General features: G+C 39.2%; 2 protein-coding genes and 1 pseudogene across 2 annotated transcripts in view; all 3 read right to left on the bottom strand.

Moving 5' to 3' along the window:
• LOC137040004 (SLAM family member 5-like) overlaps positions 1-3,747 on the bottom strand; it is a 5,769-nt gene extending 2,022 nt beyond the window's left edge. Inside the window, exons 1-4 of the mRNA XM_067415407.1 lie at positions 3,369-3,747; positions 1,421-1,708; positions 1,208-1,348; positions 384-460 (exon numbers count right to left, since the gene is read on the bottom strand). Coding sequence (XP_067271508.1) covers positions 384-460; positions 1,208-1,348; positions 1,421-1,708; positions 3,369-3,663 — 801 coding nt within the window. The 5' untranslated portion in view covers positions 3,664-3,747. The remainder of the gene's footprint in view (positions 1-383; positions 461-1,207; positions 1,349-1,420; positions 1,709-3,368) is intronic.
• Positions 3,748-51,689: 47,942 nt separating this feature from the next.
• On the bottom strand, positions 51,690-54,772 carry LOC137040709 (cell surface glycoprotein 1-like; annotated as a pseudogene).
• Positions 54,773-57,691: 2,919 nt separating this feature from the next.
• On the bottom strand, positions 57,692-61,120 carry LOC137040708 (SLAM family member 9-like). Its single transcript, XM_067416481.1, has 3 exons — positions 60,829-61,120; positions 60,376-60,666; positions 57,692-58,233 (listed from the first exon to the last, which is right to left on the bottom strand). The coding sequence occupies exons 1-3, from the start codon at positions 61,118-61,120 to the stop codon at positions 58,001-58,003; spliced, it is 816 nt and encodes a 271-aa protein (XP_067272582.1). The 3' UTR covers positions 57,692-58,000.
• Positions 61,121-72,089: the final 10,969 nt, after the last annotated feature.

Below are 72,089 nucleotides of genomic sequence, written 5' to 3'. Positions count from 1 at the left end.
AATATAGGCATATTCTATATGTCTATAGAAAGCTGTAATTTCTATAAAAACGTACATTTCTCTCTATAGGCCCGTCCACTGCTGAGATAAGAGCCCAAATTAATTTGAACAATCATCTCATCAACTGACAAGAAATACAGCTGGAAATATTAACTGATGTCCTTAAAATGTATTTTGTTGATCTGTTACTATCTTTAGTTACTATGGCCCAGTGAGCAGCAAGAGTCAGTGTTTCCTGCACTGAATGCTGATCTTATATCTGAAATGCTGATTTTGTCTGTATAACGTTCAGAATACGTTAAATAAATGCACACATCTGAATCTGACTCCCTGCTAAAATAACACAGAGAAGCTCAACATAAATGATAAATGATTGATCTTACCGATTTCTGTGCTTTTCTTTTGTAGAACGTGGGATCAGCGTAAGTGATTTCTTCATCACGAGACTGACCCGTTTCATCTATAATAAGAGATGCATTCAAATCAACAAAAATCCCTATCAGAGCATGCATTTATCAGGTAGAGTTAAATACATTAGACTGGCATTTTGCAAAGACATTTGCTGATGATTTATAAATCAAAACCAAAGTTGTTGTTTTAAGTAATTTGCATATTTCGCTGTGTAATGAATATTGGTCATAATTAAAGCTCAAAAAGTAAAACAACATTCATATAGAAGAGTTCATTTGAAAAACAAGTTAAAAACTGTTTATATACAGTATAAAGTGTGGAGAAAGTTAATTTATGATTAAATGGATGCCGATTTACATTTGTATTTGAATTTAAATTGAGAAATGCAGAACTTTATTTCGTGAGTGAGATGAATTATGAGGGTAACACTTTACAATAAGGTTTCATCAGTTAACCTGAACTAACCATGAACAACACCTCTGTTCAGCATTTGTTCATCTTTGTTAATACTAATTAGTCCAGCTTTTCATGGTTCATTAACTAATGTTAATAAGATTTTAATAATGCATTAGTAAATGTTGAAATTAACAAAGATAAATAAATGCTTTATAAGTGAAGTTCATTATTAGTTCATGTTAACTAATGTAGCTAACTAATGAACCGTATTGTAAAGTTACCATTATGATTAATTTATATGATGAATGTAATTAATTCATATTTAGGGCTACCAGTCAAATACAATATATCTAGTGTGTTTTTGTTGTAATACTTTTAAAAAGAAATAGATAACTCTTGCCTTCTCCGTTATGTTTTCTGAGTTGTCTACAGATGCAGAAGAGCCCAATGACTGCAGCAACAAACAACATCAGAGATCCAGCAGCAGCAGAGATCAGGACTATCAGAGAGACTGCAGGAGAAGGAGACTGTGTGTCTGGTGCTGTAATGATAAAGACAGAAGACAGAGATCAGGTCAGTGAATAAACACATTATATCAGCCGTGCTGCCGTACCTGCACACGTGTGGCAGAGTTGAGTGATGTTGGGATGTCTGGTCTGGTTGCTGATGGGATTGTTCAGCACACAGCTGTAGGTGTTTTTATCCTGATATTCCACCTCCAGAGGTAGAGAGAGACTGATGCTGAGATCAGACACACTGATGCTGGACAATAAACTGTTTCCTTTGAACCAGGAGAGAGTCACATGACTCACATTCAACACCGAACACACCAGTGAACATGAGGATGAAGATGAAGAACAGTTTGAAGAGTTACTGCTGATGACAGGAACAGGCAGACGAGCTGAGAACATGAGAGAATAAACAAACCTGAATAAATCTAATCAACAATCTTATTTTCCATTCAATGGCCCTCATTTTATCAATCTTGCGTAGAAACTGGTGTATATGTTGGCGTAAGATTATGCTTACACTCCTCTCACCGCCTGATTTATGAAGCTGTGCGCACCTCTGCAATCCATGCAATACCTGCCCTTGATAAATGCGGCGGCTGAAAACAATCGTCATTAGAATAACACGCCCCTATATATTCAAGTCTCCGCCTCCCCCACGCCCTCATTTTACGCCATGGACACACGGAAGACGGCAAAGAAGCGAAACTTCTCCGACGTGGAGATCGGGCGCGCTCAATCATCTCACTAGTCTACTAGTCAGGGCACTGATTAGGACATAAGTCAATGGGCTGACTCCCTGATCAGTGCTCTGACTACTGAACTAGTGAGATGATTGAGACGCGCCCATCGAGACCATCACCAGGGAAGTGGAAAAAAATGAAATTGTTTTATTTGGGAGTTTAAAGAGTGGGATTAAAGGCACCTACAAAAACAAAATATATATTTGGACCCACATTTCGAGTACTGTTAATAGTGTGGAGGTTGTGAAGCGCTCTCCAGAAGTTTAAAGCTCTTTGGATGATAAATTACCATCACAATGCATTATTTTACAGCACATATTTTGAAACAATTAGCATTTAATTTCGTATCACGGCACATGTATTGGGGTGTACAATAGTGATGATGTGATGTGGGTTAGCCTACCATTCATTCACATTAATAATAGCATGACAATTTGTAAGATTCTTTTTATTATTATTATTATTATTATTATTATTATTATTATGATTTTTATTATTAATGATGCTGTTATTTAGAAGAAGAATGTCATTATTGTTTATTTTATTATTATTATTATTATTATTATTATTATTTAAAGAAGAAGAATGTAATTTTTATTATTTTGTCAGTCTGAATTATTCAGTCCTAGTCCGTGCGCAGCTACCGCACAGGCTCGCAACTGGAGGAATACATCAAATGCTTTGGTAAAGTCACACAAATTAAACATTGAAGTCTACGCTGCACAAAATAAACACTGAAGTTTATAATTACTATGTTGTTGTTGTTTACAGTGGGTCATATAGCATATCTTTGTCAGTGCGTTTTGTGGTGATAGGAATTATTTTTCTGCGCATTTTCACACTAACTCAAAACGTGCGTACACCACCTCCTGAGCTGGCGTAGGATTTGAGCGTGTGTGTGTGTGTGTACACCACCTCCTGAGCTGGCGTAGGATTTGTGTGTGTGTGTGTGTGTGTGTGTGTGTGTGTGTGTGTGTGTGTGTGTGTGTGTGTGCGTACACCACCTCCTGAGCTGGTGTAGGATTTGAGCGTGTGTGTGTGTGTGTGTGTGTGTGCGTACACCACCTCCCGTGCTGGCGTAGGATTTGAGCGTGCCGTACGCCAACGTCCATATTGATAAATCTCAAGGTCACCGTGGGTTTGGGTGTACGCTGGAAATTTGGTGTACGCACTTTTGATAAATGAGGGCCATCGTGTTCAGTGTGATCACAGTGAGTGTTTCTATGACCTGAAACTATACAACTATATAACAGTATGCAAAACATAAAATAAGAATATTTGTAGGATGAGACGAATGATCTCTGCTCACCATAGACAGAAACACTGAATGTTTTTGATGTCAGTTTCAGTCCTCTTATCTCTAGTTTATAATCTCCAGCATGTTCAGTTGAGATGTTTGTGATGGTCAGAGATCCAGTTTGATGATCCAGCTTCAGTCTGTCTCTGAATCTCCCGTCAGGAACATCATCATATGTGGAGAAGATTTTATCAGCTCTGCTGATTTTAGCTATCAGAGAGTTTTCATCTCTAAATCTCCACAGTATGTCGTCGTCTTCCTGTATTTCAGTGAGATCAGTGTTTAGAGTGACAGAATCTCCCTCCATCACTGACACCGACTCACCAAACACACCTGGAGAACATGAACAGGTTTTGTCACAGATTAATGCTTCTGGTGGTTTTCTGAATCCTGAAATTAGCTGCAGTATTTATCATATACATGTCAGCAGAATAACATGTACAACAGCAGCAGAGGCACTAAACAAATTGTGTTGAAATATGAATTATTTTTCTTCTTAGTTGTGTTTAATCTGCTTGTAGAGTAAAATAAATGTGTAAAGTTGTACTTTCAAACTTTCTTCTGCTCGCTTTCAATAAATGTTTTATATGAGAAATCAAGTTCACAGAATCTGTCATGGTGTTGATGCAGTAGAGAACACAGAGACCTGAATCCTAAGTAGACTGGACAGTAATCCATTCTCATAAAAAGTGTTGTTTAAACAGTAGCAGTAGCTTGTTGCTCTGAAACAGAATAAAATGCTTTTATATCTTACCATTCAGATGACAACAGCACAAGCAGAACGAAACAAACACATGAAACATTTTCTTTAAGTGTCTAGTACAGCAAAAAAACTGTTAATCTGGTGTGTGAATCTGAATCTTCCCCCACCCCGACAGAGTTCGCCCCTCCTATAGTTTACACACACACACACACACACACACACACACACACACACACACACACACACATATTGCTAGGCTCTGTTAAATGCATAAAAGTAGAAGTATATAATTTGATGATAAAATAAAGCTTAAAGATTTTTTTGTAATAATTTGTACTCTTCTGAGTCAAACTGAAACCTGCTGTGGTTTGATTTCTTCAGAAATGTGGTTTGATTTTTTTGAGTGAAAAAACAGCTTGTACATTTAGTGGATGTGCTTTGTATGTGAAGGGCTTTTTCCCATGTCCACTTACATTTAAATGTTTTCAGTGATTCAACAGAACCACTATTTTGGGTTCCCAAAGAACCTTTTATTGAACCGTTCTAAAAAGAACCATGTTTTTCTGTGAAGAAAACATGAATATTTTAAAACAAACCATTTTCCATAAACAAGCTTTTCTCCGGTATTCCATAGATGTTTAAGTTTCTGCGGTGGGATATGGGTAAAGTTAGGGACACGTGTGGTGGTGTGGGTCAGTTTTAAGGGTAAAGTTAGAGCCAGGTGTGGTGGTGTGGGTCAGTTTAAGGGTAAAGTTAGGGACAGGTGTGGTGGTGTGGGTCAGTTTAAGGGTAAAGTTAGAGCCAGGTGTGGTGGTGTGGGTCAGTTTAAGGGTAGAGTTAGGGACAGGTGTGGTGGTGTGGGTAAGTTTAAGGGTAAAGTTAGGGTCAGGTGTGGTGGTGTGGGTCAGTTTAAGGGTAAAGTTAGGGTCAGGTGTGGTGGTGTGGGTCAGTTTAAGGGTAAAGTTAGGGACAGGTGTGGTGGTGTGGGTCAGTTTAAGGGTAAAGTTAGAGCCAGGTGTGGTGGTGTGGGTCAGTTTAAGGGTAAAGTTAGAGCCAGGTGTGGTGGTGTGGGTCAGTTTAAGGGTAGAGTTAGGGACAGGTGTGGTGGTGTGGGTAAGTTTAAGGGTAAAGTTAGGGTCAGGTGTGGTGGTGTGGGTCAGTTTAAGGGTAAAGTTAGGGTCGGGTGTGGTGGTGTGGGTCAGTTTAAGGGTAGAATTAGGGACAGGTGTGGTGGTGTGGGTCAGTTTAAGGGTAAAGTTAGAGCCAGGTGTGGTGGTGTGGGTCAGTTTAAGGGTAGAGTTAGGGGCAGGTGTGGTGGTGTGGGTCAGTTTAAGGGTAGAGTTAGAGACAGGTGTGGTGGTGTGGGTCAGTTTAAGGGTAAAGTTAGGGACAGTTGTGGTGGTGTGGGTCAGTTTAAGGGTAAAGTTAGGGACAGGTGTGGTGGTGTGGGTCAGTTTAAGGGTAAAGTTAGGGACAGGTGTGGTGGTGTGGGTCAGTTTAAGGGTAGAGTTAGGGGCAGGTGTGGTGGTGTGGGTCAGTTTAAGGGTAGAGTTAGAGACAGGTGTGGTGGTGTGGGTCAGTTTAAGGGTAAAGTTAGGGCCATGTGTGGTGGTGTGGGTCAGTTTAAGGGTAGAGTTAGGGACAGGTGTGGTGGTGTGGGTCAGTTTAAGGGTAGAGTTAGGGACAGGTGTGGTGGTGTGGGTCAGTTTAAGGGTAGAGTTAGGGTCAGGTGTGGTGGTGTGGGTCAGTTTAAGGGTAGAGTTAGGGTCAGGTGTGGTGGTGTGGGTCAGTTTAAGGGTAAAGTTAGAGCCAGGTGTGGTGGTGTGGGTCAGTTTAAGGGTAAAGTTAGGGACAGGTGTGGTGGTGTGGGTCAGTTTAAGGGTAGAGTTAGGGGCAGGTGTGGTGGTGTGGGTCAGTTTAAGGGTAGAGTTAGGGTCAGGTGTGGTGGTGTGGGTCAGTTTAAGGGTAAAGTTAGGGCCATGTGTGGTGGTGTGGGTCAGTTTAAGGGTAGAGTTAGGGACAGGTGTGGTGGTGTGGGTCAGTTTAAGGGTAAAGTTAGGGTCGGGTGTGGTGGTGTGGGTCAGTTTAAGGGTAGAATTAGGGACAGGTGTGGTGGTGTGGGTCAGTTTAAGGGTAGAATTAGGGACAGGTGTGGTGGTGTGGGTCAGTTTAAGGGTAAAGTTAGAGCCAGGTGTGGTGGTGTGGGTCAGTTTAAGGGTAAAGTTAGGGTCGGGTGTGGTGGTGTGGGTCAGTTTAAGGGTAGAATTAGGGACAGGTGTGGTGGTGTGGGTCAGTTTAAGGGTAAAGTTAGGGACAGGTGTGGTGGTGTGGGTCAGTTTAAGGGTAAAGTTAGGGTCAGGTGTGGTGGTGTGGGTCAGTTTAAGGGTAAAGTTAGGGTCGGGTGTGGTGGTGTGGGTCAGTTTAAGGGTAGAATTAGGGACAGGTGTGGTGGTGTGGGTCAGTTTAAGGGTAGAATTAGGGACAGGTGTGGTGGTGTGGGTCAGTTTAAGCCAGGGTAAAGTTAGGGTCAGGTGTGGTGGTATGGGTCAGTTTAAGGGTAAAGTTAGGGACAGGTGTGGTGGTGTGGGTCAGTTTAAGGGTAAAGTTAGGGACAGGTGTGGTGGTGTGGGTCAGTTTAAGGGTAAAGTTAGGGACAGGAGTGGTGGTGTGGGTCAGTTTAAGGGTAGGGTTAGGGGTAAGGGAAGTGCCAACTGTGTAATTACAACAGAAATTAATTACAGACGTAATTACATGCAGGTATTTTTTAAAATGTAAGTACAATGTAAAAACGTATGTAAACAATAAGTGCAGTATCAAATGATTAATTACAATGTTAATACATATAGTTAAGGCCAGCTAATATAAAGTGGGTCCGTGATCGGTCTCTTCTCACTGCTCTTGGATTCTCATCCTTCCTTATCTTAACTGCACTTTAGAAATTTGATTAAAGGGCTGATTAAAGGTCAGGTGTTTTATTTCTTCCACTGCCTATACGTGTTATAAATTATTCCTGCATTCGATTCTACGTAATGCACCATAAAGCGCCGTTTGATTAGGGAGATGTCCAAAATAATAACCGAATAGGCTAGGCTACTAGTTCAGTTCTGTTGTTGCTCTCGAAACGATTTTCTTAGTTGAATAGCAATAATATATGTAGGCCCTATAATATTATTTACACAGTGTTTTACAAAGTGAACTGGGTAACGACGTTTTGTATTCAGAACCACGTTATTGTGTTCGCATATGGTATGTTTTTGTTTGTTTGTTACGGAAGCAAACTTAGTAACTGCGTCACAGGTTTAGTTTCACTTTCAGCCATTTTGTGCGGATAGGCTACACACAGCAAGACGCGTTTGTTTTACAGAATCTGCTCACATATTTGAAATGAAAATGAAGGTTGCCATTATTTTTCTCTCCATTGGTTCATGTTTTCTCTTCAAAGGTAAGCCTTAATCTACAAGATAAGTTTATTATACAAGGTAAGTTAGGCTATTTGCTACTCTCTCTTCCGGTCGATAAAAACGAACAAGAACTTCATTTTGTGCCTGCTGTAATATACTCGAGAGAAAATAATTGAATCGCTTTTATTTCGCTCGTGCTGTGCTCGAGCGTGGTAAAACATCATGTATTAGTTACAATCTTTATTTTAGGTCGACATAAAAACGAACGACGCACTCGCGCACGACGCAGTTTTGCACCAGCTCTAAAATCTTTACACTCGAACGGGATTAATTGTTTCTTAAGTAGCGTATTGAAGTTTTAACTCGGAAATTAATCAAAATGAATGTGGCTGTGATTGTATGATGTGAATACGTTATATTTTGCAAAAAAAGTGATAGGGGCCATTTTAAGGGTGTGTATGGCAGCTTGTCTATATTTAGAAATGACAAAAAAGGGGGTTTCCTGGAAATGCTTAGGTGGAGTGACTAAATAAATGAATCTAACACTTACATGACATCATATGTATAGCCTATATATTTTTCCATATACATTAATTAAGTGCATGAGCGAATCTACAAAAGTATTTGGCGCAGGGTTGCCATGCATGTTTCGTTTTTTTCACAACCCAAATTCTCAGAACTAGCGCAATTTGTTTCAGTGGGAGACACCCTTCGCTGTATCGCAAGCAATTTTAGCATTTAAACCTTTGTCTGACTATAAATAAATATATTTAAAGATAGTAACAATTGTATTTTGACTAGTGATAATTATAATTCGACTCTTCAAAATTATGGCAAGCCGTCTTAGCATTAATTACACCTTCGCATACTAGTCATAAATCAGTTTTGACTAGTCATAATTCCAGTTCAAGATATCTCCTCTGCAATTTTGACTAGTCGTTATTGCAATTAAGATATTTTTAAGTTACGTAGTATTACTGTTGCAGGTCAGCGTTGGATTCCGAAGAAAAAGATAGACGAGAGATGGGATCATCTTTAGCCGTTCACGGCATATTTATTATTTTAGCTGACGACACATCAGTCTCACGGTCAGACAGCTTTTTTTAGTCAGAGACTACCATAAATCAACTGGGACAAACATCCTCAATACGCAAATGCGTCTTTTCTCTTTTCTTTCAGTATACACTTTCAGTGCCCCCTTGTGGCATACACATATGCATAACAGTGAACAGTATAACATTATACAACTGAGGACATAATGAACATTTTAACACCCCCACTTGTACTCAGGTTGTTATACAGACAAAAACAAAAAGTAGAATGAATGTGGACCTCTGTTATACACATATCAATCTCCAAAAAGAGCACCTGCAAACCAAATCAGTTTGAATTTATTTACAGGTTTGGTCATTACATCAGCAATCATGTTATCAGTAGAACAATACATCAAGGTTACTCTTCCCTCATTCACAGTAGACCTGATAAAGTGATACTTTATGTCTATGTGCTTACATCTTCGTCTGTTTACGGGGTTTTTGGCAAGAGCGATTGTTCCCTGATTGTCCTCATGTACTACAGTTTGTGTGTACTTGTAGTTATCTATACCTCCCAGTAACTGCTCTAGGTATAAACACTCTTGTATGGTTGAAGCCAGCACCATATATTCCGCTTCACATGTTGACAGCGCAACAGTTGGCTGCTTTCTAGTCTTCCACGAGACTAGAGAGCTGTTCTGACTAAAGCCCCGTTTCCACCAAAATTACCCGGAACAATTTGTACCAGGAACTTTTTTACAGGAACTTTTCTCCCCCCCAGACCTGCAGCTGTCTGCGTTTCGACCGCGATAAAGTTCCGAGAAGATTAGGCAAATTAGTTTGGTGATGTAGGACTGCGCGACTGCTCCTCCTAGTCAGTGACAGACAAGGGCTGTCACTTTTTATTCGATATTCGAATATGCATTCGAAGATGACGTGAAATATCCGTAATCGAACTATAAATAAACTATCCGGTTTTTAAAGTGCCATGTAGCGCAATTTTTTTTACTGCCGGTGCGTTTACATGGAGCACTGTAATCAGTTTAAAAGTCCAATCTGAAGGAAAATGCTCCATATAATAAATACCTCAATCGTAATAAAAATGCCCAAACTGAATGAAATTGTAATCGTTTTGAGATGGGTGGATAAACCTTTTCATGAATCGATCAAACTAAACATTTCACCATGTAACTCTAATGGTGATCTGTTATCGTATGAGAGTTTTATGAATATCTACCAATATCCTGTCCCGTTTAAAGAATTTAAGTCTATTATAAAAGCTATTCCAAGTGGTTTAAAATGTCTGATGAAAGCTTCCCTATCCCATGAGTCATTTTCCAGACAACATTGTTTGTCATGTTTGGAAGGCATTTCCCCTTTAAGTAAAGAGTGTAATAATAAACTTATTCGTCAACTCTCTCAGTCAAAAAACGTAATTACTCCAAAAGGGAAATTTTTCTGGAATTCTATAATAGATAATATTCATTGGAGAAAAACATGGTTACTGCCATATAAATATTGCATACCAAATAAAATGAGAGAAGTGCACTTTAAAATTTTGCATAATATATACCCTTGTAATGCCCTTTTGTCCAAATACTGTGATGTAACCGATACATGCACCTTCTGTAAAATTGAAAGTGAAAACATCTGTTATTTATTTTTCTTTTGTAACATATCTTCAATTTTCTGGAATGATTTGAGCTCTTATTGTTTTTCTAAAATTAATATGAACTATAATCTATGCTTGAAGGATGTCATTTGTCTTTTTGAAAACCCAAACAAATCTTTAGAATCTACTGTAAACTTCCTTATCCTTGCAGCTAAATTTTATTTTCACAAACAAAGATTTCTTAAGAAAATTCCGTCTATTATTGATTTCTTATGTGAAGTACGATATTTAATCAAAACTCTAAGATTGATCGATAATAGAAAATGTACGTCTTTTTTGAAGAAATATGATGAGATCTTTCATGTAACATGATTAATGTTTTGTTTTTGTTGTTGTTTTTTTTTTGTTGTTGTTTTTTTCCCCTCTCTTTACGTTCCTCCATTTCATTTCTGTCCTATGTCTGTGCGAAATGAGTTTACTTGACTAATATGTACATTGTTGGAAATGTTACATTTCTAAGAGATGTATTTGCAATAAAAAAATTAAAAAAAAGAGCACACAAGCATGACGAGAGGAAAATACATTTTTCTGAGGGATAAACTTTTTATTTCATAAGAATTTATGAAGATAATGTTGGCATAATGACACTGTCCCTACGCCTATGTAAGCAAACAATCATTAACTACTTCAACTGCGCCTGACATTAGAATTAATTTTTTCTGAGATGATTATTACACTTTACAACAAATGAATAGCTTTTATAAAACCGCATAAGTCCTGGTGGCCGTTGAGAGTTGCTATGGCATCCGTAAACACATTCCAGCTGCTGGAGATGACGGCGTTGTAGATAATTGAATATATTCGAATGCATTGCTTGATATTTTAATTCCGTTCAATTAACGTTAGATTTTTTTTTTTAAAATGACAGCCCTAACGGACAGTAATAATTTTTGTGTGTACCGATTGAAAGATTTAGTGGACTGTTTACATGAGACGTTATCTAAACCGATCTGGTGTTTACATGTGATGACTTTCAATCGCAATCATTTTGTCACATGCAGTTTGTCTGCCGCATCAAAAATGTCGCCGCTGTTTTCTCCAGCAGCTGGAATGTGTTAACTGAAGCCATAGCAACTCTTAACGGCCACCAGGACTTATACAGTATTATATTATAAGCTATTTATTTGTTTAAATAATCATCTGAGAAAAAAAAAATTATTCTGTTCGGCGCAGTTAAAGTAAAAACTGCCTGTGGCAATATACGCTGTGTCATTACTCCAACATTATCTTCATAACTTACGAAATAAAAAGTTAACCCCTCAGAAAAATTAACTTTCCTCTCTTAACATGAGCGCGGCGTGTAAGACTGATTATTACTGAACGTAGACCGAACCTCGCAAAAGACTTTTAAAAATGCCGAGTTGAACTAAAATGCTGCCTGAGCTCAACCAATCAGCATGTTCAGCGCCCAAGTCCTGCCCTCGAAAGTTCCTGAACTTTGAAAAAGTACTATCTCGCGAGCAGGGCCGTTTGGAGGGGGAAATATTTACCCGGAACTTCATTTAGACCCTGGTTCCTGCGGTCTAAACACACCGAGTACCACCCAAAGTTCCTGGTTCCTGGGTAAAGTTCCTGTGGTGGAAACGGGGCTTTTGTCTCTCACAGCAGTTTTCCGTAGTACTGCGCCTATCACTGGTATCAGCTGCCCAGTCAGCATCACTGTAGGCTTGCATACCTAGTTTCTCAGTCATTTCTCCTAAAACTCAACCCCTTTTCTACTGTACCTTTGAGATACCTAAGTACATGCTTCACAGTGACCCATTGTTCCTCTGTAGGTTCAGCAAAATACTGTGATAACCTGCTCACTACGAAACTTAAATCTGGTCTGGTGCAAGTAGTCAGATATATAAGACTTCCTACAGCTTCTCTGTACATTCTTACATCTTCCATCTTTACTGCATTCTCAGTATACTCTAACTTTTGCTCGCAGGGCGTTTCTCTGGTCCTACAGTCTTGCATATTAAATGTGTTACCAAACGGGGTAATATCTTGTTAGTGTACTTTTCCTGTGTCATTTTTACACACCCATCTGATTGACTGAAATCGATACCCAGAAAATCTTTGAGTTCACCCAGATCTTTCATTTTAAACTTTTCTGCAAGCATCTCTTTCACTTCATTCAGTTTCTCTTGACTGCTTGCAGCAATGATTAAGTCATCGACCCATGTAATTATGATCACTTTTCCTTCTTTAGACTCTTTGGCGTAAACACAGTGGTCGGCTGGGTTTTTTGTGAACCCATTCTCAGTAAGACAATCGTGCAAAACCTTATTCCAATTTCGCCCCGATTGTTTTAAGCCGTAAAGTGATTTCTCTAGCTTGTAAACAATACCCTCTTTCTCTTGGTAACCCTCTGGTGGATTGATGTAGATTTCATAGTCTATGGGAGCGTGTAAGTACGCTGTTTTCACGTCCATTTGGTGCAGGAGTAAATTTTCCTGTGCTGCTTTCTGTAGCACTACCCTTACACTCGTCAAGTCCACCGTGGGTGAAAATGTCTCCTCATAGTCTATTCCCATTCTCTGGTTGTAACCCTTGGCCACAAACCATGCTTTGTATTTTTCTTTTCCATCTACATCAACCTTGATAGAGTAAACCCATCTACCCCCCACTGTTTTCTTGGCTATTGGCAGCGTCGTCGGAGTAAACGTTTTGTTCTCGTTTAGAGACTGGATTTCCTCATCCAATTGCTTTTACCCATTCTTTTGAGTTTGTTGACCTCATTGCTCCCTCAAAAGTCTGTGGAATACCACACACCGCTCTGCAGCAATAGTCTACCGTGATATTAGCCCCGTCACTATCACTGTCTTCAGTTACGAAGTCATCTAAGTAACTCAGTGTTTTTCTTTCTCTAGTCGGAAATCTCCTACTCTGGGGTTCACCATTTGTCACACTCTGTTGTGTTTGATTGTGGTCACTAGACCTCATTACTTCACCTGGACTATCGCAATGTGTACTCCTACTCTGTACACTTGGCTCTGGAGCATTTTCGTTACCCTTACTCTGTGTAGCCTCATGAGTCCTAGGATTCACACTGCTGTAGCCATCACTTAGATATGGCTCGCATGTTTGTGTCTGTTTCTCCACAGCTATCTTGCTCACAAACTTCACTAGCCTGTGTTTTTGTACTTTGTTTGTATCTGGATGATACACCAAATACGCCAGGCTGTTCTTGTCGTAACCTATAAAACGACCCTGGTCACATCTGGAGTCAAATTTTCCCTTGTCCTGTTTGTACGTGTAGCATACAGATCCAAACTTTTGCATTTTAGACACATTAGGCTTCTTTTCTGTCAACAGCTCATAAGGGGTCTGCCCTGTACGCCTGTTAAAACACCTGTTGCGTACCACTGCTGCTGTCTGCACCGCATAGTGCCATAGCTGTTTTGGTAGTGCACTTTCGGCTATCATGCATCTACCCATCTCAAAAAGAGTACGCCAACCTCTCTCTGCCGTTCCGTTCTGGTGTGGGGAATATGGAGCCGACGTTTCATGTCTAATTTTGCTTTTCCTCAACAATGCTTGAAAATCACTGTAAGTAAACTCTGTTCCGTTGTCGGATCTCATGCACGTCACTTTCCCGTAAGGGGATACATCTGCTTGGAACTTTTCAGTAGCCTGTACGGTGTCACTTTTCCTCTTTAGGAAATATACAAATACTGCGCTTGAGTAATCGTCAATGAATGATTGCACATATTTGTTACCATCTATCGACTCTGTGGCTACCGGACCTGCAAGATCTGTGTGTACTATCTTTAAGGGAGCCTTTGCTCTGGTATCAGGGTTCCTATTTCTGGTTTGGGCAAATTTTTCCTGAATACACACCTCACACTCTTGTTCGGGTTTGCATGCCTTACCCTTGATCTGCATACCTTCAACTACATCCTGCAACTTAAGAACATCGTCATAGTTACAGTGGCCTAAAATCTCGTGCCATGTTTGTATGTTGTGACATGCATTACACTTATCATTAGATTCAGCCCCGGTGTGCAAATAATACAACTTGCCATATACATGAATGTTGAATCTGGCACCGTCTCTGGTTATCAGGGCATCTTTATCTTCTTTGAAGACAACCGTAGCCCCACTTGTGGTCGCTGTCTTCACTGAAAAGATGCTTTGGGGGTATGACGGTACAAACAAAGTGTCTTTCAGCACCGCCTTGCGTTGCTGTCCTCCACTGTCGATGAGGGAAACCTCAGCATTTCCCTTCCGCTGAGCGACCCCGTTGCACCGAGTGCCGTATGCCAGCTCGACACTGTGTGTTTCTGGCCTGAAAGCGCTGTCAAAACTCTTGAACATGGTAATGTCTGTGATGATATGAGAGGTAAGCCCCCGTGTCCACCATCAGACCCTTCTCCTGAATGTTGCATGTAGGCCGCCACTGGACACCGGTCACTTCATCTCTCATTTTGAACACATAGTCCTCAACATCTTCTGAGGCTTTACTCACACCATCCTTTTTGTCTTTAACGCCCTTGTCCTTACGCCTACATGTTGCGTCTTTGTGTGTGTCGCTTCTGCAGATACTACACCACGCTTTCTGTCGACATGCTTTCGCTCGATGGCCTTTTGTACCACACTTGAAGCATACTATCTCTGTTTTGTCCCTGACCCAGCCACGTGCACTCGTCTTTGCGGGCTGCCGTCTGGTCTCCCCTTGAGTTTTCATCACGCTGTCGCTCGACTCAGCTGCTTTTATCTTTTCTGTTTCTTCAAAACTACGTAGTTTAGTCTTGAACTCCGCGAACGTGATTGTGTCATCTTTATGCGCCACATGTATTGCGAACGGCTTAAAACTCTCAGGCAATCTCTTTAAGACCATAGCCACGAGCAGTCCATCTCCTAACGTTTCACCTGCGTTTCGCAGTGCCGTGATGGCTGTCTCTGCTCTGATGATATAGTACATTACACTTTCATCATTTGCCTTTTGAAGCGATGTCAACGTGGTGTACAAGCTGATTATGCGGGGCTTTCCCCTCCCTGCATAATACCCTCTCAATATTTCCAGGGCTTTTCTTCCGTCGTTGGGCGCATCCCTCATAACTAGTGAGAGGCTTTCATCATCTAACAGTAAAATCAACTCGGCATATGCGTCAGCATTTTTCTTTGCATTCGCTGCTATCTTGGCTTCTGACGGCGGTTCTTTTAGCACAGTGTCCTTTAGCCCTGATAAATGAAAATGTCCCAACATTTTAGTCTCCCAAAGTTCATACTTAGTCTCATCTCCGTTGAATGCCAGTCGAGGTAAACTGTACGTCCTCTGTTGTTCCGCCATGTTAGCACGCGGTCTGTCGCGACTTTCTAAACGGTGGAAAACAACAAACTTTTCTCCCGAACAACTTCTGGGCCCATAACCTGTTAAGTTACGTAGTATTACTGTTGCAGGTCAGCGTTGGATTCCGAAGAAAAAGATAGACGAGAGATGGGATCATCTTTAGCCGTTCACGGCATATTTATTATTTTAGCTGACGACACATCAGTCTCACGGTCAGACAGCTTTTTTTAGTCAGAGACTACCATAAATCAACGGGGACAAACATCCTCAATACGCAAATGCGTCTTTTCTCTTTTCTTTAAGTATACACTTTCAGTGCCCCCTTGTGGCATACACATATGCATAACAGTGAACAGTATAACATTATATACAACTGAGGACATAATGAACATATTTTAACAGATATCTACAATGTGATTGTGACTAGTCATAATATGGATTGAAGATATCTACAATGTTAATTTGACTAGTCATAAAATACATTCAAGATATCTATAATGCTATTTTGACTAGTCATATTCTTCCATTGACTTCCATTGGAAAATATTTCCAGATATCTTCAAATAAGTTTTGACTAGTAGAAATTGTATTAAAGATATCTGTAATTGTTTTTATACTAGGCATAATTCTAATTAGATATATCTCAAATTACAATTGTATTAGTCATAATTAAATTAGAGATCTCTAACTGAATTATTACTAGTAAAAATTATAATTAGAGATATCTCTGGTTTATCTCTGGTATCTACCATATCAACTGGTTTTTGACTAGTCATAATCACATTTAAGATATCTTTAATTCATCAATTTTAAAGATATCTAAAATACATACGTGTAGATATCTGCAAATAATTTCTTACTAGTCAAATTATAATTGAAGAGATCTTGAATTTGATTTTTGTCTAGGCAAAACTTCATACGAGATATCTTGAATTGGAATTCTTCCTAGTCAAAACTCATTTAAAGATATCTGTAATTTAATTATAGATATCTCTGTCTGATTTTCGACTAGACAGATCTTTCTTTGGAGATATCTGCAATTAGCTTTATGACTAGGAAGAATATAAATGTAGATATCTGGAATTAACATTCTGACTAGTCAAAACTCATGTCAGGAGTTTGGTTTGATTTCTCTGGCTTTACTCTTCTCTGTACGCTTTCTCTCAGCTGTTCGCTATATTAATTACCGGCCGCGCTCTTTGCATCTCACACCTGTCCCTCCTGATCACCTTGCTATTTAATTCTCATGCTCTTCTTCCCTCTTTGTCGGGTTATTGTTTGTTCTTTCATGCCGGCAACTAACATCTTGTCCTCTTATGCTCGCCTAGTCCTGTTTTGCCGCGTGTGTGTGGTTCAAGAGGATTTTCCCCTGGGTTCTGCGGCTTTCCAGTCTGCTCTTCAGCACCGCCGTATCAGCCAAGTGAGGTGTGCGTTCCGACGCGTCCTGCGTGCGCTCCCTGGCCAGCAGTACCCGTTACCAGGCTACCCGCCAGCTCTTTATATGGACTCTTTAGTTTGTCTCTCCTGATCTGAGTCTGCCTTTATGGCTGGTAACTGGCAGTCAGCCTTATTTACCCTTTTTCCCGTTTCAGTAAATTACTATATTACCAGCATTCACTTTTGGGTCCTTTCTACATTGTGACAAAACATGCATGCAAATATGGATGCTGCACATTGGTGGTGGTTGAGGAGATTCCCCTCTTCTATGTAAAGCGCTTTGAGTGCCTTGAAAAGCGCTATATAAATCGAACAAATTATTATTATTATATGCCTTAGCTACGCCACACCTTTAACATTTTCTTAACCAATCCTACCGCGGAAAAAAATTGTCATCTGCTATATTGTTTAATAATTGTATAATAAAAGTCCTGCGTCTTTGGTCATTTTAAACTCCTTCATAGAGAAGGAAATCAAACGTATGAAAATAAAAATGTACCTGGGACATGTGTAAAAGTGACATATAATATGCTGAGATCAAGAAGGTGGTTGTCTTATTCTAGGCTATATATTAAAGTAATAAATAATTAATAATTAGTAATTTATTAATAATAAATGTCATTGATGACTAACCCTAATGTAGTTCTACACCCGTAAGACCTCCATTCATCATCGGAACACAGTTTAAGATATTTTAGATTTTAGTCCCAGAGCATATGCAGTCAATGCCCACTATACTGTCCATGTCCAGAAAGGGAATAAATTGATTAGAATCTCTTGAAGCATCAAAAATACATTTTGGTCCAAAAATATCAAAAACTATGACTTTATTCAGCAATGTGTTCCTCCAAAAAGATTCAAACTCAGTTCAAATTCAGTTAATGAATCAGTGAATCAATCAATGATTTGGGTCACCAATGTCACGTGATTTCATCAGTTTGGCAGTTTGATGCGATCCGAACTGCTGAAATCACGTGACATTGGCGACAATCATCGTTCTTCCTCATTGCAAAAAAAATAAAAAATAAAAATAAAATAATTAAAGCTGCGAGTATCGATGACGGGTCCAAGCCGGTGGCACCGACACCCCGGTGGCTTCAGACAAATTTTGCACAACAGGCAATATGCATTTAAACAGGAGAGTATTTTAAAATCGCTCAAATATGCCACATTTACCACAGCAGCTGGTGCCGCTATGACCACAAGCCACACCCATGATGTAATTTAAATATAGATTAATTCTAATATAATATGATATAATAGGTAATTTTCAAATATGTGCAGTTATCTTTTGCAGCTCAAAATGTTGTAAGTCCAGAAGGCCTGTATTTAATTCAAGGTAATTTACAATTACTAAACTAATTATATAAAACTATATTGTTAATGTTAATTGTGGTGTTATGTTATCGCTTAACTTGACATTTTTAATTTATCACATCCCCCTTATCATCTGATACTGAGTTTGTTACTCTTTGTCTGTTGCTGTATTATGTTACTGCCTAATTTGCTCTGCATTTATCTCTTCTTAGTTTTCTATTGTTCTGCCTATGATGCTTTTCTTATTAGGGGCCAAGCACCGAAGGTGTAGCCTGACAAGCCAGACCCACATTAAGATGTTTGGTCTGGAAACTCACCATAGACAGGGCTCAATCCGAGGGGCGGGATAAACGGTTGTCTTTCAAACTCCCTCTGCACACGATAGGATAGCGCTACACCAACCGGAGCAACGACGGTGAAGGGGAGCTCGCTGACTGATTAAACATTCACCGTATCCGGTCGGCTAAACTCTGAACACATCTTCCCTTTTTAAGAATGACTTCAGTGCCGCTCTTTGTTCTTTTCTCAGAGGAAAGCTTAACGCCAAGTCTTCCGGAGGCGCGGGCAGAGCTGATTCGAGAGACCGCCGCCGTTCGCCAGTTTCTGTGTTACTAGAAGCACGCAAACGCAACTCGGCCGTCGTAATTATGGCCCCGCCCGCCGACTCTATACACGATGTGATTGGGCCGTCTAGATTCTGAGGAATACAGCTCAGATAGGAATTGAGAGTTGCTAGACCACATTTGCGGGCAAATTAAATTTGCTGCCGCTAGGGTGTCTAGATTTCTAGGCTACCGAAGGTGCGGAGGCACCTATTGTAATCGTAGCCGTTCCTATTAGTATGGTAAAAAGTTGTGAAATTTGGCACACAGATAGAGGACAGTCCCATCTATCCCTCTAGCGCCACCGCCTGTCCAAAGTTGCACTTATGTTTATGCTAATAACTTTTGAACCATAAGGGCTAGAAACAAAATTATTTTTCCCTTGATTCCTTGGCTCAAGCCGATTCGATTGCACCCTATGACGTCATTTTCCATCATGAAAATTTTCCCGCCATTTTGAATTTTCCAAAAAAGCTACTTTTTCGAACTCCTCCTAGGCCGTTGTTCTGATTTTCACGAAAATTGAACCAGATCATCTTCAGACCATGCCGACAAAAAGTTATTAAAGTCAAGTTGATTAGTTGAATCGTTTTTGAGAAATGCGCAAAGAAATTTTACGTAGCAGTTGCAAAAATATTCTTAAGGCTGTATCTCTGCAATGCTTTATCGTATTCAACCCAAACTTGGTACATGTCATCACGAGCATGACTTGAAGTGATCTGCTGCATTTCGGTGCAGTGCCACCTACTGGTTCGGAGATACAAAAAATGGCTATTTTGGCTTATAACTTCTGATGGGTTTTTCCAAAAATCATAAAAGTGGTCTTGTTAGATTCGGGACATCATGCCGAGTCGATAAATATCCAATTATCCCGTATCACCCATTTTGGGCGTCGGCCATTTTGAATTTTATCCTAAAAATGCTGTATTTTACGAATGCATTAGCATATAATTACGCAACTTATGTGTCTTCTGCACCATGCCCTGAAGGTGCTCAAAAAGTTTTGGGGCAGTGCCACCTTGTGGTCAAAATGTATAACAAAATGTACACAAAGGCTAATAACTTTTGAATAAATTAACCTATTATGATGAAACTGGTCATAATACATTCCTTGGCTACTGTTGAGAACATAGATATCAGTTTTTGCCATATTTGGTAAAACGTCCTCTCCTCCATCTTGTTATTAGTTAAAAACCTACTTTTTCAAACTCCTCCTAGGCCGTTTCTCTGATTTTCACCAAAATTGACTCGTATCATCTTCAGCCCATCCCGACACAAAGTTATTGATTTCACATCAATAGATTAAATAGTTTTTGCTTAACACAGCGACGAAGCTGAGGCATGATGCCAAAATGACTCTTAAGGTTGTATCTCTGCAATGTTTTGACATATTGACAGCAAACTGTGCATGTGTCATTGTTACCTCACCCTGACCACACCACATTCATTTGGTCACAGCGGCACCTATAGGTAAAAAGTGATACATTATTAATTTTTAACTTTATGTATAATTGTATATCTTTTTTGCCTCAGCTTATGTTAATAGGTCTTTAATGGTTCATTTTTGCAGCTGGTCACTCCCAGCCATGCTGGCATATCTAATTTTCTTCTTTGCGCTGAGGCATGATGCCAAAATGACTCTTAAGGTTGTATCTCTGCAATGTTTTGACATATTGACACCAAACTGTGCATTTTTGCAGCTGGTCACTCCCAGCCATGCTGGCATGTCTCATTTTCTTCTTTGCGCTTGGCCCTGGAATTGCTGCTTGCAGCTATATTTATTATTATTATTATTATTATTTTTATTATTATTTAACTGTTAATGCTATTTGATTCTATTACTGCTTCTGTCTTTATATTTTATTTGAAATGCTTTTCCTTCTATGTTCCTTTGTTTTTGTTTAGTTTTCTTTGGATTTTTATCTGGCTTTTTGTAAAGCACTTTGGTCAGTCGAGTGGCTGTTGTAAACGTGCTATATAAATAAATTGACTTTGACCTTGATTGTTAGTGCCCTACAAATTAAGTTGAATTCACTATTCATTATCCTAACACTTCTCTTCATGTGTTTTTGACCTACCTTAGCTACTTATGCAATTAAGCATGCTTTCATTTCAATATTTGTGGCATCTAATAAAAAAAATTGTATTACAAAATTAACAAATGGAGCCAAATCACAGAAACTGCAGCAATGATTTTAATATTAGTGTCAGGTAAGAGTAAGATGCGTGTCTAAATTTTATGGAAGTTTATTATAAACTTTATCATAAAATTTACTTAGACGGATTGGGTAAACCCAGCCTGATCTGCCAGCGATTTGACTTCGCCCTGCAACACAGTCTGAAAACCCATACATTCATTTCTACTGCTTCTGTTACACTTTTGCGGGAACCAATCACAGACTAACTTATCCATTTGGCATGCTTTTGGCGGGTTTAACACGATGACGGATAGATAAACGATGGATTGTTGCTCATTGATCATGGCTCTTGTAGTCTGTTTAGTTGACTATCCAATTGCATACAGTCATTCGAATAATGCTCGTTGATCACACCTCTTGTGCAGTAGATAATACAGAGCAGACTCCCCAGACCAATGTTCAATTTTAAATTGAGCTTATAAACTAGAAAATCATGTGAAATTGACTTTTTAAATCAATTTGATTTATATCAGTAAATAATTAATTTAAAGACATATGTGTCTTTTCAAACACAGCAAATGACCTTCTGTAAAGCCAATGTATAGAAAACAAACACACACACATACACACATGCAATTTCAAGCATGCTTGAGTTACAACAACTTCCTGTGTCATGGCGAATCATCAACATTTGTGAGGCCGCCACGGACACACCCTTCAGGGAAAACTCAAGATCTTCCCAATTTAACGCCACAAAGGCCTTTAGATTAGACTGTGCAAATACGATGTTGATATGATTCAATCTCTAGGAGGGGTTTGTTAAAGTACAACGTCTGGCAATGGCAAAAACTGCACCAATTTACTAAAGAAAATTAAAAATATCTCACTTCCTGTTGGTTTTTCAGATTTGGCGCCTTGGGTCTTTTTTGTAGGTATTGGGCTGTTGGATGCGTCTACCGAATTTTAATACTCACACATGAAGCGTAGCGCGAATTATGCTTAATTTATTTTGTAGGTGGCGCTATCGAACCATTTTGCCACACCTAATTCTGAAACCCATATCAGATGTCTATTTTCACCACTTCTTATGCGTGTGCAAAGTTTCATGAGTTTTCATGCGTGTTTAGGCCCTCAAAAATGTAATTCATTTGGGGGAAGAAGAATGATGGACTGAGCAATTACAATAAGGTCCTCACACCTTAAGCCCTAAATATCTGATTTCCTGTTGGTCGGAGCTAATGACTGTAAATTAGAAAGTTGTCAGGCTCAAAGAGAACAATATATATACTGTTTGGTGTTTGGAGTTTGGTGACTGAACATAAAACTTACCCCCCCCCCACCACTTTTGACAAAAGATTGCATTACTTTTGTCAAAAGATGGCGCTACTGAGCTCCTCCACCACGCCCGTTTTCAAATCTTTGCACATATATATGGGATAGCATGTCTGATGTGTGTATTGAGTTTCATGCAATTTGAAGCATTTTAAGAGTCTCAAAAGCAGCGAAAAAGAATTTTATAGATTGATGTGTTGCCGTGGCAACAGTATTTACAATATAAAGAAGTGCTGCTATGTTTTGACATTATACTGATGAAGTTTAAAGTAAATCGGGTAAAAATAAGATGGTGATTTCAAAGCATTTTGAAAGTGACACACTTCCTGCTGCCAGTTGGTGGCGCTATAACTTTGACTCACGATAGTCACATCCATGTGATTGGCCTCTTACAACGAACACACAGCTGAAGTTTCATCCAAATCAGTTAATGTATGCAGAATTTATAACACACTTCCTGTTTCCCTTTTCTCGCCATAAATTTGTCTCCTCGCCATGGCCTAACCGTTTGAGATATCAAAAATCCGCTCACAATTTAGCATCCTCAGTGTCTTGACTTCATGCTGACCGAGTTTGTTGCTGATCGGGTCAATCGCCTAGAAGGAGCATGTTAAATTCCAGAGCATTAGTGATGTCCGGTTCGCGAACGAATCGTTCTTTTTAACCGGATCTTTATAGTGAACCGGTCGAACCAGTTCACCAAATCGAACTGAATCGTTCTAAACGGTTCGCGTTTCAAATCAGGGCTGATCCCACAAGTTACTATAGTTATTAACTTTCTGACATGAGTGACAGTTTCTCAAACTAGAAATAAAACTAATATCTTGAAGTAGATGCTGTAACTCCTATCGTTAGCTGAAGTGAGACATGTTTTGCCGAGAGAGCTGATGAACTCACGAGCAGCTGATACTGAGCATGCGCGAGTAACCGAACGTAGCGGTTCTCGGATCAGCAGTACGGAATCAAAAACCGTTTCTGTCGGACACGTTCGATACTGAGAACCGATGAGCCGACGAGCTGCGCATGCGTGTTATTTGTTCAGAGGAACGAAATACCTGTGCGAAATACAGGTTAAGTGTATAAAACTAATCACGCTTGGAAACATCATAAAGCTGTCTCATCACTGTATTATTTAAAAGTTTGGAAACAATGGATTGTAAAACGGTAAAATTAAACATTTATTTGTTTTATCAATAATGCATGATATTTTCAGGAACAGCTTTTATCTTATTTAATTTCTAAATCGATACACATTTTAAAATGTAATCAAAACAGTAGGTTTGATATAGACTATTCAGCTTGCAGCAGTTCGCAGCTCAGCACCCTGTGCTCAACACACACACACACACACACACACACACACACACTGATACAGCGATTCTCGAGTCAGATCGACTGGGTTGCAACAGTTCTCGGATCACCAGTACAGAATCGAGAACCGTTTCTATCGGACACGTTCGATCTTTCGGACATGTTCGATTCTGAGAACCGGTGAGCGGAGATACTGAGCATGCGTGATAGCGTCGTAACCGAACTGTTTCTCTCGGACTGGGACAGCTGATGCTGATAATACATGAGCACGGGTGAACTGAGGATTTGTGTTAGTAGACTATTATGTCAATGTAAGTTTATTTAATCTGTGTAAAACATCAGTGTGTGCACGACAGTGACAGTGACAGTCTCTCAAACTAGAAATAAAACTAATATCTTGAAGTAGATGTTGTAACAATCGATTCAGTTCGATTTGGTGAACTGTATTGAGTGCTGTTGCAAAACATAAAAAAATGTATCCAAGATGATGATGATGTCAATAATAATTATTATAATACTTAATTTTGATTACAAATACTTTATAGGGATGTGTTTGAATGTATTTTCATCCGCCGGGATGATAGAAATGACGTCATTACGTAACGACGTAAAAGAACCGGTGATCCGTTTTTTTTAACCGGATCATTGAAACGAACTGTCCGAAAGAACCGGTTTGCGGAAAAGAACCGAACTTCCCATCACTACAGAGCATGCATTTTCTGAACAACCCATAATAGCTCATTTCCTGTTGGGCTGACGCATAAATTAGTGCACAAACGTTGTTTGGCCCGATGAGATCTATATGTGTACCGAGTTTCATACATGTACGTGCAAGTGTGTTTGATATTTGGACCAAGTTTTCAGACCCCAATTGATCTGCCACGCCCGGGTACCAGCTTTAGTCTGGCCCTGATGGCCGCAGATTCCGATGTGTGTGCAAAGTTTCAAGAGTTTTCGAGCATGATAAGGGCCCCGAAAGTGCCCGAATAGTCGAAAAAACTAAATTGGCTTTAGAAGAACAATAGGGCTCTGCGCCCTTTCAGGGCTTGGGCCCTAATTATGTGTGTAACAATTACATACATACAAATATAACATTTAAGTGAAGATCTTGGGTTTGACCCCAGACACTACTTTGTGGTTACACACCTAAGATTTTCACTTACTATTATATTTGCATATGTGTAAATGTTATCCACATAACTAGGTGTTTTTTGCAGTGAGGAAGAACAACCCTGCATTTTAATGTGCATACTATCCAACCTAAATAGTATGTAAAATTAGTAATTCAGTCTATATTTTACAGTATTGTACAGTATAAGTCTTGTGACAATGCGTAGTCTATGCAAAACCGTCCAATGTTTGTCATTCTAAGTATACATATATGACAACAAGCATACACATGTAATAGTAATAACAATACTTATGTGTATTTGTCAAATGGTAGACATTTGAATTTGAAAATTAATGTCAAATAATTTATAACGGTGTTAAATTTGATTTTGAGTAACATAAAATAAAATAATTTGAGTCTGTTTTTTTGTTCATACAATATTCAAATGGTAGCCTAACCAAAATGGCTTGGTTGCCAACATTCTTCAAAATATCTTCTTTTGTGTTTCAAAGAATTCATACAGGTTTGAAATGACACGAGAGTGAGTAAATGATGACAGCATTTAAAGCAGTAAATTTACTTTACTGCATCCTAGCTCAAAATCATCAGTGCTTTACTGTCAAGTGCATTTCTGTGTGACAAAAGTGGAAGAAAAAAAAAGGTGTTTGGGGGGTAAAATCTGTGTTAATTTGGGCAAGGTTGCCTGCAAAATTCGCACTCATGGGTCTATATATTATATAATAGTCGCTTCAACCCACGGACTAGGCAACACAGTGCAGTTGAGCTCTGTTGACATTTGACAACAAGGGTTATGTGTCACTCCGTTGCTCTGATTGGTTGTAGGTCTGTCCAATTGATGTCTTTCCTGGTTCGGTTGAAACGCCCCATAATCACAGCCCAATGGAGCAGTGTCAGACTCATATTCTGACTAGAATTGAGTATGACCACGTCAGGCTAAAGTTTATCTGCATTTGCAGTAAATTAAAAAAATATCTATCATTATTTGTCCCTGTCTTAGTTTTATTTATTTACTCAAATTTAAGGTAAACCTTAGCCTGACAAGCCAGACCCACATCAAGATGTTTGGTCTGGAAACTCACCATTAACAGCTCAATCTGAGGGGCGGATAAACGGTTGTCTTTCAAACTCCCTCTGCACGCGATAGGATAGCGCTACAACCAACCAGAGCAACGAAGGTGAAGCGGAGCTAGTTGATAGATTAAACATTCGCCGTATCCGGTCGGCTAAACTCTGAACACATCTTCCCTTTTTAAGAATGACTTCAGTGCCGTTCTTTGTTCTTTTCTCAGAGAAAAGCTTAACTCCAAGTCTTCCAGAGTCGCGGTCAAAGCTGATTCGAAAGACCGCCGTTCGCCAGTTTCTGTGTTTACTAGAAGCACTCAGAAGGGTATTGAGAGTTGCTAGACGACACTCACGGGCAGATTAAATTTGCTGCCGCTAGGGTACGTCTAGATTTCTAGGCTAGCAGAACCCATATACGTCACTCACAACAGTCTGAGGGCAACAACAGCGCCACGCCAAAGTCTAATGCCGGAAGTGGGCGGAGCTGATTTATCTTCGTAAACATTGCTCTATTTGGAGCGTTTCAAGCCCAAAGTTTAAACAATGTTAATAATTTCAAGTATTTTATTAATAAGTTCTAATTGAAGATAGATAGAGAGATGATAGATAGGCTAGATAGATATACTCACTCATAGTTAAATCATATAAATATGTTTTAAAATAAACAATACTGGATAACAATACAAAATAAAATAATGTACAGTCTTGTTCAAAATAATAGCAGTACAATGTGACTAACCAGAATAATCAAGGTTTTTAGTATATTTTTTATTGCTACGTGGCAAACAAGTTACCAGTAGGTTCAGTAGATTCTCAGAAAACAAATGAGACCCAGCATTCATGATATGCACGCTCTTAAGGCTGTGCATTTGGGCAATTAGTTGAATTAGTTGAAAGGGGTGTGTTCAAAAAAATAGCAGTGTGGCATTCAATCACTGAGGTCATCAATTTTGTGAAGAAACAGGTGTGAATCAGGTGGCCCCTATTTAAGGATGAAGCCAACACTTGTTGAACATGCATTTGAAAGCTGAGGAAAATGGGTCGTTCAAGACATTGTTCAGAAGAACAGCGTACTTTGATTAAAAAGTTGATTAGAGAGGGGAAAACCTATAAAGAGGTGCAAAAAATGATAGGCTGTTCAGCTAAAATGATCTCCAATGCCTTAAAATGGAGAGCAAAACCAGAGAGACGTGGAAGAAAACGGAAGACAACCATCAAAATGGATAGAAGAATAACCAGAATGGCAAAGGCTCAGCCAATGATCACCTCCAGGATGATCAAAGACAGTCTGGAGTTACCTGTAAGTACTGTGACAGTTAGAAGACGTCTGTGTGAAGCTAATCTATTTTCAAGAATCCCCCGCAAAGTCCCTCTGTTAAAAGAAAGGCATGTGCAGAAGAGGTTACAATTTGCCAAAGAACACATCAACTGGCCTAAAGAGAAATGGAGGAACATTTTGTGGACTGATGAGAGTAAAATTGTTCTTTTTGGGTCCAAGGGCCACAGGCAGTTTGTGAGACGACCCCCAAACTCTGAATTCAAGCCACAGTACACAGTGAAGACAGTGAAGCATGGAGGTGCAAGCATCATGATATGGGCATGTTTCTCCTACTATGGTGTTGGGCCTATTTATCGCATACCAGGGATCATGGATCAGTTTGCATATGTTAAAATACTTGAAGAGGTCATGTTGCCCTATGCTGAAGAGGACATGCCCTTGAAACGGTTGTTTCAACAAGACAATGACCCAAAACACACTAGTAAACGGGCAAAGTCTTGGTTCCAAACCAACAAAATTAATGTTATGGAGTGGCCAGCCCAATCTCCAGACCTTAATCCAATTGAGAACTTGTGGGGTGATATCAAAAATGCTGTTTCTGAAGCAAAACCAAGAAATGTGAATGAATTGTGGAATGTTGTTAAAGAATCATGGAGTGGAATAACAGCTGAGAGGTGCCACAAGTTGGTTGACTCCATGCCACACAGATGTCAAGCAGTTTTAAAAAACTGTGGTCATACAACTAAATATAAGTTTAGGGATTCACAGGATTGCTAAATCCCAGAAAAAAAAATGTTTGTACAAAATAGTTTTGAGTTTGTACAGTCAAAGGTAGACACAGGCTATTTTTTGAACACACCCCTTTCAACTAATTGCCCAATTGCACAGCCTTAAGAGCGTGCATATCATGAATGCTGGGTCTTGTTTGTTTTCTGACAATCTACTGAACCTACTGGTAACTTGTTTGCCACGTAGCAATAAAAAATATACTAAAAACCTTGATTATTCTGGTTAGTCACATTGTACTGCTATTATTTTGAACAAGGCTGTATGTGAAAAAAAAATTATTAAAAAAAAGTGTAACGTTTTTAGAGTAAAAAAGTTGCTATTTATATTATTTGTTATATATATTATGTCTTAAAATATTATATTAGATTAAAATGACAACAAAGATTGAGCATTTGAACCTTTATTTTTATGACACAATATATTTTTTTAATCAAGCATCTCAGAATAAACCTTTTTTCATAGTACATAATATACATTACACAATTCTACACTGTAATGCATGGTTCAGATTAATCAAACCCCAAAACACAGAAATTGTTTCATTTTACAAAATTTCCACTTTAGTAGTAAAGGCATCATATACTAGCTTGGGTTTGCTTTAAAAAATACACAATCAGACCAAGGGGAATAAATTGAACTAAGTTGAAAGTTATTGCACAGCAGGTACATGACAAATTAAATCTAAAATAAATGTAACCTCTATAAACATTGACAACTGTCTCTTTGGCCAGTTGTCGGTCAATCATTCAGCCTGTGAAAGTTGAAGGGCTTTTTCCTAGTCTTCCACTTTCAAATTTCAGAAATCAGGGCTCTTCCACTAAACTGTTGAAAACTTTTGGTTGTTCCACAGTCTTTACTCTGCAGTGCAGAGGTCTTCTGTGATCTGCGGCTCCTTCATGAGACAAGGGTTCAAAAAAATAGGATGAAATGTTGGAAGTGTTTTAACAATATCGTGTGTTGAAGTCAGGATGTAGCATGTATAATAAAGTTGTGAAATTCAGTTTCTCATGTCTATATTTCTGACATAAATGATACCCTGTCACAATCAAATTAATTAACCATTTACAGTTTAAAATGTTTACAGAAATCAAAGGCAAGCACTTCATAGGGCTTCTCACACTGAGCTTATCGTCATTCTAAACACACTTTTAAGGAAATGCACTTTTACTCGGGTAAAGTAACATTTCACACTTTTATATTTACGTGTTTTGGACAGTCACTGAAACACTGTGCATTCTATATAAATAATAAAGTCAGCATTGAAGAGGAAAAACATCAAATGCAAACAGAAAACGCAATTGCAACGAAAAAGAGACCATTTAAATTATTGTATAGTCTGAAATGTCCATTCAGGATAAACTTGTAATACAAGGACATGCAAAGCTTGAGCATTTATGAAAACATATTGTGTGCAGTGCAGTGTCTGTCAGTGGGCCTGATACTGCACATATGTTATCCCATGGTTTATTAAAGTACAGTGTGGAACGGCAGTGTATGAATACCCAGGATTAATTGTTCATCTCAGGTAAATGATGATCAGTGTGAAAAATAAGCAAGATAACCCAGGATTCTGTATACCCGGACTTTACTATTTCAAGTGTTAAAAGACATGTTTTTTATCCTAATGAAGGGGCTTGTATTTAAAAAAAAGTTTTACCTTTCCCTTCTTTTTCTTACCATTAACATGAAGATCCTACTGTCAATAGAGCCATCCAACTGTTGTGGAACAGTCTAAAACAATCGAACATTATAGAATAGAAGAACATTCCTGGAAAATGTGACATATAACAACACACTATCTGTATAAGTAGCTTATGTCTTTATTAGAGCCTTTTAAAACTAACCTTGTTTTTGATCAGCTTCCATTATCCTGGGTGACATTCTGATTGTCAATTTACTGCAACAAAATCAAACGGATATATATAATGCTTGGTTGTGTATTTAATTTAATTTTAATAGGACACATTCAAACACATTAAATAGTTTTTGTATATAGGCTATACACACACACACACACTTGAAACTTTATAACCAACTAATTCAAAAAGGACAACAAATAAATACTATTTCTTGCCACTGTGTATAAACAAATAACTCAAACCTTCATACCTCCATGGACAGCTGCTTTTTGAAGTGAATTTGAAGGGGTACTGTGCCATCTGGTCAGTTTGAAACACTGGGCAGTGGAAACTGTTGCAAAATGTCTTGCATTGATGTACATGAAGTAAAGCTGATCCTCTCCAAATCGTAATGCCTCTATTAATTAGTGGGAAAAACACATAAAACACTGGTCAGTATCAGATAAAAGCAAATAAAAAATACGGCGCCAACAACAAAATAAAATCACAAACAATTATGTTACTAAAAGCAAGACCATATCAACAGACGCGATAGACATCGTAAAGCAGAGCACATTAGAAAAAAATAGAGCCACGTTCTGTATAAAGTGTTAATACAACAACGATGGACAAATACACAACACAAATAAACTTAATAGATTAAAATCACAACACAAAACAGCTGTTTACCGTGTTCTCTTCTTCTGCCGTGCCGATTTAGTTTTCGTTAACCCCGCCCACTTCCGGCATGAGACTGTGCCGTGGCATTGTTGTCCTCAGACCGTTGTGAGTGACGTATATGGGTTCTGCGGTTCTGCAGTTGGTTATTATTGGGTGAGTGACGTATATGGGTTCTGCGGTTCTGCAGTTGGTTATTATTGGGTGAGTGACGTATATGGGTTCTGCGGTTCTGCAGTTGGTTATTATTGGGTGAGTGACGTATATGGGTTCTGCGGTTCTGCAGTTGGTTATTATTGGGTGAGTGACGTATATGGGTTCTGCGGTTCTGCAGTTGGTTATTATTGGGTGAGTGACGTATATGGGTTCTACGGTTCTGCAGTTGGTTATTATTGGTTGACATTTGAGGCTTTAAGGTGCAGTGTGTAGTATTAATGAGGATCTATTGGCAGAAATGCAATATAACATACGTAACTCTATTCCCTTTCGAACGGTCATTCGGACTGTGTCGCTAAACGCTAGGGTAAGAAGTCCTTTTCCTCGAATACAGAAGCCTTTTGTTAAATCAAGCAGTGCTGCAGTGTCGAGACCGCTCGCATGCTATTGGCTGGCCAGTGGGATCTGCATTAACCAATGGCAGAACAGCATAACTGTACAAACCAATAGGCACAAAGTCCGCAAAAGCCCGCCAAATTTGCGGAGCCTCTGCCAATAAAAGACGCTGTAATGCCATAAATCATCAGATGTAATCTCCTTTAAAAAAAAAAGGAAATCATCTCAATCCCGCTGATACCTCTCGAAGCTTACACCGGGAAAAGACGCGTCTTAATATTGGTAACTGGTAAAAAGTATTTAAAAAAAAATAAAAATGATTTTGTGGCAAAATGTTCTAATGAATGAATAAAAAGGATGAATGTTTGTCTGATGACTGAATGTACAAATCTTTTGAATGTGTCACTTGTTTACTATATCTTGTATCCAGGCATTTCCATTTCATGATCTGAAGTGAAAAGATTAACTTTTGTTCGTTTTTTCCCCCCAGGTGTGTCTAGTGCTGAGACAGTGTCAATGTCAGTGATGGAGGGAGAGTCAGTCACTCTACACACTGGTGGTAAAAAACAACAACAAGACAAAATTAAATGGTATTATTATGACACTCAAATAGCTCACATCAATGAAGATCCAAGTAAGACCTGTACAGATGTTCAGTGTAATGAAGTTAATGAGAGATTCAGAGACAGACTGAAGCTGGATCATCAGACTGGATCTCTGACCATCACACACACCACAACTGAAGACTCTGGACAATATAAATTGTTCATCAACAACGACGGTGAAAAGATCTTCAATGTTTCTGTTTATGGTGAGTGTCGATTATTGAATATTTAAATGCAGGTGTTATGTGTTTAATCACACAATATCACATCATTCATTTGCTTTAAAGTAGTTACAGTTAGAGCTGCTTTTCTCTACACGTTTTCATCAGAACAGAATAAAGTCAATCTAAATTGTCTATACGTTGGCAAGCTGATAGTTTTAACAGAAAAAAGAGATTACAGAGAGGCTGAAAAAGATAAATTGAACTAGAAGAGCGAGGAGAACGAGGTACAGAATGTGTGTTCAAATCGTAAACTGTAGCAAGTCTATTTACTTTTATAAACTGAAATAAGAATTTTAAGATCATTACGCAACTAAACCAGGAAACTGTTTCACTAAAGGCATCTTTACACAGCACACGCGGCACAGAAACCGATTCTAAATTTAGTTAATATTTCCAAAAAATTAATTTTCGAGCCAAAATAACTAAATGGTAAAAACTACCACCATGCAAATTAAATGTAGCCCTTTTCTGGCAGTTAGGCTACAACCCGACTGGGGCACGGTAATAAGCTAAATGTTCTAAATAAATATGCACATAGCCTAATCATAATGATAATTAAAAAAATACACAACTTTAAATAAACTCAATTATTCTACAATGTTGCTTATAGACAAATTACAATACCATAATGATTGAGTAGCTATAGCCTATTTCAAGTTGTTAGGCTGCAGCACCATGCCTAAGGGAGAAATTCAAACTTCAGTCTATTTTAACGACATGTAGGACAGCAGATAGATCTATCTAATATAAAATATCGTTCTCTCCAAGAGATTATAATACTGTGTTGCACAGTGACGCCGACTGGGTTAAGCATTTACCGTCTGAGGGGAAATGTTGCAGTGCGTTGATCTGCCAGTCTCTTCAAAGGAAGATTACAAACAGCGAACACTAATGGTTAGCTTGACGATGTGAGTACAGAAATCTTTTACTTTAATTCCTAGATAGTTTGTCTCCTTGCTGCTTCTTGATTCTCGCGCCTAGTGAGCTTGCTGACAGGCGGTTGTCATGACAATGATGTAGTTTAAGGCGGCACAAGTTAGTGTTCATTTACACTGAATCAAAACCGCTTCTATGTCGCCTTTGATACTAGGGGCCGAGGTGGGTCAGACCCGGCATATTTTAAGTCTGCTTTAATGGGGCATCGCGTCTTTACACAGAATTTTGAGCAGACACAGACCCGCGTTAGACCCGCGGAGAAGATGTGGCTTTGGATTTTTGTTGATATTTCATTAAAAATATTGTTAATTTGCCTACAGATCGGTTATTTTGCACTCCTGACATAAATGTCACTTGCAGGTTCGGCGTGCGATTCCTCAAGTTCATTTTACTTTACCGAGCCTTTGTAGAAATGACCGGTACGTGGGTTACAGCTCGCTCGGCGCCCTTACGTTACTTCGTATCAGCACAATACCTCACTTTCCTCCTTGACTTTTCCACACGCTGCTTCCAAAACTTCCTCACCATGACTCTACGTCTTCAATCATAATTGTAGAGTCATGGTGAGGAAGTTTTGGAAGCAGCGTGTGGAAAAGTCAAGGAGGAAAGTGAGGTATTTTGCTGATACGGTCTCATGCGTATTAACTACATTATATTCTATGCACACTACAGCACAGTGATTGGACTGAATGAGCTTTGTTATGAATATATATCCAGAATCGCTCGGAGCGGTCAACGTCAGCATGTGCCCACCAGCCCATTCATGGTTGGGGGGGGGGATGCTGTTTCATGCATACTGAGCTTTTTACACTGTTAGACTTGGATTCCCATCCTAAACATAGACAAAGTTTCAAAAACTAATGTTGGACGTTTGATGGAGTATTTCGGTGTTAAAAATACTCCTTCCGGTTTCTCACAAGTTTCAGAGAGTTTTTTTCGAGTATGGGTCGGCTTGACGTTAATAGAGCAGAAGGTCCTTGTATGGGCCGTACGGGCTCTTCTCCCAGTAGGGTGCGCGTGCGTGACTAGAGCGAGAGAGGAAATGCACGCCCAGGGCCATCGCAAGGGGGGTTCGAGGCCCTGTGCGAAGTTGACGTGCGAGGCCCTCTATAGGCTACAATTGATTTGCGCGTGTGTGCAACCGGGTATTGCTATAGTAACGAATCGAACTTTCCCTCATCTGATCAAATGGGTTAGACCTATTTCAGATGCTACAATTAGAATTTAAAATGGACTTATGGGTCCTGCACACTGTGCGATTTTTCAAAATCCTTTGCGCTCGTCCTTTGTCAGACTGTACGAACATGATCGCCATGTCACACTGTAAGATCTCAGTTGACATTAATGTTAGACTGCACGATAGTTAAGGCGCGCTAAAAACGGACGCGCGCAAGAAAACTCACCTGGAGTTTATCATCAATGAATGACGCGTTCGGTGATGGTGAGCTGCATTACACGCGGGACTGAAATGCTGGCTACAAAGAAATCTCTAGTACTCGTTTTGGTCATAGTTTGTCTTGAAAAACGGAGATATTTGACTGTTGTCGTAGGAGAAGTCACACTGCAGGATTGTGTGCCAAATCTTCTGACACTGCCAGAATTTCGTCTGAGGTAAAATTTGATCGCAGCGCTCATTAATCGGCGGCCGGTGAACATGTCAAACTAACGACCAAAGACGTCAGATTTTAGCCTAGGATCAGAGGAATCTTTTAGGATTTGCTAAATTTGTCCCAGACGGCCAAATCGTGGCCAAAATCGCACAGTGTGCACCCGGCTTTAGTAAAACTCTATACAATCTTGACGTGTGTGATAGGCTATTGTGCTCACTGACATGCAGCATGCATGCATGATGCACGGTCACTCACATGCTCATAACAGTAAGATCTACTGCATAATGACAGCCTAACCTAAGAACAACAACAGCAATAATAATAAAGCAATTAAATGATTAAAAGTGATCTAAGGGAATAACTAGACTAAATAAGAACGGTATGAAGAAACGTGCAAACATTCACTATATTCGTCTAATAGTGAAAACGCAAACGTTTCTTGTCACATTCATTTATAATTTACATGACTTATAACACATAATTTCATTTCAAGACTAAATTTCATAGAAAGTTGAGTAGTTTGCATCACTAGATAGTCTATTACTGTTGGTCGCTGAACATTTCTATCGTAAAACAGTTGTCAGCTCTGCTGTACACAAGCATCTCTCCACGAAGTCTCGTTGCGTTGTGATGACTGACAGCAAGACCCGCCTTCTTTGATTTGATTGGCCACCTCACTCATTCTGTCACTGACGAGTGCTGTTAGAACGGTGAAGCAGACTAGACTTTTAAAACTTTTTAGTCATTCTAACAAACAGATTCACTCAATAATTATTAGATTTAGTAATCTTGAATTAGTTTTAATAATCCACAGTATTTTCATGTATTTATTTTGAGCATTTATATTGATAATGTGTAGTAAATTACCAAAATAATGCAAGTTGTTGATAGCCAATAGTTTTATTAAATTGTATATGGTAGAGAATTAGACTTTTTGTTATTACATTTTTAATGCTACTTTTTAATCATTTTTGCCAAAATAATTAATCGGTAAAGCATGCAAACTGTGTAAAAACAAGGAACTAAAGAAACAAACATCAAGACATCATACATAATGAGATATCAAAATTAGATGAGGTCAGCATCTAATTCAGCAAAATGAAAAAAATGCATTTATTTTAACTTTATTGTCAGTTTTGGGCTCACAGATCACACGGGTACGTACTTTTACTGTTGGTGTGTGTGTGTGCGCATGTGTGCGCGTTTATGCATGTGTGTGGATGACCATGTCTGGTCAGCCACCACCGAAGACCATTTCTGAACCAGGAAAAACCCTGCATTTCTACTGTTTAATCGTGTCTACCGTCATATCGCTCACCCCATAAACCGGATTATATATAGTTTTAGTCCACGGCCACTTGTTATATTTATGCCTCACCTTGAACTCGCAATATTGGCATTGACAAATTTATCCAGCGATCCTCTCAGTGACTTCTGAAAATCTTCTTTCTTTTTAATTATTTTCCTTTTCTCACCACCCGACTCGTGTTTCCCAAATCGGTCGCGCTTTCGTGCAGCACCCGACATTTTTTCCTCAGAGTGAGCAGCTCACAGTGGCGCAACCCCGCAGAAAGTCATATCGAAATTTGAAAAATAACAAATAATAATTTGCTGTTTTTTTTATCGTGGCCTTGATTATGCATTATTGAGAGACAGTAGGAATTTTATTTATTATCGATGTTGGGTGGAAAAATTGTAATAAAAAAATAGACATAAACTTCATAAAATGCAGGACAGGCGCAAGGCCCTCTAGAGGCGCGAGGCCCTGTGCAGTCGCACACTTGGCACAGCTTTTGCGACGGTACTGTGCACGCCCATAAACACTCACTCAGCTGCAGATCCAGTTGTCCGTGAACACTTCTGTCGTTATAGTCTGCGCCGCGCTCCACTTTATTCCTATGGGTGACGTCGAGCGACTTCAACGCTTCAGCACAGCATTCCGGGAAGGCAGCGCTGCATTTGAACCGATTTGAACGCAGAAATGACGGGAAGCTTCACAACATCACTTCAGTCGCGTCACAAAGTGGATCTCCACGGAATCATGTCCTCATAAACTGCGAGTAAACACACACAAATGTTGACAGGCCACTAAATACAGTCCATACCATAGAGACGGACGTCCTGCTGTTGCTGTTTCTCCTGTTCAATTTATTTCTGCCTCCGGATCTGATTCTGAATCTTATCTATTAGCTGAGATCGATAGCCATGAGTTTCTCCACGCTTGAGGACGTCACCGCTTTGGGTGCGCTCGTCATTCTTTAGCTCCGCCCACACGATACGCCTCCAGGCGCTCGTTTTTTCCGGAAAGACTCGGTACAGACCATATTTCTTTTATAAATATAATAAAACTAAAGACTTTTCGGAGATATGAAGGATGCAATACTACTCTATAGGTACTGAAGATTGACATGAGATTGACTGAAACTGAGTGTTTCACCCCCCCTTTAATGAGTACCCTTAGTGTTTTGAATGATGAGCAGCCTATACATATCTGTTTACACCTCAAAAAAAGTGTTTTGGGGTTTCATGACCCTTTAATCTTAAACTGAGACTAAATTCTGAGACTGCTTCTCCTGGAGCTTTAATGCTACAAGCACCAAACTCACCACAGACATTGGCCTGAAGCTTGTTGCTATCTTTTCAAACTGGTGATCAGACTTGCAGTTTTTAAAGAATAATAATCAAAATCAAAAATTACCCACAGACTTGTATTGGCTGAGCAAAAATGCGAGACACCCCTCGCTGAAGCCTGTAGCACGATGACGTACTGGATCAGATCCAACACGTACTGGACGCGCATGTGCGGTGGTTTCATTCACAGTTCGATGTCGTCGTATACGCATGAGCAGAAGAGTTTAGGGGACATCATTGAACGCACAGGAGAGTTTTGCTGGATAGATAAATACTCAAACCGCTCGCGCAAAAATAATGATTAATAACATGCTCACGCCATCAGGACACGTTTGGCATTTTCCCTTGAATGTGTCGGCTACTGGTATTTTAAAGTTCTTTACAGATCGTGTTGCATTCTACCTTGAGATTACTTGAGACAATTACTTGACTCATTTTTCCTTCCACTCAACAGCAGAATATATTAATATTTTAACTATTTTGCATGCATGCACAGCGAAACTAGGATAACCTAAGCATTACATTTATGAAAAGATGATTTATTCATCAATAATTACTTAATACTATTTATCAGTACTAGTACACAGGTTAAAACATCAGCTACAATATTGATCAAATATGTCACTTAAGACCAGCGCATGCATTAAGTTAACCCAGAGATCGGTATGAATGACGTTGCCATATCGATCCACCATCCAGTACGTATTGGATCTGATCCAGCTACGTCAACGTGCTACAGACTGCAGCGAGGGGTGTCTCGATAATTGAGCCATTGTGGGGAATGAGCTTGTTCAGCCTTCTGTCTCAACAGAGTGGAAGCCGTTGAGGAAGTCTGTCCTTTCTTACACAACTTTTATTTCTTATTATTATCTTATTTATTTCTAATTGACAAATGAACATGCTTGAAAAAGTAACTTTTTCTGAAAAAAAAAATGTTGCTTTACAGACTGAAATTCAAAAAAGAACTGTAATATGCACATGCATTGTTTTCTTTTCCTCAAAAATATCCTCCATCATCTGTTGGTTTGTGTTTCAGATGTTTCTGCTGCTGAACGAGATAAAATGAAGAGAAAGTCAGTGAAGGAGGGAGAATCTGTCACTTTAGATCCTGATGTAATGAAAAACACAAGTGATTCAATGGCGTGGTATTTTACTGACGTTCTCATCACTAAAATCCCTGGAAATCAGAGTCAGATCTGTGCAGATGATCAGTGTAAGAGATTCAGAGACAGACTGAAGCTGGATCATCAGACTGGATCTCTGACCATCACACACACCAGAACTGAAGACTCTGGAGAATATAAACTAAAGATCACCAGCGGCGGAGTCAGTCGTCGCCGCCGCCGCAGCATCAGCATCAGCAGAGTTAAGAGCTTTGACGTTACTGTCATTGGTGAGTGTCACTCAGGCATTTAGCAGTGAAAACACCCTTATATTGGAAAATAATGTTAGGGGTTAACAGTTTATGACCCAGGACCAATAGTGAAAAATGAAGACAAAGACTCAGGAGTGAAATTAATAAAAGAAAAATTAACTTAAGAATAGTTTGCAGTTTCAAAAGCAGAAGCCAGCTTCAAGTCTCACAAGGAGTTCGTAGGCCGCGCTCCCTCTCTCACCATCTCGTTGCCTCGCCCTATCGTACATACAATTGTCCCAACAGTTATACTGTTTTCAAGGTCTATCCACGTCATTACTGCAATGTGGATGGTTCTGATTGGCTCAGAGATAATGCACAGTCATGGTAAGTTTCCACTCATGTCAGTTAATCTGATGCACGTTTCCACTGACGTGTCACTTGTTGACGCTTTCACCCAGAATTAGGCCTGTAGTGACCTTCCAGATCTGGAGCAGGGACCAGCTTGACCAGAACAACAAGTCCACCCATCTCTTAGGGTGCCCATTGAACACCATGCTGATCTGTAACACAGAATATTGCGCACATACACAGATACACAGTCTAACCAAAACATACTGATAACATGTGCTTTCTTTCAGTGAGAGGAACACAATAGTACAGGCAATATTCATCTTGAGTCTTTAGTGTTTCAGTAAAAGGAAATATAAAAACAATAAAATATAATAAATTAAATGAAAGACAAATCCATATTTCATCTCTGGAAGCGGGGCTAAGTGAGCAAACCCTGTTACTGCACTCCTGACATGTTAGGGGTGTGTGATGCCTCAAAAATCCAAACACACGACACCTTGTTGATCAAGTGTTTAGTGACACATCACACATCTCTAGGCCAGACCCTCAGTCACTCCTCAGAGACCAAATACACACTTACACACAAGATACACACAAATACACACAAGAAACTAAAAGCACAATCATAACTGGAAAGAATCGTTATAATAATATAGGAAGATAAATATTGATTAAGGCTTTGATAATGATTATAATTAGGATATATATATATACAGGTATATTGAAGCAGTGGATTTCAGAATCGCCCTTTCAAAAAAAGAACTATGATAGTTACATCTCTATTTTAGTTCCTCAGTGAGTTGTCCCTGATGCAATGGTACTTTTTTGACAGCACTGTGTGAAAATGTGATCTACTTAAAACTGAATCAGATTTAAATGTCCTCTCTCTGACTGTATGAAATCTCATTGTGTGATGTTATAGATCAATCTGTCAGATTCACTCAAACTAATGACTGTCTGTCTTCATCTGTTCCAGCTACAGATCCGTCTTCAGGTTCAGATCCGTCTTCAGGTTCAGATACGTCTTCAGGTTCAGGTCTGTCTGCAGGTGCTCTAGCAGGAATAGTTGTCGTTGTTCTGCTGGTGTTTGGAGCTGCTGTTGCTGCTGGTGTGACTTATCATCGCCACAGGAGCCATACAGCAGTACCACAGAATGTAAGTACAGCTGATTTACCTAGACATGCCGTTTACTGTGTGCACTCTCGCCACAGGAAATCTAGAGAGGCAAGTATCAACTACAGATACTGTAATAAGAAGAAAACATCATCTTTATTGTGCAAAACTAGTGTTTTGATTGTGTGTGTGTGTGTGTGTGTGTGTGTGTGTGTGTGTGTGTGTGTGTGTGTGTGTGTGTGTGTGTGTGTGTGTGTGTGTGTGTGTGTGTGTGTGTGTGTGTGTGTGTGTGTGTGTTTCAATGCAGATGACTTAAGGCAGAGAAACGGTGATGATCCTGTATTTCGTCCAGTCAATGAGGTAAGATACTGCTACTGTAGTTTGTTTTTGTAATAAATATAAAATTACATGCATTGAAAATCTTCCCAGTAAGAACTAAACATTCAAACAGAATCTAATTCACTGATTAATGTCAGATGTGCTGTTAATTTGTCTCATTAATCTTTTGTGATTAATTGTTTTTTTTTTTACAGATTAAAGGGACTGAACAGGACTGAAGTTTGATGAAATGCTTTACAGATTGTAATAATGATAAACCGCTTGGCCTTTACCTGTTACTGATCGCAAAGATAATGTTAACTATGATCATTATGCTCATATATCTAGCTGTGCAGTATCATTGCAGCCTCAAAGTAGAGGCAAGTAATATAAGGCAATTATTTTACAACCTTCATTACTATGGAACTCCAAAGCTGCCAAAATTTTAAATAAATAAAAACATAAATAAATAAATATACAAAGAAATGTAAAAAAGCAAAAATAAATAAATGTACATAGAAAAGCAAAAAAACTACAATAAATAATTATTTATACATTTATTTCCTTATTTATGTATATATTAATTTTTTTCTAAATTTTATTTCCCCATTTATTCGTGCGTAGCGTAATGAGGAGGGCGGGGTTTACCTCAGACATATCAATCGAGCTCAGAGTAGGCGATGGCGAAGCGTTGAGGCCACAGTGACACCTTGTGGTGTGGCCGAAATACAAAAAGTACAGCTTACTGATGTTGATACTGTCTGTGATGAAGGACTTGGATATGTATATGGGCAGAAATAGAAATACCAGGACTGTCAAAATTAACGTGTTAATAATGCATTAATGCAAATTCATTTTAACGGCCACAAATGTATTAACGCAGCGTGCATTTTCTGTTTGATCTGTGGTTGGAGAAATTGAGATAAGCCAAGAAGTAAAGGATGCAGCAGCAAACATTAATAGGGAAAGAAAAGGGTAAACATTAAAATTAGGGCCGGGACTCGATTAAAAAAATTAATCTAATTAATTAGAGGCTTTGTAATTAATTAATCGAAATTAATCGCATTTTAATCACATATAAATATTTGACCTGAGAACAATGAGAAGTAATTTTTCACATGTATTTTTAGTATACCAGTGAATAATGACTGAAAACATAAGCTTAATCAACAAAATATTGTTTATTTATTTCAGTCCAGCAGACCAGCTTAATGTTTGCCATTAAGTTAAGCAAAAGCATATTTGTGATATTTGACTGTTATGAACTAAAGTGCCAGTGTAAAAACTCCCTTTATTTATATTCTTAAAGGGATCCCCTGGTGTTGAGACTTGTATGGCTTAATATAACATAAATGATGTCTCTTACTGAAATATGTAGTAGAAAACCCATGGATGTTCTACGTTATTTAAAAAATCGATTTTATATTTGGACCATGGGCGGCGACATTTTGTTTGCGTTCTAGGTTGATGACGTAGAATGGTTGCACTACTCAATCAGCTGGTGTTACCCGTAGCTATTTTTACCACAACGCAACTCGAAAAGTTTTCAGAATTAAACAAAACCAATTAATTGATTTGTAATTGTACTTAAAACACACTCAAACACACATGTGCACACAAACTCACCTACACAAAGTCACAAACAGATCGGCGCGCGCACACACCTGACAGACTGCGCTGTCTCAATCGAGATGTTGGGCTGCTCAGTCTCCACGACAGGGGCTGAATCCGAAATCGACCCCCTATACCCTGAATTAGGGCATTATTTGAAGGGACGGCCATTTGTAGTGTTGTCCGACACCATAGTGGACATGTTCGAGTGCAGTCATTCAGTCTCACGTTCACCGCAATAACGAGTGTACAACCGATTTACAAACAGCTGTCCGACTTCACGCACTCGTCTTCATTCACTCCTTCAAGTTGTATTAGTGAACTAAAGTAGGGGATGTTATTTGTGTCTTAAAGACGAAAGTTTAAAGATTGAGGTTAATTCACTGAGCTTGTGCTCAAACTTTAATGCACGAATCAACCAACATCACCAAAACATCCTGCCTCTCTTCCTCACGTTCCCCTATCCCATGGTCTGACCTAGATAGTTCCCTCTGCTGGTCACATTAGGCATTACAGTTAATCTACTGCATATCAACAGTCTATCTATGATATCAACACAGGGAATAGTGATTGAGAGTGATGTATGCGTGCACGCAGTGCGTGTGTGTATGTGTTCGCGCCGATCTGTTGGGGTGTGTGTGAGTCTGAGAGAGAGAGTTTGTGTGCACATGTATGTTATACAAAACGTGCAGGGCTGGTGGTCCTCCAGGACAGGTTTGGGAACCACTGGATTAGATTAATCAAACTTAATTTAAACTTAATTTAAGATACATTTACAACTGATAAAAATGTGTGATTAAATTGCGAATAATCGCGAGTTAACACATGACAATCATGCGATTAATCACAATTAAATATTGTAATCGATTGAGAGCCCTAAGAAATGCATACATGTAGAAATGAATAAATGAGGAAATAAATAAATGTAGAAATACATAAATGTAGAAATAAATAAATGTAAAAATAAATGTAGAACAATGTAGAAATTAATATATGAGGAAATAAATAAAAATAGAAGATTAAATATATAAAAGAATAAATAAATGTTAAAAAAATATATATATGAGGAAATAAAAAAAGTTTTTTTTGCTTTTCTATGTATATGTATTTATATATTTATTTTTAATTTGGGCAGTCGTGGCTTTTTATACATTATATGCACAAAACTGTGTGTGTGTGTGTGTGTAATTCAGACCTTTTTTTAAATGCTGTTATTGTAGTTGGCTAGGCTTATTAACACTTTTAATAAAGTATATACCAGTACATTACCGGCTTTCCTGTAGCTCAACCAGTAGAGTTGGGGCGCTAGCAACGCCAAGGTCATGGGTTTGATTCCCAGGGAAAGCAAGAATGTGTACCTTGAATGCCATGTAAGTCGCTTTGGATAATAGCGTCTGCCAAATGCATGAATGTAAATGTACATTTACACTGTGTGGTTTTAAATAAACTGAATATATTGAAAATTGGTTTCTAATTGTTTCAACCGGCTCACCATTGTAACATGAACGGGAGGCTAGGTTACATGGACCAGCAAGTAGTGAAAAAAGAATAATTTATAATATGAAACAACATCTGAACCAAATGTATAAATCAGCAATCAGTATTAGAGTCAGTAGTGAAAGCATGAATGTAAGCATAATGTTAGCTTGGGATCTAAATGGATGCAAACAAATTAATATAATAAAGGAAAACAACAGAAGATCAGCTGATCAGTCAAGTGCAGTCACATCGTAGCCCCCTCACTATCATAGCGCTGCAGTTCTTATAAGCCACAGAAAGAGCTTCAGGTGGGAAACCACACCGCTACTAAACAGCACTGCAAACAAAACCACACAGAAAACACACAGAAGGAAAACACAGGCCCCTAACATAATGTACTGTGACTATTCATACAAGTCAGATTATTTTTATTATGACATCCTTCAATTTAAATTGAGGCCTATAAATAATTCAAAGTCAGTTCAAGGTAAAATTCATTTAAATTCTAGTGATTTATTGGTGACAAATATTTTTACATTTATATCTGTGAGGTTGCTGCATATCAAACAAACTGGAAAAAGCAACAATAATACATTTAAACTAGACATATAATAACAAATAACAAAATTAATAACAAAAAAAAACAAGACATATATGGTATAATTTGAAAGATTAGAACCTCGGCTTTCTTTCAAATTTCATATTTTTATCACACAAACACACCTAAAATAGACAAGTAATATATCAAATGAAAGTTATCGGCCTCAAGAATATCGCAGAGCAGTTTATTTCACCGATCCAATAATTTACAGTAACTTTATTATCAAAAGAATCACAAAGATGGAAATGACTCCTTTGAACAAGCAAACGCATGAGTCATATTCCTGTTTGGATCACAAACTCACTGTAAAGCTACTAGTCTCAAACACTATATCAGCTTGTTCCTTAGGTTGTTTGCTTCAAAATGAGACAATTTGTGAGCAAGCATGGCCAAATGACACTGTAAAATGTCACCGAGGTCTAGATCAAAACATGTGATGCAGACAAATAACCTTATTATCCTTAGTTTTGATTGTTGATGTTAGCCGCAATTTTTGATGATGTCACCACAAATTGCATCATATGACAAAAAAGCTGAGAATCTCAAACATTAGGCCGTGTGTCCACCAAAGCGTTTTTAGCCAGCTGAAAACGCTAGGCGCTCAGCTGAAAACGCCTCGCTGTGAGCGCTTGAGAGCGTTTTGGCAGGCAGCGTTTTTTTTCTCCTCAGTTGAGACTCTGCTTGCTGTTATGATACGGAAAATCCTCAGAGGTCTTTCTAATTTCACAGGTAGTTTGTTCCTGTATTGATTCTATATAAAATTGCAGATAAAATGTAAAGTATTTGCTCTGGCTTTTGTTTTAAATCATTTTATTCCGTTATTATTTACTTGTTTTCATCTGATGACGACACGCGGAATGTGGCAGTTGGTCTGTGTTGTGTTTGTCCCGCCCCTCCTCCACTGTGATTGGACGGCTGGGTGAAAAGTGACAGTGATGAGCGCTGCGTTTTACTCAAAGTTGAACATTCTTCCACTCTCGGCGACCAGTTTAAAGCGCCGAGCACTCCAGGCGTTCTAAAAACGCGGCGCTCTTATTGAAAACAATTGAAAACGCCAGCCAGCAGCGTGAAAAAACGCTTTGGTGGACACACGGCCTTAGGCTTGTTTGAGATGCGCCTTGGCTCGCCTGAAATTCTCCAAGAAGTCCTCGCTGCAGCCTGTAGCTCAATGACGTACTGAATCAGATCCAACACGTACTGGACGCGCAAACACAACTCTGCCATCGTCATTACGGCCCCGCCCACCAACTCTATACATGATGTGATTGGCCCGGCAAGAGTTAGGCGAATACAGCTCAGAAGGGTATTGAGAGTTGCTCAGAGGTGGACAGTAACTAAGTACATTTACTTGAGTATCTGTACTTTACTGGAGTATTATTTTTTCTGGAAACTTATGACTTTTACTTCACTACATTTGAAAGACAAATATTGTACTTTTTACTCCACTACATTTCTATCTAGGTCGAAAGTAGTTTCTGCCGCAGCTCTGGAAGTCAGAGGATGATTTTTTCCTTCTTTAAAAGATTTTTTGCTGTTGTTGTTTCAGACAGTCTGTCAGGAATCACTCTTATAGTCATATAATTTCCCCAACTTTTCTTGAACACTGGTCTGTCCATAGCAAAATGGAAGAAGACGGTTCTTAGGCACAAAGTGTGTGCACCCAAAGATTAGTTTAGTTGGCATACACTTGGTGCATGTCTTATAAAATATTAAAAATATAAACATCTGGGAGAAAGAGAAGAGTAAAGTTGGAGAGTATCAGAAGTGTATCAGTGTATTGGATCCGTGATTCGGCCTTAAAGTGACAGCAGCTTTATAAAGAGCTTTGTAACTTAAAATGAGTTTAAGTTAGTCATATGCTAGTACGTCAGATGGAGCATCACTGACTGGCTTAAACCATGATGGCATAATGTGCATTTATACAACAATAATAAAATAATGCATTGGCATGAAAAAGGAAATTTACTTTTATACTTAAGTACTTTTGAAAACAAATGCTTCTGTACTTTTTCTTGAGTAAAAATCTGTTTTTACAACTTTCACTTGTAACGGAGTTACAATATTTGACCAGTAGTACTTTTACTTTTACTCAAGTAATAGAGTTGTGTACTTTGTCCACCTCTGGAGTTGCTAGACGACACTCGCGGGCACATTAGATTTGCTGCCGCTAGGGTGCGTCTAGATTTCTAGGCTACAGGAATATACTACTGGGCTTGTCAGGCTAGTGTGCTGGATTAAATGGCATCATTTTATGCGTGTACATATGGCATTATTTTTACCAGCTGTGAACTCATGAAGAGCTCAACAAATGTTCAAAACATTCAAAACAGCAGCAGGATTTCCTCCGTTGTGCAGAAAAGAGACGGCAGTTCTGTCATCTGTACCTGCAAATGGGCAACACTGCAGTTCCTTTTATGAGAAGAACCAGGTATGCTTTTTGTGCGTTTCTTCCTGCATTTTCAAAACATGCTCGTCAGACCAAATATTGATGAGGCTTTTGCTCGTTGCTCCACGTTTGCCCTCTAACGTTAACGTTATTCATTTTGGATACACCGATCTTTCCGCGTCGTCAAATCAGTTGACTATGCGTCGCATCTTGTGAGATTACGTCCGGTTTTTGGTCCATTTACATGTCTTTGTTCCGTGTTCATATATCAATCGAACCGCACCAGAGTTCATTTGGAAGCGGACCGAGACTCATCTTTTTAGCGGTCTCGGTCCGCTTGTTTGGTGCGCACCAGGGTTCGGATGGCAGCGTTCACATATGTTCAAATGAACCGCACTAACCGAGCAATCGCACCAGGGTTCGTTTTAATCCAACCAAACATGACAAGTGTGAACCCTAAGGGTGCTTTCACACTTGCCTCATTTAGTTCGGTTGAATCATACTAGAGTTCGTTCCCCTCTTTGGTGCGGTTCGTTTGGTCAGGTCTGAAAGCAGCAATCGCACTCGGGTGTGCACCAAAAGCGGACCAAACAAGCGTACGATTTCAAACTAACTCTGGAGCGGTTTGTTTGTGGTGAGAACGTGATCCGACCTCGAACAGAACCAACTGCAAAAGTACTGATCATTTTTGGACTGAACCAGCTGCCGTAGTTAGCTACGCTGACATAGTGTGCATGACATTATTACCTGATAGATCGTTGGCAATATTTTCGGGAAGATGAGCATGTCAGTTAAGAATAATTAATGCACGCCTCCGCTTGAAGTGACGAGAGATGCGCGCTCGCCGTCTGCAGTGCATTAGAGCGTTGTTTTCACGTCGCATCCGCACTTCATTATAGAAGTGTATTGTTTGCATACTGTGGTAAATACACACAGTGTAGTAGATTATGGCCAGGGACAAAACTGGCCCGCGCAGTCGTCTCTCTCAGGGGCGTGGGACTGGGGGGATAAAGGGTACTGAGTAACCAGGTTCCAAGGCAGGGAAGTCCGTTTTCTATACATACACATACATGGTACGGGGGCCCAGCAAGATGGTTTGTACCCAGGGCCCAAAATTTGGTGCTACGCCACTGGTCTCTCTATAGTGTTATTATAGTTTGCTGGCTTTGTCTCTTCTGTCGGAATTTTGCCACACGTAAATTCTGACCAATCGAAAAGCAGTTAAGAAAATACGCCATGGCCAATGAGTGATGTGGATGTTGTCACGTGTCCGCGTTTTGGTTCGTTTCAACTGGTTCGGACCAAAGCAATCAGTGTGGTGTGAAAAGGAACCAAAAAATCTGAAAAATACAGCAATGTATAATTGTTTGCCCTTTGTTCGGACCAAATGAACCGAACTAGAGATGTGAAAGCACCCTAGGGGTCTCGGTCCGCTTGTTTGGTGCGCACCAGGGTTCGGATGGCAGCGTTCACATATGTTCAAATGAACTGCACTAAACGAGCAATCACACCAGGGTTCGTTTTAATCCAACCAAGCATGACAAGTGTGAACGCACCCTAGACGGCTGAAAAGTGGATCTCTGTCACTGTTGCACTGCATTGCCTTCGAACAAATCTTGTAATGGTGTGTAAGTTTACACTGTCTGTGTGTGGCTTTGTATAAATAAACTGAATATATTCAAAAATGTATTTCTAATCAACTGTCCTTATTCATTCAAGTCATAGTTTATTTTCATTACACACTACCTCAATAAAAAAATTTAAAAAAATATTTCAAGAATCATCATTTATTTCATGTTCATCGTTTGGCCACCAGATGGCCACAATACAGCATTCAGACGATGAACATTAACAATCCAGTTCTCTGAGAGAATAGGTAAGCAAAGCTTCACAATCACTGATTAGCTTAGACCACTCATATTTAAAAAATAAAATTAAAAAAACCTCCAATACATATATCACTATATATTTATGACATCTGTTCTGTTTTCTCCGTTTTAGCTCTTGTAGCTCTGACGTCATTGAGAAGAAGAACAGCAGCAGCCACGCCCACCAGTGCAGTGGCGACCAATCGGAACACAGCTTCAACAGAATCACAGCAGTGGACTTAAAAAAAAAAAATAATAATTAGCAATTATAAAAAATAAGTGACGTTTTCAGCAAGCTGACTTTAGCTGGCACAAATTCATTAAAATAAAATAACAAAAGATATCTGCAAAATCATGCGCTCCACAGAAGAAAACTATATAGGAATAAAGTGGAGTGCGGCGCGGACTATAACGACAGAAGTGTTCACGGACGACTGGATCTGCAGCTGAGCGAGTGTTTATGGGCGTGCATTTCCTCTCTCGCTCTAGTCACGCGCGCGCACCCTACCGGGAGAAGAGCCCGTACGGCACATACAAGGACCTTCCGCTCTTTTAACGTCAAGTCGACCCATACTCGAAAAAAACTCTCAAACGTCCAACATTAGTATTTGAAACTTTGTCTGTTTAGGATGGGAATCCAAGTCTTTAACAGTGTAAAAAGCTCAGTATGCATGACCCCCCCCCCCCCCCCCCCCCCTTTAATATAAAGGTTGCAAAAGGTTTTCACAGTGATTCAACAGAACAGTTGACGGCACCCATTGACTACCAATTAGAGGAAAAAAATACTATGGCAATCGTCAACTCTGGTTACTAACATTCTTCAAAATATAATCTTCTGCGTAGAAGAAAGAAACTCATACAGATTTGGAACAACATGATAACATTTTGGGTAAAATATCATGTTAAGCTGATTGTCTTTTTCAGTTAGAGTTTATTGTGTTATCATTTTTATTTGTGTATTTGTTTAATATTTATTATTAATATATTTAATATCTATTTATATTTATTTATTTATTACAGCCCAAGCATACATATAAAGGCCTATAGAATTGTGTGCTAAACTAATTCAGAAGGAAAAAAACTGTAAATAATAATTCAGCTCCATTGATTTAGCGTCTTTCATTTAAACACATTTCAAAGGTTCCTCCAGTAATGAGCAATGTAAGAGTGAACTCAAAAAATAAACTCAGTCACTGATACATGTAGCTCACTACAATATAGTGCAACAATTGTGCATGTATTTTATTATTTCTTCAGAATACACAAATATGTATGATCGCTACCAAATTAGAAAGTTGATCATTGTAGCCAATTTGTGCTGTCACAAAATGTACAAAGAAGGTTAAAAATATACAAAAGGAAATTATCTGTTACTTCTCACTGCCCTTGGATACTCCTCCTTTTCTTCATCTTAACTGCACTTTCCTTAGAAATTGGATTAAAGGGCTGATAGGCCAGATGTTTTATTTATTTTTTGTAGTCTATAGGTAAGCTATAGATTGTATAATGTCCTGCATCCCATGCCAGGTATGCACCACATGCCATGAATCGGCGTTTTATTGGGGAGACATTCAAAATAATAATGCACAGTGCTGGGAATAACCACTAACATAAATGAAATATAAATGTGTAAAACACACTATGTAGTTTTGTATGTATTTACATCATCGCCAAAAAAAAAACTAGGCTAGATCAAGCTAATCTGATTCATTTGTTCTCGACACACACACACTCACTTTTTAGTTAAAGCAACAACAACAACACACACAAAAAAAAACACCAATGCTACCTATAATAATATTTAAACAAAGTTTTACAAATTGAACAGGGTAACGACGTTGTTTTTGTGAAAGCATTGTATGTTTTTGTTGGTTTGTTTGTAACTTTCGTCACCGCGTCACAGTTCGGCTTAGTTTCACTTTCAGTCAGTATTGCGGAGTGGCTGCATTCAGCAAGACGCTTTTAGGGCTATATCACTGTATTAGCATTCATTTTTGAAAATGAATATTAAGGGTTTCTTCATTATTCTCTCAGTTGGTTCATCTTTAGGCCTACTCTACCAAGGTAAGACTTTTATATTGTTGTTGTTTGTTGTTGTTTTTACGAGGTGTCCGTTACATCCTCTCTTCCGGTCGGTAAAAAAGAACGTGACGCAGTTTTATTTTGTGCCAGCTCTAATAGCTTCGACAGAAATTCATTTGATTACCTTTATTTCGCTCGTGTTGTGCTCTAGCTTGTTAAAATATCATGTATTAGTTCCAATCTGTCTTTTAGGTCGACATAAAAACGACCGACGCACGTGACACAGTTTTGCACCAGGACTTTTTTTTAAAACTTTATTAAAATGGAATTAATTGTTTCTGTACTATGGTATTGCTGTTTTAACTCGAAAATTAAATGTGTTTTTGATTATATGACGTGAACACGTGTATTTATAGTTTACAACAAGTTTCTGATGGGGGGCCGCAAAAAGGGCAGTTTAAGGGCGTGAATGGCAGGCTTATTGTATATTTAGATTATTTATGACAAAACTATTAAATGGGATTTCCTGAAAATGCTTATGTCAAGTGATTTAATAATAAATAATCTAAAACTATAGATTATTTATTCATCTTTGTTTTTAATCTTTATTTTGATCTTTTATGATGATTATTTTGATCATCATACAGACATACGTAAACACATGTAAATATACATGTTACGATATAACTTTTAGATAGACTGTAGCCTCAGTATTCTCAGTCATCAGTCGGTGTCCAATATTTCCACCCCTGTGGTGTGTGGCAGCAGCTGCAGCGTGAGATATCAAGGAAACAGACACAGTGCATTGCTATAACATTCTCAAATGTATTAAGGAAGACATTTTTTTTCCTACACACACACACATGTTGGTCTATGTGGTTTACAGGGACTCTCCATAGGCGTAATGGTTTTTATGCTGTACAAACCGTATTTTCTATCCCCTTACACTGCCCCTGCCCCTAAACCTACCCATCACAGGAAACATTCTGCATTTTTACTTTTTCAAAAAAACATAATTTAGTATGTTTTTAAGGCCATTTGGATTATGAGGACATTTGATATGTCATCATAAACCACATTTATAGTGTAATACCAGTGTAATACCCATGTAGTGATACAAATTTGTGTCCTCATAAACCACATAAACAGGCTCTCTCACACACACACACACACACACACACACACACACACACACACACACACACACACACTGTCTTTGCATGTCATTTTTGAATCCAGTCATTTTTTACCACTCAATTTGTAAGATCTGAAGTGAAAGATAAGAATGTATTTCTTTTTTTTTTCCAGGTGTGTCTGGTGTTGTTATAGATAGAGTGTCAGTGACGGAGGGAGATTCAGTCACTCTACACACTGATGTTAAAGCACACCAACAAGAGATTGAATGGTATTTTAATGTCATTCGCATCGCTCACATAACTGATCAGAGTAAAGTCTGTACAGATGTTCAGTGTAATGAAGTTAATGAGAGATTCAGAGACAGACTGAAGCTGGATCATCAGACTGGAGCTCTGACCGTCATGAACATCAGAAATGAAGACTCTGGAGTTTATGAACTACTGATCGGCCCCGACATTAGAAAGATCTTCAGTGTTTCTGTTCATGGTGAGTGTCGGTTATATAATGTTTAAAGGCAGGTTTTATGTGTTTAATCACACAATAAGAGCTGCTTTTCTCTACAGCTGTAGCTGCATCAGAACGGAATTCAATCTTAATTATTTTCATTGGCAAGCAAATAGTTTTAACAAAGACAAGAGTTTACAAAGAGGCAGATAAAGATAAAGGGAACCAGCAGAGCAGAGAGAACAAGAATGTACAGATGGTGTGTTCAAATCATAAACTGAAATAGGAGCAAGTCTACTAAACCAGGAGCCAGTATAGTTTAAATAGCTCAGGGGTAATGTGGTGACATTATGTATGAAGTCGAGACACAAGCAGCTGAATGCTACAGATATTGATGTTGATTTGAGAAAGCCAATATACTGAAATGTTCTTTAACCCTTGTGTGGTGTTCATATTTTTGTTACTCAGCCAGTGTTCGTCGGTCTGGTGGACCCGTTGCATTTTTGGGTTTTTAATTCAACTCAAATCTATAATGTTATGTTAAAATACTCAACAGATGTTTACTTCATCCCAATGACAAGCAATATAAACAGCATATATGGTTAATATTTTCTCTTTACCTTTGTTAGGTCACATTTAAGAATTGCTACCTCGTGTGGGAACGGCAGGGGTAGAAACAAAACTCACTCTTGTAGCTACTCTCTCACACTCTACACACAATCTCTCTCACACGCATGCATGCACGCACACACACACACACACACACACACTCATGCGCACACACGCACACGAATCTTCAGGTTCAGGTCTGTCTTCAGGTTCAGGTCCGTCTTCAGGTTTAGGTCTGTCTTCAGGTTCAGGTTTGTCTTCAGGTTCAGGTCCGTCTTCAGGTTCAGGTCTGTCTTCAGGTTCAGGTCTGTCTTCAGGTTCAGGTCCGTTTTCAGGTTCAGGTCTGTCTTCAGGTTCAGGTCTGTCTTCAGGTTCAGGTCCGTCTTCAGGTTCAGGTCCGTTTTCAGGTTCAGGTCCGTTTTCAGGTTCAGGTCTGTCTTCAGGTTCAGGTCTGTCTTCAGGTTTAGGTCTGTCTTCAGATTCAGGTCTGTCTTCAGGTTCAGGTTCGTCTTCAGGTTCAGGTCTGTCTTCAGGTTCAGGTCTGTCTTCAGGTTCAGGTCTGTCTTCAGGTTCAGGTCCGTCTTCAGGTTTAGGTCTGTCTTCAGGTTCAGGTTTGTCTTTAGGTTTAGGTCTGTCTTCAGGTTTAGGTCTGTCTTCAGGTTCAGGTTCGTCTTCAGGTTCAGGTTCGTCTTCAGGTTCAGGTCCGTCTTCAGGTTCAGGTTCGTCTTCAGGTTCAGGTTCGTCTTCAGGTTCAGGTCCGTCTTCAGGTTCAGGTCCGTCTTCAGGTTCAGGTCCGTCATCAGGTTCAGGTCTGTCTTCAGGTTCAGGTCTGTCTTCAGGTTCAGGTCCGTCTTCAGGTTCAGGTCCGTCTTCAGGTTCAGGTCCGTCTTCAGGTGTAGGTCTGTCTTCAGGTTCAGGTCTGTCTTAAGGTTCAGGTCCGTCTTCAGGTTCAGGTCCGTCTTCAGGTTCAGGTCTGTCTTAAGGTTCAGGTCTGTCTTCAGGTTCAGGTCTGTCTTCAGGTTCAGGTCCGTCTTCAGGTTTAGGTCTGTCTTCAGGTTCAGGTTCGTCTTCAGGTTTAGGTCTGCCTTCAGGGTCAGGTCTGTCTTAAGGTTGAGGTCCGTCTTCAGGTTCAGGTCTGTCTTCAGGTTCAGGTCTGTCTTAAGGTTCAGGTCTGTCTTCAGGTTCAGGTCTGTCTTCAGGTTCAGGTCCGTCTTCAGGTTCAGGTCCGTCTTCAGGTTTAGGTCTGTCTTCAGGTTTAGGTCTGTCTTCAGGTTCAGGTTCGTCTTCAGGTTTAGGTCTGTCTTCAGGTGTAGGTCTGTCTTCAGGTTCAGGTCTGTCTTCAGGTGTAGGTCTGTCTTCAGGTTTAGGTCTGTCTTCAGGTTCAGGTCTGTCTTCAGTGTGGTGTGGCAAGTAGCGGGGCGAGGGACCGCGAGAGCGGGCCGCTGATTAATGTTAACGAGTGCCAGCTGCGTGGCACACCGGTCTCGTCTCGCGGCCATGTGACGGGAGCATAAAAGGAGGAACGATGGCAGCGGAAGACGAGAGAGGACCAGGCCTGGATTTTATGGTTTTTTTTTTTTTGTTATTATGTGTTTGTGGGCAGTCGTCCGTGAGGGGCTGCCCACATTTTATTTTGTGTGTTTGCGGGCAGTCGTCCGTGAGGGGCTGCCTGCGGTTTTACTTTCATTTTGTTTATTTATTTTGAGTTAATAAATGGTTGTGAAACGTTCGCCGGTTCCCGCCTCCTTCCTTCCATCCACGAACTTCGTTACATTCAGGTTCAGGTCTGTCTTAAGGTTCAGGTCTGTCTTCAGGTTCAGGTCTGTCTTCAGGTTCAGGTCTGTCTTCAGGTTCAGGTCTGTCTTCAGATTCAGGTCTGTCTTCAGGTTCAGGTCTGTCTTCAGGTTCAGGTCTGTCTTCAGGTTCAGATCTGTCATCAGTTTCAGGTCCATCATCAGGTTCAGGTCCGTCATCAGGTTCAGGTTCGTCTTCAGGTTCAGGTCCGTCTTCAGGTTCAGGTCTGTCTTCAGGTTCAGGTCTGTCTTCAGATTCAGGTCCGTCATCAGGTTCAGGTCTGTCTTGAGGTTCAGGTCCGTCTTCAGGTTCAGGTCTGTCTTCATATTCAGGTCCGTCATCAGGTTCAGGTCCGTCTTCAGGTTCAGGTCTGTCTTCAGGTTCAGGTCTGTCTTCAGGTTCAGGTCTGTCTTCAGATTCAGGTCCGTCATCAGGTTCAGGTCTGTCTTGAGGTTCAGGTCCGTCATCAGGTTCAGGTCTGTCTTGAGGTTCAGGTCCGTCATCAGGTTCAGGTCTGTCTTGAGGTTCAGGTCCGTCTTCAGGTTCAGGTCTGTCTTCAGGTCTGTCTTCAGGTTCAGGTCTGTCTTCAGGTTCAGGTCCGTCTTCAGGTTCAGGTCTGTCTTCAGCTGCTGTAGCAGTAATAGTTGTTGCTGTTCTGGTGCTGGTGTCTGTAGCTGCTGCTTCTGGTGGGATTTACTTTTGCCACAGGAGACCTAAAAATGTATAGTTTCACCTACCGGTAATGGAGTAAGAATAAAATCTCATCTTTATTGTGCAAAATTTGTGTTTGTGTGTGTGTTTTTCAATGCAGAAAAGTCATTGAAGAGATAAAGGGATGATCCTGAAGTTCGTCACATCAATGAGGTAAAATACTGCTACTGGAGTTTGTCTTTGTAGTAAATATGAAATTACATCACATTCAGATCTGTGTTTGATTTCACCTGCTCTGAAAATCTTCCCAGTAAGAACTAAACATTCAAACAGAATCTAATTCACGGATTAATGTCAGATGTGCTGATTTCTGTAGCTGGTAATGTTTATTGTTCTCATTAATCTTTTGTGATTTGTTGTTTTCTTACAGACTGAAGGGACTCAACAGGACTGAACAGGTGTGATGAAATGCTTCACAGCTTCCCGTTACCTGTTACTGATAGCAGCACCAAAGTAATCTTAAGGCAATTATTTTACAACCTTCATTATAAGTACAAAAGTGTGTGTGTACGTGTACATGTACGTGTGTGCTTCAGACTAGAGCCCTGCATGTGCCTCAAAGCTAGGCCCTAGCCCGGCCCGAGTCTGTCCTGCTTATTGCACATTGTTTCAGCCATTAAAATAGTTCAGCTTTGTTTTTAATGTCAAAGTAGTTCTATTTAGCTCAGTTTCTATTATTTTTTTGTTTGTTAAATTAAGTTTTTTTTTTTTTTTGAGTGACGACCAAGCGGAGTGAGTTAACCCAACAGGTTATCTTTGGTCTTTATCTATGAATCTATCATTTGTTGATATTCATATATATGCACACTTATTGTCTGAACCACATATTAATGTGTTTAAAAGGTGTTTTTAAATGCAAGCGAAAAGAGGCATGGTTGTGTTGTGTATTTTGTGTGTTATTATAAACATGCAGTTAAGATAATCAATATGTGTTGTGTGGCTATTATATTTTTTTAAATGAAAATTAAAAGAGACAGTGTTTTTTTGTGAAATATTTCATTTTATTGTAGCCTAAGATATACATACAGGAGTGAGAGCGAGCTGTCATCCAGGCGCAGCTCCTGGAGCGTCTTGAACGCACGTCTATTTCACTTCAGACGCTCGATTTATTCACGGATTTAAAATGTTAATCCGTCCAACTAGACGTGAATTTCACGCTCTATTCGTGTTTGGTGTGAATGTTGCATAAAACTGCTGAAATATGTATCCGACTGTTGCACTGCATTGCCTTCTAATACATCTTATGATGTGCACATTTACACTGTGTGTGGTTTTAAATAAACTGAATATATTGAAAATGTGTTTCTAATCAACTGTCATTATTCATACAAGTCATAGTTTATCTTTATTTTGACACACTCTCAATTCAAATTGAGGCCTATACAGTGGGGATCGAAAGTTTGGGCACCCCAGGTAAAACATTTTTATTAATGTGCATAAAGATGCCAAGATGGAAAAATCTCCAAAAGGCATCAAATGACAGGTTGGACATCTGTATAATAAGTCCAAAAGAAGTTAGATTTTATTTCTATCATTTACATTTCAAAATAACAGAAAACCAAAAAATGGTGTCTGCTAAAGTTTGGGCACCATGCAGAGTTAACACCTTGTACTGCCCTCTTTGGCAAGAATCACAGCTTGTAAACACTTTTTGTAGCCAGCCAAGAGTCTTTCAATTCTGGTTTGAGGTGGCTTCGCCCTAGCCTGGTTTCACCAGACTCTCGTACATTTCATTTGTACATAGAGTCTGGCCACTCTCCATTGACAAGGGTTTATTTCCGCGAAGGCGGGCACCCTGTTGAGGTTTAAAACTATTGGATCTGAAGTTAATATATATATATATATATATATATATATATATATATATATATATATATATATATATATATATATATATATATATATGAACACAAATATTTCAAGCTGGTTGAACATCATCCATTGTTGTGAAGATAATGTGGTGTAATCACGTGGAACCACTGTCCACGATTAGTTCAACCAATGTGCTTTTTTTTTTTGAGTGTGTGTGTGTGTGAGAGAGAGAGAGAGAGAGAGAGAGAGAGAGAGAGAGAGAGAGAGAGAGAGAGAGAGAGAGAGAGAGAGAGAGAGAGAGAGAGATGTGTGTAGGTTTAGGGGCAGTGGGGGATAGAAAATACGGTTTGTACGGTATAAAAACCATTACGTCTATGGCGAGTCCCCACAAAGGTAGTGAACCAGGAGTGTGTGTGTGTGTGTGTGTGTGTGTGTGTGTGTGTGTGTGTGTGTGTGTGTCATTTCTTTAGGCTTACATGTCCTTGCGTTCTTTGCTACTTGAATGCAGAGGCATAATACGGAAAATATGTCATATGATTGGTCAAATGCAAAGATACCAATATTTACAACAAGAGGTAAATATTAGTATCTTTTATTTTATCACGGGGGATTTAAGAGGTAAGAAATAGAAGGAAAAGGCATATGTTGAATAAAATCATAAAATAGTATCACTCAAGTCCTAAAGTAGTGGAAGATTGCAATAAGTTAATTGTTTTTCCACCCGTTTGAACGGGTGATATTCATCAGGACTGTGAAAGTATGCTGAGTTTGTATGTTTGTATGAATCCACACATATATGACATGAGCTCTGATTATATGAACTTACACATCATGACACACACATTAGGGGTGGAGCTTACAGTGCTGTGATGCTGTTTTAGCTTCTTTACAGATGGATATATAATTACACCACTAATGATCGGTTAGGTGTGATGTCGGACTCAGTCTTCCTCTAGTGTTCAAAATATGTTATAGTTTCATTTCTGAGTCTTTCAGCGGCTTCCTTTGGGAACATCCCTGCACATGTAACATCAATCTTTGATCCAGTCTTAAAATATATAATATCTGTTTATGAATACGAAAATCAAGTACAGAAATAACGTTGACTCTTTTGTTTCACCCTTAAATTAATATTTAATATTCAGTTGATTTATTGGCGTGACAAATATTTGTACATTTATATCTGTGGGGATGCTGCATACATAAGCCTATAGTCTACATCAAAATGAAAACAGTAACATAACATCAATTAAGCAATATAATTAAAGAAATGTGACATTGATGGCATTACAGAATAAAAAAATATATATTTTTAAGAATGTTCCTGGTTTTGGCCACCAGATGGCTTTAATACACCAGATTCAGATTATTAACGTTTACACTCCAGTTCTCAGAGGGAATAGGTAAGCTTCACAATCAATAAACAATTAGACTTCATTTTAAAACTGCAATATATCACTCACTTTATATTTATGACATCTGTTCTGTTTGAGCTCTTGTAGCTCTGACGTCATTGATCAGAAGAACAGCAGCAGCCGCAGCAGCCACGCCCATTAGCGCAGTGACGACCAATCGGAGCACAGCTTCAGCAGACTCACAGGAGTGGGCGTGGACTTCTGAAAAAACTAAACAACAACAACAAAAATCAAAACGAAACAAATGAACAATTATAAAACATATGTGTGGTTCCCTTTCAAGGGCGCCTTTTTGTGATTGTGTCGTGAAGCGCTCGTGAAATCAGTCCAATGGCGTGCCTGTACGTCACAGGTGGGTGACGTCATTGACCAGGAAACTATAAAGCACCGCTGAACCAAATGTTAGCTTCTGTTGTCTGCAACAATGCTCTCTGTGTGAAATTGTCTTTGTCTATTTATTGTTGTTTGTCAAAAAAAAAAACATATCGACGAGAGTATAATAGCGAGCAGACAGCATTTTGGATCGTGTGTTTGTTTAGGAGGAGCATGCACTGACGGTCAGCTCTAGTCAAACGGAGCTGTCAGTGTTCATTCATAAAATCCCCGACGTGTAACGAATGCAATATCGAGAGTCTCTGCTCCTGTTGGCTTTGATCGGTTCTGCGCAGATTTTGCTCATCTCAAACAAGCCTAATGTGTAGATTATGGGTCCGTATGCGTGGGAACAGACAGGAATTTCTCTCTCTCTCTCTCTCTCTCTCTCTCTCTCTCTCTCTCTCTCTCTCTCTCTCTCTCTCTCTCTCTCTCTCTCATGATTGCGTGCAAACTATTAGGCCTATGTGTTTTCAGACTATATGGTTCCCTTTGTAAAGTTTAGAACCGTGGTGGAACCTTGAAAAATGAAGTGACAGATCTGTTCTTACTATCCTGTTATTTATTAGTATATGATTCAAGAAGAAATAGGAAAGTCACAAGGCTAAAATCACTGAAATTTAAAAAAAATCATCAAAATAAAACAGTGATCTGCATAAAAAATAATTCCTTCAATGTAAGTCACTTTGGATAAAAGTGTGTGCCAAATGCATAAATGTAACGTTACATATACTATAGTCACTGTACGTTACCTTGAGTCATGTTCTGTGTGCTCATTTGTCTTGAAAAAAAATCTGTTTGTTTGGCACATTTGACCGCCTCATCCTCCAACGCCTTTCTTTTTTTAACCTGGGTTTTTCAGCTCCCCCTGGCAACTTTTTACCATCCATTTTATCCTTCCGCGATTAGCTTATTCTCTCCACAGCATTAAATTACGATTTTGTTTTGTTTCTTCATGGCAACGAGCTGAGTACACCAAGGCGCCAGAGTTGAGAGAGAGAGAGAGAGGGAGAGAGAGAGAGAGAGAGAGAGAGAGAGAGAGAGAGAGAGAGCGCTCTGACAACAGAAAGCGGCATTTTTTTAAATGCACGGTCTGATGATCATGCGCTGCTTTAAATTAAAATCTAGTGTAATTAGCGGCGCTGTTATATCAGTCACACATTCACTAAACACATTTACAGACATACAGAGAAAATTAAGAGAAAAGAAAAATGAAGCAGCCGAGTCTGCCGGCCCAATTTATGAGCGGACAGAACGTCCCACCTAGCCTAGAAATCTAGACGCACCCTAGCGGCAGCAAATCTAATCTGCCCGCGAGTGTCGTCTCGCAACTCTCAATACCCTTCTGAGCTGTATTCCCCTAACTCTTGCCGGGCCAATCACATCGTGTATAGAGTCGGTGGGCGGGGCCATAATGACGGCCGAGTTGCGCTTGCGTGCTTCTAGTAAACACAGAAACTGGCGAACGGCGGTCTTTCGAATCAGCTTTGACCGCAACTCTGGAAGACTTGGAGTTAAGCTTTTCTCTGAGAAAAGAACGGCACTGACGTCATTCTTAAAAAGGGAAGATGTGTTCTGAGTTTAGCCGACCGGATACGGCGAATGTTTAATCTGTCAACGAGCTCTGCTTCACCTTCCTTGCTCTGGTTGGTTGTAGCGCTATCCTATCGCGTGCAGAGGGAGTTTGAAAGACAACCGTTTATCCCGCCCCTCGGATTGAGCTGTCAATGGTGAGTTTCCAGACCAAACATCTTGATGTGGGTCTGGCTTGTCAGGCTACGGCCCACCGGGAATTCTCCCGATGGCCACTCCGCCCCTGCAGTCAGTCACACCAAGTTTTGTATCTAAATGATTTCGGATATATTTAAATGTTAAATACTCCTCTGTTGATGCCTGTATTAATACACTATATTCAGCCTCTTATCCAGACTGTTTTTACTTGTCTGATTGATATTTGGCTGCATTTCATTTTGAGGAATTAAATAGTAAATACTTTTCAGAAGTTTATCTAACAAATTAATTCAGTGAATAAATGCAACTAATATCGTGCTGCCGTACCTGCACATGTGTGGCAGAGTTGAGTGATGTTGGGATGTCTGGTCTGGTTGCTGATGGGATTGTTCAGCACACAGCTGTAGGTGTTTTTATCCTGATATTCCACCTCCAGAGGTAGAGAGAGACTGATGCTGAGATCAGACACACTGATGCTGGACAATAAACTGTTTCCTTTGAACCAGGAGAGAGTCACATGACTCACATTCAACACCGAACACACCAGTGAACATGAGGATGATGAAGATGATGAACAGTGTGAAGAGTTACTGCTGATGACAGGAACAGGCAGACGAGCTGAGAAAGAGAGAATAACATATATTAATACATATAATTTACAATCTTATTTCCCATTCACTGTGTTTTGTGATCACTGAGTGTTTCTATCAGAAAAAGAAAAAAAATGTTGGTATGTAAAATAAGAATATTTGAAGGACAAGACAAAATATCTCTCCTCACCATAGACAGAAACTCTGAATGTTTTTGATGTCAGTTTCAGTCCTCTTATCTCTAGTTGATAATCTCCAGCATGTTCAGTTGAGATGTGTGTGATGGTCAGAGATCCAGTTTGATGATCCAGCTTCAGTCTGTCTCTGAATCTCCCGTCAGGAACATCAAATGTGGAGAAGATTACAGCAGCTCTACTGATTAGAGCTATCAGAGAGTATTCACCTCCATATTTCCACAGTATCTCCTCGTCTTCCTGTATTTCAGTGAGATCAGTGTTTAGAGTGACAGAATCTCCCTCCATCACTGACACTGACTCACCAAACACACCTGGAGAACACACAGATTTCTTTTTTTAAACTTTTGTATTTGTATTGTATTTACTTACAGAGCCCTTTTCAGGCAGTAACTCAAAAGTGCTGTACATTACAAAACAATGATAAATAAAAATGAAAATCAAACCAAATAAAAACAACAAGCAATAAAACATCTATTAAAAGTTTAAACTGCGAGCAAGAACAGGTATGACTTTAAGCAGCACTTGAAAGTACTTGGCGTCGGGGATGATCTAACCACAAAAGGACGGTTATTCCATAATCTGGTGAAAGCGAAAGTGTGTCACCCTTAGATTTAAGACGTGCTCTTGGGATAATTTAAAGGGGGGGTGAAACACTCAGTTTCAGTCAATCTCATGTCAATCTTGAGTACCTATAGAGTAGTATTGCATCCTTCATATCTCCGAAAAGTCTTTAGTTTTATCATATTTATAAAAGAAATATGGGCTGTACCGAGTCTTTCCGGAAAAAAACGAGTGGCTGGAGGCGAATCGTGTGGGCGGAGCTAAAGAATGCAGAATGTGCACAAAGCGGTGATGTCCTCAAGCGTGGAGAAACCCATCGCTCTCAGCTAATACAGATAATGATCCAGAATCAAATCTGAGGCTGAAATAAATTGAACAGGAGAAACGGCAACAGCAGGACGTCCGTCTCTGTGGTATGGACTGTATTTAGGGGCCTTTGTGTGTCTTTACGCGCAGTTTATGAGGACATGATTCGGTTTATGGACTATTGTATGTGACTAGACCTTAGAGGTAGCAAGCAAAACGGTTTTGCACGTCAGAGTCAGAATAGTGTAACGTTATACAGAACAACAATGGAGTAACCGTTAGCGCATTTGAATGACGAAGCACGCGATCGTATCGTTTACAGATGTTTACTCATGCGACGGTAGCCAATAGCAGAGACATTTGAAGTTGATTTACTCACCGCCTGCTTCCAAAGCAGGACCGCTCTGTCAAAAACACACTTCTTTGTAATGATTTGGTGAAGTCCTGTGACAGCAGTGACCGTGGAAATCCACTTTGCGACGCGACTGAAGCGATGCCTTGAAGCTTCCCGTCATTTCTGCGTTCAAATCGGTTCAAATGCAGCGCTGCCTTCCTGGAATGCTGTGCTGAAGCATTGAAGTCGCTCGACGTCACCCATAGGAATAAAGTGGAGCGCGGCGCGACAGAAGTGTTCACGGAAAAGTGGATCTGCACCTGAGAGACTGTTTACAGCGTGTATTTCCTTTCCCTCCCTCTAGTTACGCGCGCGCGCACCCTACCGGGAGAAGAGCCCGTACGGCCCATACAAGGCCCTTCCGCTCTATCGACGTCAAGCCGACCCATACTCGAAAAAAACTCTCCGAAATTTGTGAGAAACCGGAAGGAGTATTTTTGACACAGAAATACTCAATCAAATGTCCAACATTAGTTTTTGAAACTTTGTCTATGTTTAGGATGGGAATCCAAGTCTTTAAAGGTGTAAAAAGCTCAGTATGCATGAAACAGCATTTCACCCCCCCCCCCCCTTTAATAATAGTTTATTTGAAGATAATCTTTTTTTGAAGAAAAAGTACTTCTGAATGTGTAAGAGTAAAGCTGTGGGACGTACTATCACATCACAGTCTTTAACGGACAGCCTCTGTCACTTAGTTACACATCCTGTCACTGTAAACTGACCTGTCAATCATCTTCAGTTAACATCCTCCACACTTCATTTCATTTCCTTCAGTATCAGAGAGAAAAGAAGCAGCTCATTGATCTGCAGTCGTGGGTCTTGAAAGAATCCAAAATAATCAAAGATATTTGATATTTTTCTTTGAACAAAGATATTTGTTTTACTGTTTCACCCCCTCTCTCTTATCAGTGGGGCCGTTTGGGATTCCTAAAGACAAAGAGATGTTGAGGGCCTGTAGGCCAAATGGTGCCACACCTGTAGTACAGTGGGGGAAGTCTGCTCTGATTGGTCAGTTTGAATGTCTCAGGGTTTCAGTCACATGGTCAAGGGATGGATAAAAGAAGATTGCAACTGTTGCTCGGGTCTTTTTCCTCTGACGCTGTCATCTGCTCTGGCTGTCGATTCTAGGGCCTTCTTTGGCTCTTCTCTTTGCTTTCTCTTTTTCTCTCTCTTTCTATCTTTCTATCTCTCTCTCTCTCAGGTAACATTCTACACATGCTGGGTACGATGAATGGTATAAGTTTTATCATCACATTCATCTATTTTGTAACTATTTTAAGTGTAACCATAACCGGATTTTGTCATTAAATTCTTTCAATTATAAATGATTTGCTAGCTAGTTTTGGTTTGGTATTGACTTTGAAGTGCTCCCTATTGCAATACAATATAGTCACATTAAAGCAACGCTCTCCCACATATTTTGCTATTGTAACTGCGCTTATTTCCGTCGTTGGTATAAGTTGCAGTAGGTGGTTATAGACAAGAAATGTACAGTTTTCTACCATCACGCTGATAACGTTTCTTTAGTCGTTCGGCAACCCTGCAGTCAGAACCACTGTAGGCGATCCACCCTTACAGTTAGGGATGGGTACCGAAAACCGGTATTAAATGGGCCCCGGGGGTTAATTTTGAAAGACCGTTGTATCGATAAGCTCGGCCGTTATCGGTTCTGCTGTCGGTACTTTTGAAATTACACGTGACGAGAGAGAGAGAGAGAGAGAGAGAGAGAGAGAGAGAGAGAGAGAGAGAGAGAGAGAGAGAGAGAGAGAGAGAGAGAGAGAGACGCAAACGACAGCCGAGGACAGAACTAAACATTCAAACATAACTGGTTACACTTTAGATCTGTGATAGTCTGATTTTATTTTAGCTTCCAAAGATTATAATAATAATATTTATGTCTAGCGCAACTTTGCAGCAACTGCCATTTCTCCCTAAAACTCAAACGTAGCCTAATGACAAAATCAGCACGATCAGTGATTGTTGTAAAATACAGTCTAGCTACTGTTGGCTGTGGGATGTGTTTAATAATAAAAAGAGCGATTAAAAGCACAAAAATGTCCGCAAGAGATTGTTCCCAAGTCGGCGCGCGCTCCGAAAAAGCCCGCAACGAGACGAGCAAATTACACTTTCGGTTTCACACTCGCGTCTAAACGATCAAATGTAGGCTACACAAACATCTATGTCAAAATGACCAGCTTGGAGAGTCTCTTAAACACAGTTTGTGTCTAAAATGGACGTAGTTATTATGGATATAGTCGGGAGAAAGTGTAGTGCATCTGCCTATTATCAGTCGCCTATAGATCTGCACATCTGTCTTAAAGAGGCAGCAGTGTAAATAAACATGCTGACGAATTACTGCGAATTAAACAACCAAATGCAAAGAGAAAATCACTCACAGCTCTTGAATGAATAACTTTAGCTTTAATAAGCATTCATATAGGCTATTTATGATAAACTATGCAGTGTTATTTTACATTTGATTACTAGAATATATATATATATATATATATATATATATATATATATATATATATATATATATATATATATATATATATATATATATATATAAAAATCTCAAATAGTACCGATAAGAATACCGTTAAAGTACCGGACCGATAAGCAGTATCGATAAGAGTAGTAATACCGTTAAAATCTTAACGATACCCATCCCTACTTACAGTCTTTCATGAGACTCTCCTCATATTAATACAACGATGAATATAAAGTTAATGGCCAAACAGATCTTTATACAGGTTCAGTGTTGCAGATGAAATATAATGAGGAAAACATTAAATAAATATTTTTTATCAGGTTAAATGTTGATTATTAGTCACTTTAACCCCTTTATCTAAACCTCTTAACCGCCGGACTCGCACATCTGCCATGTTTGTAGTTTTTTAACACTTTCATTGTGAACTTTTATTATATTTTCAAATGTTGTTAAAAGTGTGGAATCAAATTCATTTCTGCTTATTTTGTGCATCTTTCATTTTGGAATAACAGATAATGCAAATACCTTTGTTGATTAGAAAAAGCTGATTACTTTGTGTTAAAACTAAAGCATAATGTAATGTCTTAAAAGAAATAAACTTACCAGCCATATGCCACACGCAGCACAAAATAAACAGATGAACCATCTCAAATAACACTGAAATATGTGAACACACACAGTGAACTAACTCAAGTGTTAAACTGTGATATTAATATAGTGCTGAGTGTGAATCCTCCCCCACCGGATTTGACCACCACACACTCACCCACATGTGTGTGTTCCTGTAAAGTTCCTCTTTCTCACTTCAAGCCTTAATCTGTTCTCAGGGACTGACAGTATTGATTATTTTACAAGTTGTACCATTTAAGTTCTAATTCACTGTTGATTATAAACTGCAGTCTTGTGGAGCAAAGCATCACTATTGTTCTCTTGTGTTTGTCATTGACCCATTAATGTGGTGTCAAATCATACAGCTTTTTTAAGAGAGATGTGCTTTGACTTTTATAAGTGATCGGGCGTACAATGTTTGCACAGTGGGCAAAAAATGGGGATGAACTTTGACAGGATATAAATGAGGATTTTGTAGAAACATGGGTTACCACATTTGAAGAGGCTGTCAGGCTCTGTAAAATCATACCTCACAATGAGGTGTAAGTTTAACCCCTGGGACGCAAGAGCTGCCCTATAGACACACTATGGTGAAGACGCGACCCATGAAACAGGAAGTGCTCGTGTGTGTTTTTCCTACTATGGGAACTTGCATAAAAATACTTTATTAAAAATAACTCTGGATCACAATGTCATAGAGATGTGGGAGGTGGGCTTATTTAACTCATGCAACCAATCAGTCTCTCAGGATCATCGTGATGCTATCAAGCCATGCCCTAGCAACCATTAAGAGCACCCTAGCAACTGATCCTATAAACTGCCATTATAAAGGCCCAGATGGATATCTTTGCAGCAGTGTCATAGAGATGGACGTGGGCTCGTTTGACTCAACCATTCAATCTTAATTATCTTCTTGGACACTCTGTAACAACACCCTAGCAACAATTGTCAAGCTCCCTAACAACAAGTTCCATATTTGAAGAAACCAAAGGGATATCTTTGAATAGAAGAGTCAACTAGAAAGATTCAGGAGCAACAACAAAAGCAAGAAGTCCATCGTGATAAAAAGGCCCATGAACGGAGATTTGGTGTTGGAGATCCAAAATGGATTCCTGGGCACACAGAGACTGTGGCTTGACCACTTTCTTATAAAGTGATGCTTGGTGATGGGAGATCGGTCCGAAGACAAGTGGACCAAATTCATGGCTGGCAGAAATTGCTTGTGAATCTTTCAGAGGACATGGACTGTAGATATTTCCCTGATCACTCTGATCTGATAGGTGCTAAAGAGACTGAGGAACCGGGGGCTGAGGACATTTCTGGTGAAACCAATCCCTTTGAAACAGCTGGATCCCTCTTCAACTTCTGAGAGGACCACTGACAGGAACAAATCCGTTAGCCCTGTTGTGAGACGGTCACCTAGAACCAGGAAATTGCCTGTTCATTTGAAAGATTATGAACTGAAGTGAGAAAAAAAGTGAACTGTTGTTGAAAGATTGTGAAAAGGAGGAAAAAATAAGAAAAATCTGTGCACTGTGAAGGGTTTTTGAGTGTGTAAGTAGGTTTCCCCTTCATGATGTTGAGGTCATTTATTTATTTATTTATTTATTTATTTTTATTTTTTATTTTTTTATTTTTTTTTTGGGGGGGGGGGGCTATGGTGGTTGTATAATAGTGCATAGTATTGTGATTTATTATGGAGGAAATATTGTCAACTTGGGTGGAAGGAGATGTTATAGAGTGAGCTGTTGTAGATTAACCTGTAGGGGGCAATCTAATGCTGTTCATCTTGACTTAAAAGTAGCAAAGAAGAACTTGTGTGCACATGTAATCCACCTGTGATGCCATCGTGTACTGCTGGCTGCTGCTGCTTTCCTTGACTAAAGGACATTCTGAACAGATCTGTCTCATGCAAGGTATTACAGACTGAAAGAACTATTTAAAGTCCACTATACCTGAAGCTGGTGTTATACACCATCCATCATACTGAAATAGAGGAAGAGTTATTGGCTGTATGTCACTGTGTGCCATTTCTTTGGGCCTGCATGATCTTGCATTCTTTGCTTCTTGAAAACATACTACCATTCACCATGTCTAGTGACTACACACGAGACATGTTGGTCTGTGCTAAACCACTGAACCGATACGCTGACGGTTGCCACCACCAGTGCCCTTGAGCAAGACCCTTTACTCTGTGTTGCTCCAGTGGGATTGTCCCTGTGATAAGTGCACTGTAAGTCACTTTGGATAAACGCATCTGCCAAATGTGTAAATGTAAATTAATACAGGGGCATAATACCAGAAATACATCATATGATTGGTCAAATGCAAAGACCACAAGTAAAGATTGAGGGAGTTGTTTGGCCTAAAACTTTTGTATAACTAATAACCTGAAGTAAATTTTGGTAACTTTTATATCATCATGGTTGATTCAAGAGGTAAAAATTTAAGTACAAACTCGATTCCAAAAAAGTTGGGACACTGTACAAATTGTGAATAAAAACAGAATGCAATGGATGTGGAAGTTTCAACTTTTAATTTTATTTTTATTCAGAATACAACTTAGATTCTTTTTATTTATTTATTTTTATTTATTTATATAGCACCAGTAAACTCAACCAACGTTGACCACTGTGCTTTACATAAAATACATAGAGAGATATCAAAGAAAACCCCAACACAGTACAAATACAGCTTAAAATGTAGGCAGATGCCTGATCTAAAAGATGTAGCTTTACTTTAAGTTTGAAATCATGTATGCTTGTTAAAGATCTCAAAGATAATGGAAGACCATTCCAAAGCTTCGGACCAATAACAGCAAATGCACGGTCCCCTCTTGACTTCAGACGGGAGCGAGGCTGGGACAAAATACGGGTACTGGAGGACCGTAGACACCTACCGGGCGCGTTCACAGTCACGAGTTCAGATAAATAGGAAGGGGCAAGACCGTTTAAGGCTTTAAAAACAAACACCAATATTTTAAAATCTACCCTGTAAGGCACAGGCAACCAGTTTAGCGACAGTAAGATTGGTGTAATGTGTTCACGTTTGTGGACCCCAGTTAAAAATCTGGCAGCAGCGTTTTGGACCATTTGAAGCCTATAATAGAAAACGCAGCTAATCCTGCATATAGTGAATTACAATAGTCAAGACGGGACAGAACGAAGGCATGCAGAACTCTTTCAAGCTCAGTTGAAGTTAAGAATGACTTGGCTCTAGTTAGCAACTTTAGATGGAAAAAACATGATTTAACCGCAGTGTTAATATGTTTGTCAAGCCTAAAGGAGGAGTCCAAGGTAACACCCAAACTCCTGACTGTAGGTTTGATCTCACACTGTAGGTAAGCCAAATTTTGAATGGTTTTAACATTATCTAAAGAGGGTCTAAACACAATAGCCTCTGTTTTACTTGCATTCAAATGTAAAAAATTTGCGGACATCCAGGATTTTATTTCATTTAAACATGCAAATAAGGTTTCTAGACCCTTTGTGTCAGTACGTTTAAAAGGCAGATAGATTTGAGTATCATCTGCATATAAATGAAAGGACACTCCATGCTTCCTGAAAATAGATCCGAGAGGTAACATATATAATGAGAATAAGGTAGGAGCCAAAATGGAGCCTTGCGGAACGCCACAGGTAATAGGAGCTAAAGACGAAACAGAGCCACCAATGCCGACTGAGAAGGTCCTATTTGTAAGGTAAGACTTAAACCAATTGAGAGCATTTCCTCGAATGCCCACAATTTTTTCAAGACGTGATAGTAAAATTCCATGGTCGACAGTATCAAATGCTGCACTCAGATCTAGTAGAATTAAAATGACAGAATCCCCCGAATCAAGAGATAACAAAATATCATTCATAATTCTTAATAAAGCAGATTCAGTACTGTGGAACCTCCTGAAACCAGACTGAAATTTTTTGAGAATACTGTTCTCATCAAGAAAGCTCTGTAACTGCAATAATACAGTTTTCTCAAGGATCTTTGACATAAAAGATAAATTTGAAATGGGTCTAAAATTTGGTAGATCAGCAATGTCCAGGTTATGCTTTTTCAATATAGGTTTCACCATAGCATGTTTACAAAGGGCAGGAACATCACCTGAGAGAAGGCACTTATTTATAATGGTCAAGATCCAAGACCCAATTTTATGAAATATTTGTTTGAGAAACCATGTAGGCACAATATCCAGAGATGAACCAGAGGACTTGAGCCTAAAAACTATATCTGTTAAGCTAGACATAGTAATAGGCTCAAAAGAGTTTAAGAACTTAATGGCCAAAGGAGTATCCAGGGGGACAAGCTTACCGGGCTTGTTAGATGACATATCAAATGTTTAAAATTAGAAAATGTATAATTTTAAGGGAAACATAAGTTGATTTTAAATTTCATGGCATCAACACATCTCAAAAAAAGTTGGGACAAGGCCATGTTTAGCCCTCTTCTTTTTATAACAGTCTGGAGACTGAAGAGACGCGTTGCTCAGGTTAGGAACAGGAATGTTGTCCCATTCTCGTCTAATACAGGCTTCTAGTTGCTCAACTGTCTTAGGTCTTCTTTGTCGCATCTTCCTCTTTATGATGCACCAAATGTTTTCTATTGGTGAAAGATCTGGACTGCTGGCTGGCTATTTCAGTACTCGGATCCTTCTTCTACGCAGCCATGATGTTGTAATTGATGCAGTATTTGGTCTGGCATTGTCATGTTGGAAAATGCAAGGTCTTAAAGATCCAGGAAGACCAGGGCATGAAGATCCAGAATGCTTCTGAGGGTGTTATTATAATAGTCCACTGAGTCCATGGGTGGTAGATGGTTTACAGAAAGGAGATGCTGGATAGCAGATGCCATAGTCTCTAGGTTAATGTTTTTTTAGATTTCTGAAGCAGATTTGGCGTTTGGGCTTGATGAGGCTGGACAGTGAAGACATCTTCATGGAGATGGCCTTATGATCAGAAACTCCCAGATCATACACCAGAAAATTACTGAGATAAACAGAATTTGTAATGACTAGATTGAGAGAGTGGCCTCCGGTATGAGTGGGGGCATCGACAAGTTGTGTCAGGAGTCGAGTAATTGGAGGAATTCTGCTGCGAAATGGCAGGTTGAAGAGTTGACAATAAATATTCATATCTCCAAGTACAATGATATTAGCAGACATTGTACAGAAGGTTGAAAGAAGATTGGACATCTCTGGGACGAATGATGAGTTTGGTTTGGGTGGCCGGTAAATAAGAAGCATCGTAGTGGAAAAAGGGTGCTTACATTTTTACATTACATTTGTAAATGATTGCATTCCTTTTTTTTCCCCACAATTTCTACAGTGTCCCAACTTTATTGGAATCGGGTTGTAAAAGGCATATGTTGAATAAAATCATAAAATAGTATCACTCAAGTCCTAAAGTAGTGGAAGATTGCAATAAGATAATTGTTTTCCCACCCATTTGAAGGGGTGATATTCATCAGGGCTGTGAAAGTATGCTGAGATCATGATTTGTTTGTATGAATCCACACATATGATGTGCTCTGAATATATGAACTTAGAAGCTGCTTGTAGCGGCTGTTCTTTAAAAAATGCACTAGGTGGTGCTTAAGTTCTGATTCATTATTAATTTTTCCTCTTTGAGCTAATTTGCTACTGTGTGAAGGACATTTTCTTGGCACACTTTGGTCCCCTTAGTACCAAATTCCAACTGAGCTTCGTTTAAAAGCTCAGATCATCTCAAACTGGTATCTTGAACATTACACTGAGTTCAGTAAACTCTCCGTCACCAGATCTCAGTCCAGCTTTGGGATGTGAGTGAACAGGAGATTCGCATCATGGATGAGCAGCCGACAGATCTGCAGAAACTCTCATGACATTATGGACTGAAATCTCTGCCATGAGGAATTAAAGCAGTTCTGAAGGCAAAAGGGATCCAACCCGGTACTGGTAAGATGTAGCATATTATTGTTCAAGAGTCTTATTCTGGACACAAGATGGCGCTGTGGTTAATGGTGTGTGATGTTATGTTTTATTTGATGAAAGGTAAGGGTCTAGGCTAGAAAGGGTCATGATCCGGTAATGCAAATGAGAAAAATGGAAGGATTCAAGTTATTTAATTTTCACTCTTTTTTTTCTAAATATGAGCATATTTCTTGCACTTAACTGTAATGTAGAAACATTCATTTGTTAGCAGTGTTGCTAGTTAGTTACCCCCCAAACTGAAACTAAAGAAAAAGTAATGTGCATACCTTAAATATTATAAATATTACAACAGTAAATCATACATATGCATTTTTAAAATGACTGTCCAATATTAACAGAAACATATGATCTTTAAAGGAGTAATCTCTTGATACATTTTATATATCAAATCTTGACTGTTTTTTTTTTTAATTATTATTATTTTTACTTTGGTGCAAAATGTAACTTATTGGCCAACATCTTATATAAAGTTGATATCTTAATTTGATGTCTTAATAACTGTCCACGATTAAATCATGTTCAACCAATGTGCTATTTGTTTTGAGTTTGTGTGTGTGTGTGTGTGTGTGTGTGTGTGTGTGTGTGTGTGTGTGTGTGTGTGTGTGTCATTTCTTTAGGCTTACATGTCCTTGCATTCTTTGCTACTTGAATGCAGAGTCATAATACGGAAAATATGTCATATGATTGGTCAAATGCAAAGATACCAATATTTACAACATGAGGTAAATATTAGTATCTTTTATTTTATCACGGGGGATTTAAGAGGTAAGAAATAGAAGGAAAAGGCATATGTTGAATAAAATCATAAAATAGTATCACTCAAGTCCTAAAGTAGTGGAAGATTGCAATAAGATAATTGTTTTCCACCCGTTTGAAGGGGTGATATTCATCAGGACTGTGAAAGTATGCTGAGTTTGTATGTTTG

Source organism: Pseudorasbora parva, chromosome 14 (assembly GCF_024679245.1).
Source record: "Pseudorasbora parva isolate DD20220531a chromosome 14, ASM2467924v1, whole genome shotgun sequence".
Lineage (NCBI taxonomy): Eukaryota > Metazoa > Chordata > Actinopteri > Cypriniformes > Gobionidae > Pseudorasbora > Pseudorasbora parva.
Note: the sequence above shows the minus strand (reverse complement) of the source record. Positions and strands in the feature narration are given on the sequence as shown.

Excerpts from the sequence above, each read along its gene's own strand:
- LOC137040708 (XM_067416481.1), bottom strand. The coding sequence starts at position 61,120 with ATGGAGGGAGATTCTGTCACTCTAAACACTGATCTCACTGAAATACAG. Across the intron at positions 60,667-60,828 it reads ATTCAGAGTTTCTGTCTATG|CTCGTCTGCCTGTTCCTGTC; the intron begins GTGAGGAGAGAT and ends TCTCTTTCTCAG. Across the intron at positions 58,234-60,375 it reads ACTCTGCCACACATGTGCAG|GCGCCCTTGAAAGGGAACCA; the intron begins GTACGGCAGCAC and ends AATCACAAAAAG.